The sequence below is a fragment of the Hibiscus syriacus genome, unplaced genomic scaffold (assembly GCF_006381635.1).
Source record: "Hibiscus syriacus cultivar Baekdansim isolate YM2019G1 unplaced genomic scaffold, ASM638163v2 tig00111067_pilon, whole genome shotgun sequence".
NCBI lineage: Eukaryota > Viridiplantae > Streptophyta > Magnoliopsida > Malvales > Malvaceae > Hibiscus > Hibiscus syriacus.
Window position 1 is genome coordinate 1091184 of NW_024062969.1, and position 72089 is coordinate 1163272.

Sequence of the window (72089 nt, forward strand, 5' to 3'; positions counted from 1 at the left end):
AAGGGGGAAAGAAAAAGGACTCGAGTCTTTCCTTTTGAGCTGTCTACTGTGGATGGACCACAGTAATTCTACACATTCCTCCCTCAAATTACGGGAATGGTTTTTTTTCAAATATACAATCTGTGAGTGGAGTAGGAAACTTTAAGACTTGTGACTTCCTTTTGAGCTGTGTACTGTGGATGGACCACAATAATTCTACATATTCCTCGCTCAAATTATGGGTATGATTTTTTTTCAAATATACAATCTGTGAGTGGAGTAGGAAACTTTACGACTAGTAAGGACTGTTTTGATGTTATAAATGAAACAAATTAGATTAATAAATTATTTTGAGTTAATCAATTAATGAATTAGATGCTATTAATAAATGTTGAAAGTCAAACATAATATGTATTGGCAAAACACTTACCAAGAAATTAAGGAGCAAAGAAAAACACAATAAAGTAATTATGTGTTGGCAACTTTCAAATGCATGCTTAAAGCTTAAGGTGGCAGCAAAGAAATTTCTACAACAAATAAGAGGAGTTTAAAATGACAAGGAAAATTACATGAATGTGAAAATGTCCATTTGTATCGTATTTGTATTTTAGTTAATATTAACAATAGCGTGTGAGTTGTAAATTGCCGAAAGCCCATTAACGCTTCCAACAATAAAATATAAAATAAATATCATTTCAACTCAAATGTCTTGCAAGTCACACTCGAATGAATGAAAGAGAGATTTTTCAAATACTTTACAATGTTTACCTAGTTGAATCCATCGTCTCAAGAGGAAAATGAGAGGGAATTTATTAAGTGGCCTCAGTGATAAAAGGAAATGTTGCTCTATCTAAAAGTTTCGGGTTCAAATAGCTACCTCTACAAGGAGTGCTTGTGATATTAATAGATAAAGAAAATTTTAAACAGATATTACCATATAATCACTAAAAAAAGGAAGACAGATAGAAAGAGGTGCTTGAGATTTCTAACAAATTACAAAGACCATGACTTGGACAATTCATTGTTTTATAGTCATGTCCTTTTTACACGACAAAAGATATTTAACGCAAAGTCTCATTTCGTGTTTTTATCAAAGAATATTCAGCTGCCGTGATCGCCGCTCTAACTTAAAGTACTAGCATATTTGTCGTTTAAAGTACAATACATGTTTGTTTTTATTGGAACCGACATGCTTTTCAAGGTAACCTCTTGGTAACAGGCTGAGGTTGTCTTATCCCTTCAGTGTTTACTCTTAACTTGCACTTCAATTGTTTCTTTACTTATTATTTGGTCTTTAAAGAAAATTTACCATAAAAATATTAGATAAACTTTAAATTCATATTTGATTCGATTAATAAATATAATATATACAACACCCGTACAACCTTATGGTAAACTTCAATTGTGCGTATTTCTTATTCATATTGTGAGTCGAAGGATATCGTGTCTAATTATTTAGAATCAAAGTATATAAAGAGCATCGAACTAACAATAGAGAAGCATTAAAACTCAGTTGTTTCTCTCTTCATGATTTGCATTTTACCCACACCCAACCTTATGGAAAAAACTCCCTTCCTACTTCCTCTTATGTTTCTCTTGCTATTTGCAACCTTCAGGGTTACTCTGTCTGACAACATCACCGTTGATGAATTCTCCCTTTTAGCCTTAAAATCCCGTATAACTCATGATTCGCACAACCTCCTAGCAACCAGCTGGTCCACTTCTATATCTGTTTGCAATTGGACTGGTGTCACTTGTGGATCCAGACACCAGAGTCATTGCTCTGAATTTGTCAAGTATGGATCTCATAGGCACCATTCCATCTCAATTGATAAATTTATCTTTCCTTGTCTGGCTTGACATTCATCACAATAGTTTTCATGGCTCTTTACCTACCGAGTTAACTAATTTACATCGACTGAAATATTTGAACTTTGGTAGCAACAGCCTCACTAGTGTTATCCCATCTACTTTGGGCAATTTGTCAAATTAGAAACGCTGGTCTTGTATAATAATTCTTTTTCAGGTTTCATATCTTTCTCGATCTTGAATATATTTCATTAGTTATAAGATATATGTAACTAACAATTTCACTGCAGGCCATCTAGGGTCGGAAATATTTGATAACATGTCTAAATTGCAAGTATTAAGCTTGACTGGGAATCAAATTTCTGGTAGCATTCCTAATAGTTTATTCAAGTGCAAAGAGTTGAGGTATTTATCATTATGGAACAACTCTATGGAAGGAAGTATACCTATAGAAATTGGAAATTTGACTATGCTCCAATCTTTGTATCTTGGTTACAACAACTTCAAAGGTTAAATTTCCTCATTTGCATTTCGTTCTATTTTATTTTCATTAGATAAATGTTGTTTTATAATTAACAATCTCACTGCTGGCCATCTAGAGTCGGGAATATTTGATAACATGTCTAAATTGCAAGTTTTAAGTTTGGCTGGGAATCAAATTTCTGGTAGTATTCCTAATAGTTTATTCAAGTGCAAAGAGTTGATTTTTTTATCCTTATGGAACAACTCTATTGAAGGAAGTATACCTATAGAAATTGGAAATTTGACTGTGCTCCAATCTTTGTATCTTGGTTACAATAACCTCAAAGGTAAACATTTCCTCATTCGTATTTCGTTTGCTTTTATTCCATTACCTTTTTTCTTATTGTTCATCTGTGTCCTCCTCAAGTGTGCTCATTAATAAATTTTGACGGAATTAATTATACGTTCAAGTGATATTTCATTGACCATAGGAAGTTTGACTTCTCTAGTATTCATAGATATTTCTTATAACAAATTATCATGTATAATATCATATTTTTAGTTTATTTTGTTGAAAATATAAGAATTTTACAAAACAAAAACACCAACATTGATTAAAAATAGTTTGAAAGATATTAGAATTAAGTTTAATTGTGTTGTGACTTAAACTACAACATTAGAAGTAAATATTAATAATTTTGACGGAATATAATCATATGTTTAAGGTGAAATTTCATTGAATATTAAGAATCTTATTTCTCTCGAGTATATTGAGCTTTCTAATAACACCTTAAAAGGTATAATATCACATTTCTATTTTTTTCTCTTATACAATTTATTATTTTGCTCAACATGAAGAAATTTTAATCATATACAAAGCAATCATGATGGAAAAATTCAGGAAAAAAGGTCTTCATTTGAAAAGCAAAGCTACCAACGAAGAATAAAATAAGGAAATGGCTTCTCATTGCAAATATTTCGTATGTTTCAGGTGAAATTCCATCTATTATTGGAAATCTTACTTCTCTTGAATTTTTTGACCTTTCTGAAAACAACTTAAAAGGTACCTCATGTTTCTTCTCTTTTCTTGTACAAGTTCTACTATTAGTCATGTAAACATTTTTCAACAAATTGGGTTTAGATGATTTGAAATAACAGATTAAAGGTTGGATTGATACAATTTTTATGTGGGAATTTTATCATAGTTTTAAGTATTTTCTTTTCATTATGCTAAAAAATTGAAGTTTGGTTATTTATTCCGCAGGTTCTATTCCCTACTCAATCTTCAACATTTCCTCGTTGCAAGTTATTTCACTGGGATACAACAATCTCTTTGGTTATTTCTCTTCCGATATGTTCGATTATCTTCCTCGATTACATTATCTTAATTTGGAATATTGTCAACTTTCTGGAAGAGTTCCAATGAGTTTATTCAAATGCAAAGAGTCAAACTTTTTTGTTTTTGGATAATAATAATTTGGAGGGAATTGTGCCAGTAGAAATCTCAAATTTGACTTCACTCAATATGTCTCTATCGAAGAAAACTATTTATCAGGTAAGCTAAATAACTCATCTCGCTTTAATGATGTACTTAAGATATAGATGAGTTATTAACCATTGAACATTTTTTAATAATAAATATTGTTGTAATTTGTTTTAACTTTTTTATTTAGTTTCTTCACCATAATAATATTTTTAGTAACTCTATTTATATGTTTCAGGAAAAATTTCATCAGTTATTGGAAACTTGACTTTTCTCGAGGAATTTGAACTTTCTAATAATAACTTAACAGGTATAATATTATTTTCCTTTTTTCTTTACTTAGTTACATGTTAGTATTAGTAAGATTTACAGTTTTGTATCCAAACTAAATATTAAACTGAAAAAAAAATTACATTACAAACATTATTTATTTGTTTCAAAGATTATTCAAACTCCTAATTTTAACTCTGTTCCAAATTTTCTGCAAGGCCGAATTCCTTCCTCATTATACAATCTGAGTTCCCTTAAGGTTCTCTTCTTATACAAGAATAGTTTGGATGGAGAAATTCCATATTGCATTGGAAACATGAGTTCTCTTTCACACATTGACCTAGAGAAGAATAATTTTCATGGTAAAATACCAGAAAATTTTGGTAAAAGTTGCACCTTACACAGTTTTCGAATCAGCAACAACAAAATAGAAGGGTCGCTGCCCCGATCTTTGGGTAATTGCAAAGAGTTGAGGCTTCTCTATGTTGGAAACAACTATTTGAATGACACATTCCCAAATTGGTTAGGAAATTTGGATCAACTGCAAGTGCTTATCTTGAGATCGAACAAATTCTATGGTGAAGTTGTTAGCTCAGGTGTTACAGTTTCCTTCACTCGTTTATGTCTCATTGATATTTCTCATAACAACTTCAGAGGCTATTTACCTATGAAATATTTTGAAAATTTGCATGCCATTAAAGAAGGGAATGGAAAAAAAAAGATAAACCAGAGTACATGACAGATGGATCAGTATTTGGAGTGTTGAATTATGCCTCCAACATATCTTTTACAATAAAAGGGTTGGAAACGGAGTTTGAGGAACTGCTAACTATATGGACAATTATTGATTTTTCCAGCAATCAGTTCTACGGAGAAATTCCTAAAACACTTGGAGAGCTTCACTCACTTATTGTCCTGAACCTCTCTCATAATTGTTTAACAGGTCATATTCCATCATCATTAGGTGATATGTCAGAGCTTAAATCATTAGATCTCTCATCAAACAAACTCCATGGAAGAATTCCAATAGAGTTGAAAAATCTTAGGTTCTTAGCCGTGTTGAACTTTTCTAAGAATAATCTCACAGGACCTATTCCTCAAGGCAAACAGTTTGATACTTTCACTAATGATTCCTACATAGGAAACCTTGGTTTATGTGGACTGCCATTATCAAAAAGCTGTGATAATGATGAGGGAACTCCAGCTAAATTTGATAGAAATGATGATGATGGAATGAACTGGAAATTTTCAATATTGATGGGGTATGGATGTGGGTTGTTGCTGGGACTGACTAGGGGATACATTGTATTCACAACTGGAAGACCATGGTGGTTCATTAGGATCTACGAGAGAGTTCGAAAAAGATTTGCAAAAAAGGTAAAGAAGAGAACTCTTTGACGGATTTTTGCTGCAAAACAACCAGTGGACTGGACAGAGCAGAAAACTTCAAGGCATGGTGGTTGGCAGCAGTGATCGACCCAGAAATTCGAAAATGAGGTCCAAAATTTTAATATACCTTTTTCAAAAAAGAAATTGAGTATGCAAATTTTTTTCCCTCTTTCCATAATACAGTAAACTAATGGGATACACTTTCTCCCTAAGGACTTAATCCATCCGCCCTGGTTCAGGTCCTTCTCAATAGCTGTTTTATATAATTTTCAAATAATTATGGTTTCCCTCTTCTATTGTCTCTTTTTCTATTTCACTGTATTTTGGGCTTTCCTTTATATTGTACTTATACGTATCTCCACATTCTACGGGATCATAAAAAAATTTAGATTAAAAGGTATATATTTATTTTTAATTTGTGATGATATGAATATTTTCTTTGTGCCTATTCAAGTTATTGTTTGATGTAAATACAATAGGGCCTTGGTACCCTTCAAAGTTTAGAGTTAAATTACTTTTTGGTCCTCAATACTAGATCTGCATTGTATACTAGGATGCTAGAACATACGAAGAAAAACAAATACTCGATAATATTAAAAAAACACCTCATCATGCCTCTTAGATCTCGGTGTTGTGCTTTTTGTGCATGTTCCATTAAATTTGATAATAAGAAGAGAGTTAACTTTTCACATAAGTTATCTGAACAATTTTTCCCACAATTTGTTTCTCGGACAAAATGAATATTTATGTCTGTTTTTTTTTGTCAGTAAGAAGAATTTATTAGATATAAACGCACAAATCCATCTCGATTGTATGTCTCATTAGAAACCTCCTAAGACCTAAATGGAGAAAAGAGTAAGCACGATATCTATGTCTATATGCTTCAATCGAGAAAGGAAAATTGGATTAGAATTTATTGCTACGGCGTTGGTGTTGTGCCCTAGTGTGAAAAACGTATAGTAATTTCCCTAGTATGTTACGATACTCGTGTACATCTTTAAGTGGACTGACTGCATCCTCTCACAAAATCAAATGCTGTTTCTTATAAACTAAGGAAAGAAAGAAATTCTGAAGATCAACTTATAGTTTATACAACAAAGATGGATTTCTACAATTATAAAATTGAATAAGAAAGTACTCATCCGCAGAGCTGACATGAACACCTCAACCAATTCATACATAAGAATGCATGATATTTTGAACACGGATAGATACCTAAATGCCAAAGAGCTTGACTTTAAACAACCAAAGCAATAAAAAATGACTTGTATTTTTACGAGCGCTCAGTCTGAATTGGAATCAAATAACTGGTAGAATTCCAAAGAGTTTATTCAAGTGCAAAAATTTAACATATTTATCATTGTACAAAAACTCTTTGGAGGGAAGTATTCCTACAGAAATTGGAAATTTAACTAAGCTCCAGGTTTTGCATCTTGATCACAACAACTTCAAAGGTAAACAATTTCTCAATTTTATCTCATTTTCTTTTTTATTATTTGTTTTTATGAACAATTATTAAAATATTGAAGCATGACATATATTACACAGTGAATCTTGTGGTTCATCTCCAATAGGTGCACTCTTACTCGTCATTAGACTAAAAACCATGTTTCAGACAATAAAGCTGATAATAATTTCAATCTCTTAATATAATAATACTCTTAGGCGTCTTAGCTCTGAAAATATAAATAAATTTTAGTGAATCTAATTGTATGTTTCAGGTGAAATTTCATCGGGTATCGGAAATGTTATTTTCTGTTGAGGTGATTAACCTTTCTTCAAACAACTTAAAAGGTATTGTACAATTCTTTAGTTTGCTCAGCAAAAAGTCATAACAGAAAATTTTGAAAAAACTGCTTAATTTGAAAATCAAACCTACCAATAATGAATTCAATAAGGAAATGGTTTACCATTACAAATCTTTTGTTCCATTAATATCACCTTTATAACTTTTTTTCTCGGCAATTTGATTTTATTTAATATCTTAAGCGTCTAAAACTAGATTATGTGCCTCGCTAAAAGCTTTTCTAATCCTAGTTAAAGAAAAAGAGTACAAACAACCAGGAATAAGACTAGATACAAAGAACCATCGCAACCAAAATACAAAATACACGTCCATTCTAACCACAACCATGTTTAGCAACTTTAGACCTTATTTTTCTTCTTACACTTAATATAGTTTATTTTAGTTTTTAATTCTTTACTCTCTTAATATAGTAATACTTTTGGCTATGAGAAAACAAGTTAATTGCACATTGGATACTTTTAACTTATGAGACATAATACATGTTTAATTATATGTTTCGGGTGAAATTCTTTCCGTTATTGGAAATCCGACTTCTCTTGCAAGATAGATATTTCCTATAACAACTTCTTAGGTACAGATATGTTTGAATTGAATGATTATAACTCTTTGGAGATATCATAAGTAGTAAAAAATGAATGCAATTTTCATATTTAAGAAGAAAAAAAAGAAACAAAAGATGACGTGATTAATCATATAAACATTTTTTAACAAATTAGCTGTAGATGATATAAAATCATTGGTTAAAGGTTGGATTGATACAAATCTTCTACATTTGATCATAGCTTAAGACTTTTTTTTTTCAATTATGCCTCAAAATTGAAGTTTGGTTATTTTTTGCGCTGGTCCTATTCCAATGAGTTTATTCAAAAGTAAAGGTTAGAACAGCTGTATTTGAATTATAATCATTTGGAGGGAACTGTTCCATTAGAAATCTCAAATTTGACTTCACTCAAGCTTTTATTCATCCAAGAAAACAATTTATCAGGTATGCTTAATAACTCATCATGCTTCAATATAGAGGAGTTTCATGTCAAAAAATATATAGAGGAGTTATTTGTTTTGTAATACCCAAAATTCGATTAGTGAGCGAAATGAAAATTTAATGACCAAACTATACATTTAAAAAAAATTAAGGTTTAAAATAATATTTTTTTCTAAAAAAGATTTTTATCTAAGAAATGAATAATTTACCTTCAGTAATTTAATTTTGGTGTTACGCGGACTTCTGGAACGGAATGACTTGGTAAAGGAGTGTTTTTCTATAGCTAAGGTTGTAAAATCATGTAATCGGATAGGTTTAAGTCGGATCTTGGTAGGTCGGGTAAAATCAGGTACATGTCAACTCATGTTGATTTTGCATAAGATCCAGATCGGGTTCAGGTCAGGTCAAATCAGTTCAGGTTATTTTCAGGTTGATTTGACACCAAATCTAGATCGGGTTCAGGTCAGGTCATTTTCAGTTCGGATCGATGTCAGTTCAGGTCAAAACAGTTCAGGTCTGTAGCAGATAAAGACTAGTTTAATTCAAGTTCGGGTGGACTTCAGTCGGATCTCGTTCAAATTGGGTCACATCATTGGCAGATAAAATTCAGGTCGGATGTTTACCGGATACGGATTAAGTTCATGTCGGGTCGTTTTTATTTTTGGATTAATTATTTTGTCATCTTTCGTGATTGTTGAATTGCAAGTTGTAATTGTATATGATTTCGAGTAAATTAAGAGAAAATAAATATCCATGGATCAATATAAAAGGACTAAATTGAAGAAATGTAAAATTACAAATAAGATTTTAAAATATAAATTAAACAATACAATAGGTAAGGGACTAAATTGAAATAAATTTAAAATGTGAGGTTTAAATTAATATAAAAAGGACTAAATTAAAGACATTTAAAAAGTTATGGGACAGTTACAAAAATATAAATAACAACTAACAATGGGCCAAATGAAGATGCAAATATAAATTAAGGACTAAATTGAATACATATAAAAGTGAAAGACTTAAAATTGATATAAATTAAAAAACAAAAAAGGATTAAATCGAAATAAATGCAAATATGAAGAAATAATGATATAGTAAATTGTATATATAATATATATTATATTATATATAAACTATATATAAACTATATTATATTATATATTATAAATATATTTATATAAATATATATATATATGTAAACTATATATATGTGAACTATATATGTATAAACTATAGAAAGTATATATTTTATAAACTATAATTTATATTAATATAGTATATATATATATTATTCAAAGTGAGTGGTGGGAGAAAACTTTTTAAAATAAAGATTTTTTTTTGTGTAATTTTTTTTATTTTATTTGGGAATTTAGAGGGAAATTGGGAAATTTTGAGAATATGACATGTACTACTATTTATGAACCATATAATATGCAATGTGACATACTAATTATTTAACACATAATTAATCATGTTCTATATAATTTACATTTAAATAATTTTATTAATTTTATTAAATAATTTTATATAATATGTATGTATAAACCATGTATATATATATATAATATAAAGTAAATTACTTATCTAGTTTATAGAACACTATGCATAAACTATATAAAGTAATAAAGTATATAGTTTATAGAAACCCTAAACTTTAAACCCTAAACTCTAAACCCTAAACCCTAAACATAAACCCTTATATATGTATTACATGCATATATGTATGTATGCATAATGTGTGTATTAATGTATGTGTATCATACATAAAAAAATACATCAGTAAATAATGAAGTTATAATTTGATTTTATGATATGTATGCATGCATGTATGTATGTATGATGCATGCATTACATAGATTATCGTGTAAATAAGATTAAAAGTTTAATATTTTAATAGATATTTTAATTTAAAAATATTATAAAAATATATTGATGTTTGTATGATACATATGTTATATGCACATATTATGTATGTATGATGCATGTATTAAAATTTTAAGCTTTTTAATTTAAATAAATTTTAAAATTTTATAAATGTGGTACATGTCAATGAACAATTTTTTAATAATTGTGATGGATCAAAATTTAAATGTTATATGCACATATTATGCATACATGCATGCATGTATGCATGCATTACATAGACTATCGTGTAAATAAGATTAAAAGTGTAATATTTTAATAGATATTTTAATTTAAAAATATTATAAAAATATATTGATGTGTGTATGATACATATGTTATATGCATATATTATGTATGTATATATGTATGTATGATGCATGTATTAAAATTTTAAGCTTTTTAATTTAAATAAATTTTAAGATTTTATAAATATGGTACATGTCAATGAACAATTTTTTAAACTAAAATATATATTAAAATATATTGATGTGTGTACATACATACATGTATGATTCATAATTAATATTTTATTATAACATTTAAAAATTAATCATATTAATTAGTATGATTTATTATAAACTCAAAATCTCACAATTTTATTAAAATCTTATATTTCATCAATGGTGATATATAAGTCAGGTAAATGTCAAGTCAGGTAAATATCAGATCAGATCAATAACAATTCGGATCATTTACAGGTCGGGTAATACCAGTTATTTACCAGGTCAATCTCGGGTTCATGTTCATATCAGTCAGATGCATGTCGAGTTCGGGTATTATATTTTCAGTTCAATTCGGGTTCAGGTCGTTATCAGGTCGGGTGCAGATCGGGTTCAAATACACAATTTCCAAGTCCAACTTGGGTTCAGGTCAACACCAATTTCGACTTGAGTCGGTTTCAGATCACTACAGTGTAGGTCAAAAACAATTTTGACTTGAGTCGGCTTCAGTTAGTTTTACAGGTCGGGTCAACTTTTTACACCCCTGTCGATAGCATGAAAAGACTCTTGATTTGGTTTTGATTTGAATAACCAAACAAACAAGTCATATGTTACCACCTAGCTTGTTTATTTATTACATAGTGGATTTTATTTTTACAATCGAATCAAGTTTGATTTTTAGTGCTAATTAAAAACAATAAAAATGTATATTAAAAATAAAATCTGGATTAAAATAAAAAATAATTCAAATTGTATAGTAAATGTTCAAATTCAATTTTCATAATAACAAGATTTCAATTTTTGATACTTGACTTTAAACAATAATTAGATGTTAAGTCGATTTACAAAAGAAAACAAAATGGCGTGATTAATCATTTAAACATTTTTTTAACAAATTGGGTGTATATGATATGAACTTAAGAGTAAAGTACACAAATGGTCCCCGACTATAGGGTGTTGTTTTGTTGAGTCCCTTGACTATTAAAAGTTACAAAATGGTCCCCTAACTATAGCGTGTTGCTTTGTTGAATCCCTCGAATATTAAAAGTTACAAAATGGTCGTCTGACTATTTATATATTTCAAACTCATCCTTTTTCGTTAAAATTTGTTAAGTCCCTCGACTATTAAAAGTTACAAAATGGTCGTTTGACTATTTATATGTTTCAAACTCGTCATTTTTCGTTAAAAATTGATGACAATCTGAGTTGAATTTTACTTGTTGATTGAGATATAATAGTCGTTTGAGATTTTGGGATCAAATTTTATCATATCAAAGTCAGCAGGTTAACATCTAGCTCAGAATTATGACAATATTTTAATAGAGAATGATGACTTTAGAATATATGAATAGTCAAGTGAGGATTTGTAAGTTTTAATAGTCAGTGGACTCAACAAAATAATACCCTATAGTTAAGGGACCATTTCATAATTTTTAATAATTAGAGGACTCAATAAAATAATATCCTATAGTCAGGGGACTATTTGTGTACTTTACCCATGAAATTATTGGTTAAAGGTTGTATTAATACAATTCTTCTACATTGGTCGAAGGCTCTCTTTTTTATTATGCCAAAAAAAATCTAATTTTGGTTATTTATTGCGCAGGTCCTATTCCTTCCTTAGTTTTCAACATTTCCTCTTTGCAACATATTTCAGTGGGATTCACTAATTTCTTTGGTTCTCTCTCCTCCAAAATGTTTGATTATCTTCCCCAATTACTTCGTCTTGATTTGGGAGGATCTCAACTTTCTGGAAAAAATTCTAAAGAGCATGTTTAAATGCAAAGAATTACAATATGTATTTTTGGATATAATTATTTGGAGGGGAATGTACCATTAAAAATCTCAAATTTGACTTCACTCAAGATTTTCACTATCGGAGAAAACAACTTCTCAAGTAAGCTTAATGACTCATCATGCTTTAATAATGTACTTAAATATAATAGAGTTATTTACCATTTAATTTTATTTTTTTATATTGTTGTAATTTATTTTAACCTTAAAATACAAATATAAAATTATTATATTACTATACTCATCAAGACATAACATAAATGCGTCATCATAATATTTTGATGAAATATTATTTTTTATATAATAAAAAAAGTGATTTCTTTGGATGTCCTTGATCTTTCAAATAAAATCTTGACAGCCATAATATAACTTTCTTTCCTCTTTTTGTTATTATTTTATTATATATTTATTAATTAGTCGTACAATGTTTTGTCATTTGATGTGTCCTTTTGTATTTGAACATAAGAATATAATATAAAATTCTAATAAATTATTTCTAAAATTACATAAACTCAAATATTTTTTTTTTCAACTCAAAATGAATTAAACTAAATTTTCTTGATTTTTCTAATTACGAGTTTTAAATATTATTAAGGTATGATACATCAAAAGAAATTATCAAAATCCTTTTCAACATCAACTATATTTATTTTTATATACCCTAGCAAATATTGTATAAATAAATGGTATTTGCTTTATATGGCCAGCTGTTGGAGACTGAACAGTTTTCTTATTGTCGACTTGTTTGTTGGTGAAAGATAGTAATTAAGTAGCAATTGAGTCATTCTCATTCATAAAAAAGGGCCTGATTTTGTGAAGTAAATTAAGCAATCATGTATGTTGGCTATTCGCATCATGAATATTTTACATCACAAACATCATTTATTTGTTTTAAAGATTATTCAAAATCCTAATTCTAACTCTATTCCATATTTTCTTCAAGGCTAAGTTCCTTCCTCACTATGCAATTTGAGTTCCATAAGAAAATTCTGGAATGCATTGGAAACTTGAGTTCTTTCATTTCACACTTTGACCCACGGATGAATAATTTTCATGGTAAAATACCTGAAAATTTTGTTAAAGGTTGTATACTACAAACTTTTCTAATCAGCAACAACCAAGTACAAGGGTCACTGCCACAATCTTTGGGTAATTGTAAGGACTTGAAGCTTCTGGATGTCAGAAACAATTATTTAAATGACACTTTCCGAAACTGATTACGAAATTTGGATCAGCTACATGTGCTTGACTTGAGATCGAATGGATTCTATGGTAAGATCGATAGCTCTTATGCTACAGTTTCCTTCCCTCGTTTGCATGTCCTTCATGTTTCTCGTAAAAAATTCAGTGGCTACTTACCTATGAAATGTTTTGAAAAATTGCATGCCATTAGAGAAGGGAATTGAAAAAAAAAACCATAGTACATGAAATATGTAGTAGCAGCTGATGAAATAGTGTATAATGTGCACGGTTTATCTTTTACAACAAAAGAATTGGAAACATAGTTTGAGGAACTATTAACCATATGGACAGCTATTAAGACGGCCAATTCATGGGACAAATTCCAAAACACTTGGTGAGCTCCACTCACTTATTGTTCTAAACCTTTCTCATAACTGTTTAACATATCCTATCCCATCATCATTAGGTAATTTTTCAAAACTTGAATCATTAGATCTCTCATCAAACAAGCTTCATGGAAGAATTCCAATAGAGCTGCACAATCTTGGATTCTTGGAGGTGTTAAACCTTTCTCATAATAATCTAGTGGGAGACATTCCTAAAGGTAAACAATTGGATACTTTCACTAGTGATTCCTACATAGGAAACTTGGGTTTATGTGGATTGCCATTATAAAAAAGATGTGATAATGATGAGGGAACTCCAGCCAAATCTGATAGAGATGATGATGATGATGGATTGAATTTGAAATTTTCAATATTGGTGAAGTATGGAAGTGGGGTGGTGTTGGGACTGAGTATGGTATACATTGTTGGACAAAAATGTTAAATTCGAGACTAAGTCTTTTATTTCTCGTAAGTAAGAAATGATGATTATGTTTGATTCCAATGTTCAATCAAAATAAGATTCTCAATTGACGTATTGAGACTAAGTCTTTTATTTTTGGCTTTCCTTTTGTGCCCAGTAATTCTGTGTATGTCTTACTCCAATTGTGACAGTTTGTTGATTGATGGATATGTTTGATTCCAATGCTCAACATGATGTGATCTTGTCTAGCTCCAATTATCTCCATGACTTAATCACACTATGGATGATCTTCATTGCTGTTTTTAAGAGAGTTTTTCCTTACCTTATCTTAAATTATATAATTTATACATTGTATTATATCATTAGCATGCATTCACATCTTAGTATGAATCATCAATTTCTTCATAACATCCTATGCTTAGTTTATCATGTCTTTCTCATCATTCAAATTTATGCTATGATTACATATCATTTCTTAGGATATTATTATTACATGTTTCCATTTATCATTTATTATGAATACCATGTTCATGCTTACAACATATTCACATCTTTATAGTATTTGGTGCACATTGGTATTTAAATATGTTCAATATGTTAGAATAGTTTTGCATATCATTTACATATTATGTTTCATGTTTTCATTCACATTCATCATGGCAGCATACATTTGTGTAGCTCATTGCATTCATCTTAGTACTTAAGTTTTTCACGAGTTGTTTAATGGCATTTGTAGTTAATAAACATGCAACCAAAAGCTCACAATCACAAGCACATGCACGGCAGCAAGGTATTAGTTCATAGCAGATCAATTCCATTAAAATACTTATTTTCCTTGCGCATGTAGGAACATTAGAATATGCCTCATGTTGGGACAGCATAGTAGAGCACTTAGAAGACACATCCAACTCACCAAAACGACAGCAAGGTTTATGGGAGCATGACACACAATTGGCAGCTTGTTGGAGCATTAGGAAGACATGAACAACTCACCAACAACTCATCAAGATATGGTAGATCATGGGGCACTAATTAGTGTTTAAGTTCGACTGGAAATACACAATGACATCTCGACACCACCAGCCCTTGTTTTTTCTAATTATCTACCCACTCAATCAAGCTTGAAATAAAGACAATACACGCCAAGTTGCTGCAGCACATCCTACACGAAATTGCACTACCAAAATAACCCATGTGCGTGACCAGCAATGCAAGATGTTTGTCTCCACTTAGCCACAACTTGAAGGATTCGCCAAGGATACATATTCCTACACTTGACAGAATATACACCTAATATATCATGATAATTATGTTTAAATTATGCCTTTAAATTATGTCTTTAGGAAAGTGTAAAGGATGGCCACATCACCATGCATTATTCAGACAAAACATTTTCAAGTCCTATAAATAGGATTTCATGTTGCATTGTAACATAGACTTTGATTATCAATTAAGTGAGACTATTCTCTTTGTTAAGTCCTTATGACTTTTATCGACTTATCAAGTAATTCAATTACTTGTGGCGTCAACCCCTATTTCACTTTGATACTTGTGGTTCCTATCTCCATATAGATAGCGGGTCCAAGTCTTTATTACCATCCCTTAAAGAAGAAATATAAAGTCTGGGTCTTTGTTCTTTAACATTGGTTCTTTTTTGAGGCTTCCTTAAAATACTATCATCACAACCATTCCATTGTTTCATCCACTAAACCTTAACCAAAACCACATACTTCCTCTACCAACACTCTCGTACTTAAAAATAGCCTATCGTATCACCTTCACATCTACCACCTTAACCATCTATTTGAGCTATTCACTTATACAGGTTGTTTTGCTTCCTTCCTAGATCCACAATCAATCGATAAGGAAGAATCACTTTACATCAAGTGATATCGACCCCAACGACCATACATCAAACAGTAATCAGAGCTTTGGTGGAAGAAACAATGTGCAACAACAACAAAAACAAAAAATACAAAAAAAGAAGTGCAAGTGCAAGAAATATGAAAATCAACAAAGAAAAGTTGAAACGTAATCATCAACAAGTCTTATCACCAAGCCATTCAAGAAGCATTAAAATTGATTGTGGTGATATGAGTTTGTGAAGTGACTTTGTGTAAGTAACTTTTTTTTATTCTCTTCTTTCTATTTCTAAGCCAGATTTTCATTATATATTTTGTTTTTCCATTCCTACTAACTATTTTTGCAGCCGACACACAACAATTAAAATATACTCGATACGGATTTGAGTAAAGTCACTTAGAACTTTACAAGAGAGGAACGAGTGGAAAAAGTCTAATTGAGTGTGTAAGATTAGAAGGGGAATTGCAAAAACCCAATTTATATTCCCGAGTGCTGCATCATCATTTTTTTGGAGTGATCGTGAGGTTTTGTTGTATGAAATTTAGTAAGGTCCTAATTTTCACATTTCAAATTTTTTTTTACTAACAATGTTATTTGATCTTTCCTCTTCCCAAGCAATGGAGAACATACAGCAAAGAAAGAATGCATTTCATACTCGTTTCCATGTAAACGATAAAGATGGTAAAGTATGTCTTGTAGCCATTGATAGTGGAAGTTGTGCAAACCTTGCTAGCACATATATGGTAAAGAAGTTGGGACTTACAACGTTCAAACATACCAGTCCATATGTTTTGCAAGGATTAAATGACGATGAAGAACTAGAAGTCATAGAGAAAGTACTTGTGCCCTTTTCAATTGGGAGATATGAAAATGAAATCTTGTGTGACGTTATTCCCATGAATTCAAGCCATCTTCTTTTCGGTCGACCTTGGCAGTTTGATAAACGAGCAACACATAATTGCTTCACCAATCATTTCTCATTCCTACATAATGGGAAGAAAATCACCTTGGTGCCAATGTTGCCAAATCAAGTGCATGAAGACCAAACTCAACTAAAGTTACACATAGAAGAATGAGAGAAAACTAAAGCCATTAAGAAAGTTGAAAAAGAAGTCTTGCAAGAGCAACAAGTTGAACAAGTGGAAAATCATATTGAAAATGACAAATCTGAAAAAGGATGAGTGTAGAGAAGAAAAGCAAAGTAAAGGACAAAATTTACCTAAAAAATCTTCTTCTACTATTTCTTTTGCCTTGCAGGACAATCTAATAGGCATGCCGCTTCAAATTGAAGATTTAATAAACATGTCTTTTGAAGAACCAACAATTATGTCCCTTGACGTTCCAAAAGATATATCACTTGAAGTGCCAAGAGTCGGGATCATTGATACTCCAAGTACATTGAACATATTAAAGGGAAATCAACAACCAATGGAGTTTTCCATCATTAAGAAACCAACGCCCATTAAACATCCACCCTGGTTTGATATTTCCATTCATCTTGTCAATAGTTTTTCATTTACTAATTTTGAGTTATTTTCCAGCAATTCAATTCATGTATATAGTATTATCTTATCAATTTGTGATGGCAAGGTCATTCGAAAATGCCTATGGACTAGACAAAATATCAAGGATGATTATTCTAACCATGAAATTGTAGAATTTTTCTTTGTGATTTAGAATAATCTAAAAGACACCATTTTTCAAATGGAGGAACCAAGAGACGTATCCAAGAAAATTTTAAATACTTATATCTTCATTTTTCAAAGGCTGTAACTCTTCAATTAAAGGACATGACCTTGGAGGACTAAGAATGAGACTTTTAGAATTGCCTTTATCATATGGTGTCAAATAAATGACTCTTGTGATTCAAAAGACATCACTCTTGCACATCCAAAAGATGTAACATGGATATACTTTTAACCTAACTATGATTCATAATTCCCTTACTTATGAAAGTCTTCTTTCTTTTCAAAACAAGGAGGTTCAAGGTACTTATTCAAGGCTCATGACTTTTCACAAGGATCCTTTTATATATCTTTTTGAAAGGGAATGTCTTGAACAAATTGCTATTGAATGGATATATTTTGAAGACAAATCAGTAACGTTCGAATGGAAAGACACTAAGGAGAAGTATCTTTCGATTTGAGGATAAATCGCCCAAAAGAAGGGGAGGATGATGTGATCCTGTCTAGCTCCAATTATCTCCATGACTTAATCACACAATGGGTGATTCATTGTTTTTTCTAAGGGAGTTTTTCCTTACCTTATCTTAAATTATATCATTTATACATTGTATTATATCATTAGCATGCATTCACATCTTAGTATAAATAATCAATTTCGTCATAACATCATATGCTTAGTTTATCATGTATTTCTCATCATTCAAATTTATGCTATGATTACATATCATTTCTTAGGATATTATTATTACATGTTTACATTTATCATTTATTATGAATATCATGTTCATGCATACAACATATTCACATCTTTATATTATTTGGTGAACATTGGTATTTATATATGTTCAGCGTGTTAGAATAGTTTTGCATATCATTTACATATTATGTTTCATGTTTTCATTCACATTCATCATGGCAACATACATTCGTGTAGCTCATTGCATTCATCTTAGTACTTAAGTTTTTAACATGTTGTTTAATGGCATTTGTAGTTAATAAACATGCAACCAAAAGCTCACAATCACAAGCACATGCACAGCAGCAAGGTATTAGTTCATAACAGATCAATGCCATTAAAATACTTATTTTCCTTGCACATGTAGGAACATTAGAATATGCCTCATGTTGGGACAGCATAGTGGAGCACTTAGAAGACACATCTAGCTCACCAACACGGCTGCAAGGTTTATGGGAGCATGACACACAATTGGCAGCTTGTTGGAGCATTAAGAAGACACGAACAACTCACCAACAACTCATCAAGATATGGCAGATCGTGGGGCACTAATTAGTGTTTAAGTTCGACTGGAAATGTACAGTGACAGCTCGACACCACCAGCCCTTGTTTTTGCTAATTATCTACCCACTCAATCAAGCTTGAAATGAAGACAATACACGCCAAGTTGATGCTATGTAAAGGATGGCCACATCACCATGCATTATTCGACCAAAATATTTTCAAGTCCTATAAATAGGATTTCATGTTGCATTGTAACATAGGCTTTCATTATCAATTAAGTGATATTATTCTCTTTGTTAAGTCCTTTTGACTTTTATCGACTTATCAAGTAATTCAATTACTTGTGGCGTCAACCCCTATTTCACCTTGATACTTGTGGTTCCTATATCCATATAAATAGCGGGTCCAAGTCCTTATTACCATCCTTAAAGAAACAATATAAAGTCTGAGTCTTTTTTCTTCAACATTGGTTCTTCTTTGAGTCTTCCTTAAGATACTATCATCACAACCATTCCATTGTTTCATCCACTAAACCTTAACCAAAACCACATACTTCCGCTACCATCACTCTCGTACTTAAAAATAGCCTATCGTATCACCTTCACATCTACCACCTTAACCATCTATTTGAGCTATTCACTTATGCAGGTTGTTTTGCTTCCTTCCTAGATCCGCAATCAATCGATAAGGAGGAATCACTTTGCATCACGTGGTATCGACCCCAACGACCATACATCACAACAAAATAACAATCTACATAAAATACTATTCTCAATTTCATTTTATGAATAAATATCTTTTTAGTTAACTCTGTTCTAAAAATTTTCTAAGTCTTTGTTTCCATCCATTCCCTAATTTCCTCGAAGTCCACTGAAACTAGATTGAGACAATCAATCCTTTTCAACAATCACATTTGCATCTTTGTACAAATTATTTTTAACTCAAATTATAATAAATATTTAAGTTGGATTTTATTATAATTATAGTGGTTGAAGATTATTTGATAATTAAGTTTATTTAATAAGTAAATATTTATTTTAGGCAATAATTCTTATGGATAGAATCCTTAAAAATAATAAAAGAATTATTTTGAAAGATATAATCATATTGTACTTTCTGCATATTTTGGGTTTATGTTATAAAGATGAGTTTTATAGGGATATTAAGCTAGTGATTTTGGATAATTTGAGTTTTGGTATTGATATCAAATCGAACTCCACCGAATGCTGCCGCAACCTTTACAACTTCCCTTTGAAGTAGCAACAGATCAATCTCATGGTTCTAACACAGATCTATCCAATGACTATAGTTCAACTTACGAGACATCTATATTACTTTATTCCTCAAATGAAATTAGCATAGACATACTGTAAACCATCTAGCCTTTTAAATATAAATTGAACATGGATGGTTTAACTCAATGTCCTAGTTTTACTTTTGTATTGAGTTTTGTTATGAGTTCCGACCTGACATATTCATATATTCATATTACGTTTGTATTTTATATTACGATCAATAACGAATTCATGATTTTATGTTTTAGGATAAATTTTAAAAGATTTTAGAGGGGTAGAAATATATTATTAATAAAAAATATAAAAAGTTATCTGAATTATATAAAATTAATTTTTTAAAAGGCTACCGTCCTTGCCAATCCTTCAATGTCCATCACTGATTGTAATTATATTTAAAAGATAACGTAAACTACCCCATTGTTATTAAATTCTGATTGTAATTATATTTAAAAGATAACGTAAACTACCCCATTGTTATTAAATTTTAAATTTAATGTTTATATTGATTTTATCATTGAACTTTAAAACGCTTCAATTCTAATATTAGATTTTGATTTCAGCTTCAATGTAGATATTGAGATATTAACTCATTACTAATTGGATGGTGTGACATTTTAATGTTGATGTGAAAGTTAAAAATAATTTTTTATTTTATCTTATTATTTTATTTATTAAACTTATGATTTTATTTTGCAAAAACTAAGTTACCTCAATAGTTATAAGAATGATTGTTATTTCTAGAGCTCTAATGTTTGAGCACCGTAGATTGCAAGGTAATTACTCGTTCATTGTCAAAAGGTTGAGAGCCATTAGAACAGATACTACCACTCATAAACACCATAAATTAATAAAAAAAAAAACTTAAGGTTTTATTTTAACTTATTTTTAAGTGTCATTGAAAGCTGTATTTCTTTGACATCTTTTGCGGTACCCTATATAATGATGATTTAGTTTAATTATATTTCACTCTTTTGTTGATTTAGAATTTATTAAAATCCCTTTAAAATTCATGAAATTAAATATAAAATATTAATCATTGTCATAACCGTTTTTAGGTTGAAACAATTGTTTAATTGCTTTTAAACGATTACATTTTAATTTTAGAAAATGGGTGATTTTGAATTAAATTGGATAGAGTTGCCATCGACATTTGGGTTAGGTAGGTCGAATACCTAAAAACGTCTTTAAAAAACAATTTTAAAAAAAAAGTTTTTATGACAAAAGTTGATCTGCGTTTACCAAAGATTAGATTAAAACGTGTTCGAGAGTCGGTTACACGTGGGGAAGGATTAACACCCCACAACGCCCAAAATTGGTACTGTATCGCTTACACGTTGTCGTAACAGTGGAAATATTGAATCGAATATAAAGTTAAATTAGGATCTCATTATTCCAAACTCAATCGCATAATTTTATATAACGATAAATTCTAAAGAGAAATAAAAAATATTCTAATATTTCCAATTGAGAGAAAATAATCCCTAAAATACTTTAGGACATATATTTCTTTTTTCAACTGAAATAATAAGAATATGATAATTCCTCTAAAAACTCGAGATAAAAATAATTTGATATAACCAAATAAAAATCCAAATTATATTTGATTAGAAAAGATAAGGGGTATTCAATTATTTAAAAATATCAAAACTTAGTCCCTCATAAAATTAGTGAACTGTCTCGATAAGTTTAAATAAGCGAATATTTACTTTTCTCTTCAAAATTAATTAATTTTAAACATACTCGATTTTTTTAGTTTCTTTTAGTAGGGTATTTATTTATTTTAAAATATCATAATAGGATATTTAGTTACTTTAGGTCATTTTTTAATATTTTTAAAATAAATAAATATTAACTTTAATCAAATTATGAAATCGGTCGAGTTATGCTTATAAGGATATTGTACATATTATGCAGAAAATAATGTCATGTAATCTTGGAAGTGAGACAATTCAAACGTACATAAACATGTAAATATGCAAGAACAAATGTTTACATCTAGTTTAAAAAAATCCCATATATATTACATAAATTATAAATTACTTAGCAATAAATCTACATGATTTTATACTAATTAAAATAATAAGGAGATTTGAAAAAGGAAAAAATGTATTGTATACAGACTATCATAATAAAATAAGTAAATAAGGTTAAAATAATCTAGTACGTATATACATGTAATATACATTATAAATTATGCACAAGATGTATGCTAATATACTAATGCACGTATATATATACACTAATACGATAGGTCGAACAAGATCTTCTCATTATGAACTTTTTCTCTCTCTGTCGGATGAGTTATTCTCATTATGAACTCTCCATTGGAAATGTTGATCGGTTTTATCTTCTCTTTGAAGATTTTCAAACCTCTGCTAACTTTGGAATTCCTGTCAAATGTTCAACATCTGGATGAAAATGAATAAAAAATCTGTTTAAGAGAAGCTCTCTCGAGTGAGATAAAATTTCTTGTTTCAAGGGAAAATTGTCTCAAGCGAGACGAATTTGGTTTTAAGAAAAACCATCTCAAGTGAGATACATTTCTTGTTTCAAGGGAAACTGTTTCAAGAGAGACAAAATTTGTTTCAAGGGAAACAGTCTCAAAGATTATTGTTTCAAGAGAAACTGTCTCATGCGAGACAAAATTTGTTTCATTAGAAACATATTCAAAGATTTTGTGTTTCAAGAGAAACTGTCTCAAAAGAGACAAAATTTGTTTTAAGGGAAACTGTCTCAAGCGAGACAAAATCTTCTGTTTTGAGAGAAACTATCTTAAGCGAGACAAAATCTTCTGTTTCGAGAGAAACTATCTCAAGCGGGATAAAATCTTCTGTTTCAAGGGAAACTATCTCAAGCGAGATAAAATCTTTTGTTTCGAGAGAAACTATCTCAAGCGAGATAAAATCTTCTGTTTCTAGGGAAACTATCTCAAGCGAGTTAAAATCTTCTGTTTCGAGGGAAAATATCTCAAGCGAGTTAAAATCTTCTGTTTCGAGGGAAACTATCTCAATCGAGTTAAAATCTTCTGTTTCGAGGGAAACTATCTTAGGTGAGACAAATTCTGCTTTAAGAAAAACAATCTCAATTGAGATAAATCCTTTGTATTAAATGAGGCTGTCTCAAGCGAGACAAAATTTCTATTGGAAATGGTGAATCTGAAGATGATCGTTCCCTTTTATTGAGGACGTCTTGTTCCCTTCTATTGGAAATTTCTATTGGAAATTTCTCCTGAAAGATCTATAAAATGTACCTGGATGTAACTATCCTGATGATGGATTTTTGATGCAAAGATGCAAATTCATGTATGTATAATGCATGTTCTTCTTGATTAATAGCAGTGAAAATGTGCTCAAACAATCTTGGTTTTCTTCTTGATTTGTTCTTCTTCATTCTTTTCTCACACCAGGGTGTACCATTGTATTTCTTTGCAAACATTTGCTTTCCCGGTTCCCTAACATTCAAATTCTTTGCCCCCAATTTTTGTTTCTGAGCTTCTAGGTTTGAGGGATCTCTGTCAATTTCCAGGCTAAACTCTCCAGAGAGATTGTCATGTTTGAAAATATTTTCTTTCTTTTTATTTTAAAAATATGAAAAGTTCGTTTAAGAAAAATGTCATTCTTTTAGGCTAATAATTGAAGCAAATCACTGAACATGAGTTCAGTAAATATCAAGAGAATTAACAGCTCTTTTAATCTTTCAAAGTTATACCTCTTTGACAAGTGTCAAAATTGATGGGTTGGTTTTAGGTTAGCTCCTTAAAGTTTCTAAGGTTTCAATCATCGAAATGTTATTTCTTTTTCGGTCTCTGTGAACTTTACCATATGCCCCTCTTCTTTGGCTGGACATTTTAATCAGATGCGGACAAAATGATGCAACTAGCATAATCAATCACTAGACTTTCTAGAACACTTCTGTTTCGATTCTCTGAAATCTTTCATTTGTTCAAGATTCATAGACTTCCTTTAACAAAGGTAGTGCAGAGACATCAGTCTAAACATAAAATTCCAGCGTACTTGTGTGAGGTTAACTATAACAAGTGTTCCTCGATTCCTTTAGTCCATTTTCATCAAAACTCATTATTAGATCAATTTGATTTAATTTTTCATTGTCTGCTAGCTGAATTCAGCTTTATTGTATATACCTTATAATCTCCCTCATTGGGCTAGTTGAAGGGTTTGTCTCATCACAAGATCTTTTACTTGACAGTTACAGTGGAGCAAACACCGAACTTCTACTTCAAGTCATCTAGCTCCTGCGAGCATATGAGAACTACATCGTCTTCAAAGCTTCTACTTCATCTTCTACTTCCAAAAATCTTCCGAGTTGGTTCATGATATTCAATTGTTGACTTCAGCATCGAATCTTCTTGATTTCAACTTGTTACCTCAGTAGGTATATGTCCGTCTCGTCTTCTTGGTAGGTAGACTCCCTCTAGCTACTCGATTTACATGAAACATCTTCGAAATCCTACCAATCCCAGAGAAAGGCATTGATGTCGTATTATTTTCAAGAACCTTCTACATGGCCAGTCATTTAAGGATCAATATCTTTGAATGATATGTCATGTTCATGAAAAAATGCAATAAGAGTAGACAAAAGGAAACCAATGTTAGTAGAAACAAAACAAAAATAATCAAGTTAGTTGAAATGATTAGTCCAAAAATTATAATCTTAGCAGAAATAATTAAATATGACTCAAAGTTGAGACTGAAAAAAAAACATACAAAGAGAATTAATAATCCTAACCACATGATATTTAGTTCACATGTTGTTACTCGAAAAGAACAAATATATTCTATGAACATAAAGCAAAAAGGTAAAGGTTCAGAAACACTCCTCATTTGTGTACACTTATTTTGGGTATATATTGACAGACAGAAAGTTTTGGTATGTCTATACCTGGGGTGACCGTTCTACGGTTCACTATATGCATGGTTTCGGCTCTATCAGGAAAAGGTACTCGAATTTTCCTTGATGTCAGTGCCCCTTGGGCTGCCAAACCCTCGATCCTCACCCATTACAGGTTTCAAGCGGAACGAGTTCAATTTGAGAGGATACATTCCCTTATGCCTATGCGGAGAATAAATTCACACGAAGACATAAGGTATATGAATCCCGAAGGTTACTTGCTAGGCCTGTACGGAGAATAAATTCTCACAAAGGCGTCGCTTTCACCCCCACTTAGAAAGAGTTCATAGCTCGGGTATGGGAGCTTATGTTATGCAAATGCCCGTGATGTGTGTGAGGAGAAACATTCAACCCTTTGACTCAAAAGAAAAATGAAACCTCTCGACAAAAACTTAGATAGATCTGAAAGCAAAAATTCAAATGTTAGTATGACAATAAAAATAATGAAGCAATTAAAAACTTCAATAAAAGGATCATAAGTTAACTAAAGACTCGAACTCATAATTTCCACCAAACGACAATGTCTAAGCGACCTACAGACTGACTCTCTCAAAAGAAACATATCCCCAGAGGAGTCACCAAGCTGTCATAACCGTTTTTAGGTTGGAACAATCGTTTAATTGTTTTTAAACGGTTACGACTTTTAATTTTAGAAAATGGGTGATTTTGAATTAAATTGGATAGAGTCGCCATCGGCCTTTGGATTAGGTAGGTCGAATACCTAAAAACATCTTTAAAAACAATTAAAAAAACATTTTTTAAGACAAAAGCTAGTGTTCGTTTACCAAAGATTAGATTAAAACGAGTTCGGGAGTCGGTTACGCGTGGGGAATGATTAACACCCCCACAACGCCCAAAATTGATACTGTATCTCTTACACGTTGTCGTAACAGTGGAAATATTGAATCGAATATAAAGTTAAATTACGATCCCATTATTCCAAACTCAATCGCAAAATTTTATATAACGGGAAATTCTAAAAAGAAATAGAAAATATTCTAATATTTTCAATTGAAGAGAAAATAATCCCTAAAATACTTTAGGAAGAATATTTTTCTTTCCAACTGAAATAATAAGAATATGATAATTCCTCTAAAAAAGCTCGAGATAAAAATAATTTGATATAACCAAATAAAAATCCAAATTATATTTGATTAGAAAAGATAAAGGGTATTCAATTATTTAAAAATATCAAAACTTAGTCCCTAATAAAATTAGGTGAACTGTCTCGATAAGTTTAAATAAGCGAATATTTACTTTTTCCTTCAAAATTAATTAATTTTAAACATACTCGATTTTTTAGTTTCTTTTAGTAGGGTATTTATTTATTTTAAAGTATTAGAATAGGATATTTAGCTACTTTAAGGTCCTTTCTTAATATTTTTAAAATAAATAAATATTGAATTTAATCAAATTATGAAATCGGTCGAGTTATGCTTATGAGGATATTATACATATTATGCAGAAAATAATGTCATGTAATATTGGAAGTGAGACAATTCAAACGTACATAAACATGTAAATGTGTAAAAACAAATGTTTACATCTAGTTTAAAAAAATCCAATATATATTACAGAAATTATAAATAAGTTAGCAATAAATCTACATGATTTTATACTAATTAAAATAAAGAGATTTGAAAAAGGAAAAAAATACATTGTATACATACTATCATAATAAAATAAGTAAATAAGGTTAAAATAATCTAGTACGTATATACATGTAATATATTATAAATTATGCACAAGATGTATGCTAATATACTAATGCACGTATATATATATACACTAATGCATGTATTAAAAAACGTAATATATGATAGATTAAAATATAAATTTCAAGAATGGGATGCCCAATGTGCGAATAATAAAACTTGAAATAATTGAGTCTAATGACTAAAGTGTAAAACGCATAGAACTTAATGGCGAAATTAGAAATAAAAATAATATTAAATCAGGGACCAAAATGCATTCGAAAACATTTATAGTATCTATACTAAAAATAACCCATCTAAGATGCTGAAATTTAGAGGACTAAAAACCTAATTTAACCTAGAGTTGTAATATATATATACTACTTAAACCTAAACCTACCCTAATTTTAAACTAACACTCATCAGCCGCATACACCACTTCAATTCTCTTTTTTTTTCTCTTCCACAACAGTGACGTTCCCCTTCTTCTTCAAACCCACGCTGCCGAGAGCCTTAAAGCTCTCTTTCAACTATACACGCCGTCGACACCAAAGATGGAGTTCAACCACCGTTCAATCGTTGTTCCCCAACGCTCTCCTTTTCGATGACTAAAACTCGATACCGACAAGGCTAAGGAAAGCACTTTCTTCCCTTTTTATTTCGAAACAACAGACTTACACACCCGCACACCACGCACTGGAAATCAAAAATGAAATCGAATACCTTGAGAAATTGCTACTGATTTCTGTTATTTCATCAAATACGAAGGGAGCAAAACCCTTTGTTTAAACTGCTTGACTATTGATTATTGGGAGCCCAAATACATATGTTTTTGAATATGGTCGAAGAGTCCTCTCTATTTTTCACACTGTATTTTCTTTCCCTGTTTCTGGATTTTACTCCCCTTCTCATTTTTGAATGCCCCCTCTTTATGCCTTCTTCTTTGTTGCTGAATGATCTGGCATTAAGTATGTGAGATTTATTTTTAATGGATTTTCGGTGGAGTAGGTTTGATTTGGTTTAGTGAATTTGTAATGGATGGCTAATTTAGGTACTATAGTGGAGCATGGTGTGGGATTAATTATTTAAAAGAAGTGGTGCTTGGGTTGTTGCTGATGTCCTTCACGTGGGGAAGTAATGGGTAAAAGATGAGGCATTTATTTAAAGAAATGATGCAAGTAGTGGTGCAGGGTATGACCCCATTTTATTAATTTATGTGATAACAATTTTTTTGAGATAAAATATTAATGCTTAAAATCATTTTAGAGGTTTAAAAACTTTTTCAATTTACTATTTTGTTGATTTAACACCTTATTGCCAGACATAAACGACCCTTCGTATTTACGAGCTTAATGCAATTTATGTCCTCTTTCAATTTTAAAAAAAACTTTTTGAAATTTAAGAGATTTAAAATATTTATTCTAAAATTTAAATGGTAATAATATTTCTTTCGAAGATTTGAACATATTATATGAACTGGACTGTGGTTTAGATAACTGTTAGTTCTACTCAAGCTTAAATTGGATCAGTCCAATAGATAATTATATTATTTAAAGTTAAAATTTTATATTAGTATTAAATATTTTATAATTAAATTAAGGGTAAATTATACAAATAGTCCTCAAACTTTTAGGGTATTTGCATTTTGGTCACCCGACTTTTAAAATTTGCGCACTAAACTTTTAGTTCATTTTCAATATGATCCCTGACATTACCCACATGTTAATTTTATCTGACGTGGCACGTTAACTCCGTTAACCCCCCGCAGTCTTTCACCCCTTATTCTTCTTCTTCCTTCATTTATCCAATGCTTTGAAAAGCCATTGCCATCCTTTAAAACTTCTTCTGCTCTTGAAATATTTTTTACTAAAAACTTTGACATCCATATCAGCTTTTAAGGTTTTGTAAACCACGAAAAACATGGTTCAACCTCTACATTTATGTTTATCACCCTATAATCCAATGGGGAGCTTTTATGTGGGTATATATGCTAACGTCTCATAACAAAGTTAATGGGAAGTTAACTGGTAAGAATTCGAGTTGTGAGTGCAGTAAGAGTACCTCCACCCTCAACTCTTATACTAGGTATTGCCACCGCTCTACCTTTTCACCTTCATTGTTTTTTTTTTCTCAAGAGAATTCATTTCGCCACCACACATTAATGCAACCACAATTCCGAAAGAAACTCAGACTAGTAAATACTCAAAGAATCCATTCCAATAAGGTGACTATTTATTGATAAGGTGTATAGAATATAATATACTATAGCAGTAGTTGTTGAAGAACATGAATAGAGAGAGACCAAAATGTTTTTTTTGGGTTGCGAGGTTCAAGAGATATGTTTCATTTGAGAAGAAGAAGAAGAACGGGATTTAATGGAGTTAATGTGTCACGTCAGATAAAACTAACGGCGGGTAACATCATAGACCTTATTGAAAATGAACTAAAAGTTCAGTAATTTTGTTTTTGAAAGATGAGTACTTTGTATTATTGAATATACAAGGTACAATCACCTCATGAACCTCATTAAAAAACCTCCTTAAACTTATTTGGAGGAAAAAGAGTGAAATATGAGGTGGAAAGAACAAGAAGCTCCTGAGAAAGCAAACACTGCCTGAGACACATGCTACTACAAAAACACATCTAAACTGCTGCTATACACACAACTACAAACAGAGATGGGAACCAACAGAAAAGACCACAAAGTGAAGAGCAACAAAACAACTTAGCACAAACCTCCTGTGGAGAAGCACCAAAATAGAGTTTCAACATTAACAGCTGAAACATAGATCGACCTTGAACTTCGAACTAAAACCTGAAAATCAATGGGACAATACAGGTCACGAATAGAAAGACCCACGCTCCAAAAAGCTATCCCAAACGTCTCCAGAATGAAACGTAATCAATCCAATCCCCCTTTGCCAATCAGACGAACCTAAGAAAATCTCCAAGATCAAAACATTCGCCTAAACAACCCCAACAATACTCTAAATAACATCAACTCGAGACTAACGGCAAAAGCTTCTAAAAAACCACCAATTCAGGACTACCAACCATAAGACCGAGCTGCCTATCTATAGACAATGCCTCATGCGCTTCAATAAAAGCTTCAACCCACCTTTGTTTTAAAACGAAATCTGAGATAAAGGTGCCGATAAATCAGATAAAAGATCGGATTTATTCAAATTTAATTTCTTCAGCGCTCGATCTCGTCTTCTTTTCTCCGCTTTAGAGAGAACCTTGCCTGAATTTCCAGCATTGATCCAAATTTCTTCAACTTTAATTTTTTGGTAAAGGACCGACACGGCAATATCAACGACTCCTCAGAACCACACCCAACAGACTTAGAAAAAGTCCCCTCATGTATATTTCGCGAAGAATCTAGCTCTACATTCGATCCCACAACAAAACCCTTGTTTGACGAGCTATCCAAAAGCGTGAAAGAACCCTCGAAAGCATTTTCATCGTGAGCAACGTCCATGTTCTTAAGTTCACCACTTTTGAGTTGCCCTTAAAAATCGGCTTGTCACAAGGTGAGTAAAGTCCCCCGAAAGCATTGACCACATGATTCTCCAATAATATTTTACTAATGGAAATATCGACATCTTTAAAATAATCCACGCTCCTAATACAGTCCTCAAAAGACTTGAAATTACACCCATCAATGGGTGTGTTTGGCCCCACACGCATTTGCACGATACCATCATGCGCCCCATTACTAGCTTCCAGATTCTTGGAAAATCTGCTCCTCAAACGAATTGAGTCATGCCCAACTGTCCCACTACACAAAGAAAGAAAATTAGAAATAAAACTAAATTCATTTGCCCATAGCTCTTCCATTATGGGACCAACGCCGATATTCTCCTCGCCTGGGGACCTGTGAACTCCTTTATCGATCAAATTAACAAAAGAATTGGACGACACAACATGCGCCTTCCCATTAGTTTCGAGCGTATCACATAATTCCACCATAGACCCAACGTGCTCCCTATTAACGTCCACCAAATCAATATGCGTGCCACTCCATTGACAAACGAGACCATGTGCGACTGCCCCACTACGCAATGTCGAGGAATCTCTTACCCCAACCCATACCTCTACGGAACAAGGAGCTACACCAACATTCTCAGCTTCTGAACACTCACCACCACGCACAAACAAACCATCCCTAGACACTTGATTTTCTTCATGCATTACCTTCATTTTAGAAGACAATCCAACACAAGCCACCAACTCGGAAGATTGAACTGGCGCGACGTCGACAAGGTCCCCCACCATGGGAGACGGGGATGCAACTTCCTTTTCCATCAAAGGCGAAACTTCCCAAATAGATTCCGGGCTAAAACGAGGTTCAAACTCAGAAACATAGACAGTAAGCATTTGCTCCCCTACTTTCAAAAAAAGAGATTCTTCCACTCGAGTTGGGCAATTTGTAATAATTTGAAACAACGCCCTGTCAAAAGATCTGGGATTTAAAGTCCCTTCATCAATGGAGATAAGAGTTCCCATTTTTCTGCTACATTTCTGAAAGTTGAATGACTCCACACAAAAGGAGGAATCCCTTTGCATGATAACCATGCCTGACGGCTTCTGCACTAAAAGTTTTCTGACCACACTTCAACCTTGTCGAAGCAGTTTTTTAACGCCCCATCTGATTATTTAGAGTAAAATCCCTACTATTTTCATCTTCAAAGATAATTAAAATAGCTAAACCGCTTAGCCTCATGATTCTCGGACGTAAAATGCATTCCTTATGCATAATAGAAGCCAACTCATTCATTTTTGTAAATTTTCTATACCAACCTACCAAGCTATCTCTAAGAGTTATTAGCTATCCTCATCAACGACACCGACAATGGGAACCTCTGAAAGACTAAAATTCTCCTCTCTACACTTGACCTCGGCTGATTTTGCAACAACACACTTCTTTCTCCAATAGGCCTCCCGAGGTTGAAATCTAGCCATGAAAACTCTCACCTTATTTCCTTGAATCCTTGATCTATCAGCACTAATGATAGCCTGTTTCGCATCCTCCAATCTATTGAAGCGAACAAAACCGAATCTGCTTCCTCCCTTGCTTCTTTTATTAGGGATGAAAGAATCTACCATCTCGTCATATTTATCGAATATTAACCAAAGACCTTGATAATGAAGGAACTCTGGAATATTGAAAATGATCACTGAAACGCAACTTCTCCCTCCCGTAACTCTCACCTTACTCGCCATTTAGATCAAACTGTTAATATTTATTTTGTCCCAAAAGTTCAGTAATTATATTGTAAGTTTTAGAAATTGGGTGACCAAAATGCAAGTGCCTAAAAGTTTAGGGCCTATTTATATACGACAACCCTTAAATTAAAAAAATATATGATTTTATATTCATAATGATTTGTAAATAAAAGTGTTTACGTGGCCATGGATAAGGCGCTTGCCTCTGGAGCAAGAGACTCTTGGTTCGAGTCCCACCGTGAATGATTTACTCATAATTTGCTATTCAATTAAAATTATTATTTAAGAATAATAAATTGATAATAAAAATATTTAATTTCATAATAAATAACGAAAGATAGAATTTTTTTATTAAAAAACTATTAAATTAACTGACAGGGGTTAGTTCAAGTCTTGATATCGTTTAAGCAATGTATATTAAAATGTAATTTCTTTAATAAAAAAATTATAGCTTAGAAATAGATAAATGAGTTGAGCTTTCTGAATCTATGGTAAGAGTTTAATTCTACTATAGAGTCAAAATGAGTATTTAGATCAAATGAATCATTAATAATAATAAAATTATTTCAATATTTTAACTAATGAATGTATCAATATAAAATTCAAGTTAGATTATAAATAATTATTATAACTTTTATAATTAATAAAATATAATTATATTATCTTAATATCATCACAAATTAAAAGTAAACAAAAATATTTAATCTAAAATTTCTTAAAACTCCACAAAATGCAGGGATTAATTCAAGTACAATATTGTAATCACCCAATACACATATTACAAATATTATTATTATTATTATTATTATTATTATTATTATATTATTATATTATATTATAAATATTATTATTTAACAAACCACCCAATATACATATTACAAGCCCATAAAAAAATCGAACCCATTTACAAAATAAAACCAAACCCTATTACAACACCCAAACAGAACCCGACCCAGGCCCAAACCAAACTCAACCCGAACTCAAATTAGAGCCTAACCTAAACCTAGACATAAACCTACTGTAGTCGCCCCCAATCCCCTATCAGTTGTTGTCGGTCTCTTCACCAACCAAAGGAGGGCCATGCTAAACTCCACGCTACCTGCAGAAAACAACAAGGAAAAGAAAGAGTGATGCTTTTCTTTTCTTCTCTGTAATGGGTATAAAACCCGAACTAAAAATGATGTAAAAGTCTCTCGTTGATTTTCATTCCCCAGAAGCAATAGAATGAAAAATACCAAGTTTTTTTTTATCTTTTTAAAACTTCGAGCATCAGTTTATCCTTTTTTCTTTTTAGTTTCGGGTAACAGCACAAAAAAGTAACCCTTTGAGTTTTTCTGAGAATAATAATAAACGCGCTTATTGTTGTTTCGAATATTAATAAATAGAAAAAATATAACCTTTTTTAGTTCGAAATAAACTTATCGAGGCTTTATTTTCACAGCAAAAAACATGAAATAAATAGAGAAAGTTAGATTTGTTTACATTTGAGTCGAAAAAAGAGCTTTGTCGGGTTGCCGGAGTTGGGGAAGCTGAGCGGTTTAGTGGTGTTTTAGAGGTCTTTAGTAGCATATTTTAGTGTTTTTAGCCCCCTAAAAAGGCCTAGGCTAGTATATATGTGTTTTGGGGGCTTTTGGGTCATTTTGGGTTATCCGACCACCGTGTACGGTGGATGGATGATAGACAGATAGGGTTCAAGGCAGCCATCAGTAGGCCGATCGAGGGAAAGGGGAGATCATTTTATCCTTTTTTCTGTTTTGGTTTAAAATGAATTTAAAGCGAAATATTAGTATTTATAAAACAAATTCGGGGGAAATCACGCTGAGATTCCCCCACTTTTAGCATGTTTTTGCAGTTTGGTCACCTATAGGGACCAAAACTACTTTTTTTCCTTTTCTGTGGATGCTTTAATTTTTGGGTTTTTCACTGTTTAGTTCCCCTAACTTTAGTGTGTTTTTACATTTCGGTCACGTGTAAGAACCAAATTTGTTATTTTTCCTTCTCTTTGCATGTTGTATATTTTTTGGTAAATTTATTGTTTAGTCCCTGTAAGTTAGACGTATTTTTACACTTTGGTCATGTGTAGTGACCTTTTAATTTTATTTTAATTTGTGTGGACTAATTTTGTAATTTATCCTTTTTTAGTTAAACATGATATTTTAGGCTTAAATAAAATGTATAATTATCTTTCAGTCAATTTAGTTTTCGCGTGTTTTTTGTATTTTAGACCCTAAACTATTTATTTTACTTAGATTTAGCCATTTAATTTTGACTTGTTTTAATTTAGCCCTATTATATGTCTAATTTATTTATTTTTGCTTGGTAATTTGATATTTATGCAATTTGGTTCTTGTGTTTATCCTTATTTTATTTTTATTTTTTATGTTGTGTTTTTTCTTTTTTTATTATTTTAATTAAGTTATTTAAATGATTTGATACTTCATAGTTTTAAGTTTTAGATTTCGCTTTTAGATTAGGTTAACACTCAAATTGGATTTAGAAATTAGGATGACACCCTAGTTATTAATTAGAGAGCAATTCGAGTCGATTTTTCGTATAAGATGCCCGATTACTCGAATCGATTGCTCGACTTTTTTTAAAATTTATTAATCATTATTATTTTCTAAAAAAGCACTTTAGGTTAATTTAGATAATATTTAGGATTTTGTCTTATTAATTAATCCTCAACTTTAAAAACCGTTTATTTAGGTCCTTAAACTTTTAGTCTCTTAGAGCTCGATATTTTAGATCTTTGACCTTTTAGTCCCCAAACTTCAATTAGACCTTTAAGATTGACATAATCAAATAGGTTAAATAGAGCCTCTATTTTTAGCTAGATTTCAATATAGTCCTATTAACTTAGGGAATAATTCGAGTTGGCCATCGCGTAAATGCTCGAGGGACCATCTCAGTTATTCGATTCAACAATTGGTTTAAAATCAAATAGGGTTAATATTAGAACATACATTTTGAGCTTGAGCTTATAGGTTCTTTAATTTTCATAATTTGACACTTTAAGCTAGAAAAAGCTTGAATTTACCCGTAGCTTAATTAGGATGAATAAAAATTCGTTTGATTGCATTTTATTTTTAAACCTAAGGCAATATTCACTTATTAGGGAATTAATGGTATATTTCCCGTAATTATGCTCAGAGGGTGACTACTGGTGATTCCCGAAATAGGTCGACATCATTTTCAAGAACAAATCATGATTTCTAAAATTAAGGCAATGTCCGGTTATTGGAAAAAATAGTTGATCTCCCACATTTATGCTAGGGGTGAATGCTATTGGCATTAATAAACGAATACCCTTTTCAACTTTGAATCCGTAATAATTTTTAAATTAAATAACGTTCAAACTCAAAATTTTTTATTTTAAATATAGGGTAATCAACTAGGTACCAATTTTTGGGTGCTTGTGGGGGTGCTAATCCTTCCCCACTTGTAACCAACTCTCGAACATGATTTCTGGATTTTCACATACCATAAAACTTGGTATTTTGATAAAAATAAAATGTTTTATTAAATCACCCGCTTTTTATGGTGTCCCAATCACACCTTAAAATGATTGGTGGTGACTCCTCACATTTCGAAATTCTTTTCAAAGAAAAACCCCCAAGTCGGTACCGATCTTTCCCCGCCCGTGCGAAAAATGGTGTCGACAGCTTGTCGACTCCACTGGGGACTTTTGTTTTTAAATCAACTTGAAAGTCGAGCCAAGAGTTGATTACCCTATATTTAGGTTCTGGAAATTAGGAGTTGATCTTATTTTAATTTACGGTTCATTATGTTATTTCAAAAGAAAAAAGAGATTTTATCTCTGGTTAGTGCTTACACTTCTATGAATTTATTTAGGATTGTTGCATACCATATTTCTAAACTCGACCTCAATCCCAATTTATCTAAGTAGAGAGAAACGTCACACCTCATGAGGAGCATTGGGATTCCTTGTGTGGGTCTGATAAAGTATCTCTGGAAAGCATCCTAAGTTGCTTGTCCGTATATCAGTTTCGATACATGCTTTTAGCGATGTGATCCCCTGAGTCAAATCCGATTCGTAAGACTGTAATGGTCTAAAATCAAAATCAACCTTAGAAAGATGTAAAGATGGCTTGGGAACCCTTTACTAGAACCCACCTCATGTAGAGAACTTAGTAAACCTAGCCCATTTGAGCCATGAGGATAACCTAGGAGAAATAGAAAACATGCGGTTAAGACTTTTAATTTCCTTTGTATGCTTTACTTTTCAGTCTCAATTTTGAGTCGTATTTAATTATTTTTACTAAGATTACATTTCTTTAACTAATCATTTCAATTAACTTGATTCTTTTTGTCTTTTTTCTGCTAACTTGATTTTCTTTTGTCTGGTCTTGCGCTTTGTTACATTTTTGCATGAACATGACATATCATTCAAGGTATTGATCCTTTAAATAACTAATCTTTTAGAAGGTTCTTGAAAAACAATGCCACAACAATGCTTTTCATTGGGTTAGGTAGAATTTTGAACATGCTCTACGTAGATCGAGTAGCGTCAAGAGAGAGTCTACCTACTAATGAGACAAGCCAGACGTTTGCCAGATGAAGTAACAAGTCGGACTCAGGAACATTCGACACTGAAACCAACAGTTGAACATCACGAACCAGCTGGAAAAACTTCTAAAAGTATGAGACGAAGTAGAAGATTTTCAATATGCCTAAATCTAACGAAGGATGATGCGATACCCAGACGCTCGCAGGAGTTCAAAGATGGACCAGATTTGCACTTCCCCATTGTACTAGGACATTGCCAGATTTTCAAGAATTGTTCAAGGAAATATTATTTTGGGATCAATCATTTCGTTGCATTTGCATTTGCATTTTCATTTACCTTTACACCTTACATGTTATTATATGTCCTAACTTGTTTTATTCTACAATTCTTTTTCTTGCATCATATGGTCATGACATAAACAAAAGGGTGTCGATTCTGAGTAGTCGTCAATTAAAAGGTTTTTATAATGTACAAGGAGTTTCATGATCAGTTAGACCACGATACAGCTAAAAAATGGTATTCGAAAGAAGTTCCGAGAAAAATAAATAGTCGTACGTCCGAAGATTGCATTCTCATGAAGAATAAAGTGAATTACAACAAATGAGGGAGCAAATGTCCAAGATGATGGAGAATAGTTGTGCTAGCCAAATGAAAAAAGGCTTTTGCGCAGAGGGAGAAAGAACTTGATAAAAATAAATCTGTAACACAAGAGGCTACTTTTGAACAAGGTGATCCAAGAAAACTTAAGGAGCCCTAAGAAAACTTAAGGAGCCCCATACAATTATTACCTACATCAACAAGTTGCCAAGAAGTACAAAGAAAATAGTGACAACAGTAAAATTTCAAGTAAAAATAGATGAAGAGAAGACATATGATCATATACAACGGGTTAGACTCGTGTCCCCTAAAGATCCAAATGCCACAAAGGTACCTGATAATATTAAGATAAAGGATAACATGAATCCACTACAGCGGCTCAGCATTTGACGCCAGCTTCAAAAACTTTTGTTCCTCAATAGAGACGTACCTCATGAATGACCGGAAGTTAAGAGGGGTGAACCTAACTTTGATCTTGCTCTTATCTCATATGGAGGTTTATACAATAAGTTGTTAGAAGCACGAGAAGGACCCCACAATATGTGAAGCCTTTACAACCTCCGTATCTAGAGTGGTATGATGCCAATGCCAACTGTGAATATCACGCATGAGCTCAAGGAAATTATATCGATACCTGTGTTACCTTCAAGCATCAAATTTATTGCCTGATAGAGCATGAAATACTAGAATTAGAGAAGGAGGGTTAACCTGGTACAGTAGCCGAACATCTGATCGAGGTGAAGTCGAGAGAATCCAAAGATAAAAGCATCAGTGAGGGCTTCCAAAACGAAGAGTGCCTATTGAAATACGAAGCTCAAATACGTCAGTTGCAGAATAAAAATGACATTCTGAATAAAGAATTGGAAGCCATGCAAGATGGTTTTCAAAGAATCTGTCAAACCTTTCAAAGTGTAGGTTTAGGCAATACTCCAGAAGAGTGGGTGAAAGAAGCCTCTAAATTGAAGAGAACATCAAACAATGGAAAAAGAATTGCAAAATGCATGAAGGACAAGCTAAGAAGTGCACTCGAGATCTACAGATTACAGAAAGTGAACATAGAGTAACCGTACAAGAATTAGGGCTTTGGAAAACAAAGAATGAACTGTTGAGAACAACCTTTACCGAAGCAGAAGCTACTTTTCGAAACCATAATCATGAAGAAAAATGTCGAACTAGAAGCCAATAGAGCCAACAATAAAACAATGACAGAGGTGATACATGGCTATAAAAATCTTGCACAAGAACTTCAAAATTTGAAATGTAGAATGGAGAAAAATGATAGTGTGATGAATGAGGCGGTTACTCAAGCAATCAACGTGGCCCATAAGTTGGTCAACTTACCTTCCTTTGCAAGAGATTTGAAGCAGATTGATGGCTCAGCACCAGACTATGCCTAGAAGATAACCTGGCTCCTGAATGAGATAGAAAAGCTAGGATCTAGAGATATTCATTATATGTAGTTTGGCTATTCGATGTACTGAAACCTTTTGTGATCAATGAAAATTATTTAAGATGGTTACTATGGATTGACACCTTTTTGTATGCATTGCATTTATTTTTAATTCTTATGCATTTCTAATAAAAATCATCAGATTAATTTTTGGAAGATTATATGACAGTAATACCAAGATCACCTGTTCACATTTCTCATCCACTCTTGATGGATAAGAGGTTAGAAGCAATAGAGCAGTCCCAATAAGAGTTACGGGATCAAATACAAGATCAGATGGCCACGCTGCAATAGAGTATGAGAAATCAGACATTAGTTTCTCAACAAGAAGTGTTGGGTCAGATGACTGGAATATTGGCTATAATGGTCGTTAATCGAGAAAGAGCATCCGCTGAAGGACGTCAACAAATTGGCACATCAAGGTTGGTTGACCACCTTGGGGCATCCTATTTGGATAAAGGGAATAATCTTGCGGTCATCGAGCATTTCAAAGGAAAAATTAAGCAGCAAGAAGGGTCGATTAAGGTAATAAAGGTTGGTGAGGTATCCCTTGAAAGCTTAGACGTGAGAGAGCTAAGCTTAGTCCCCATCTTGGTTATTCTCCACGATTTTAGGGTACCTGAGTTTGAAAAGTATGGTGGTACTAGTTGTCCTTTAATCCATTTGAAGATGTTTGCATAAAGATGGAGGGGTACTTGAGTGATGCTGATTTGTTGATTCATTGCTTCCACGACAATCTTACTGGACTGGCTATGGTGTGATACAACTGCTTGAGCAAAGAGCAAATTAAGTTGTGGATCGATTTGGCCAATGCCTTCCTAGACCAATACAAATATGGCAAAGACTTGGCTGCAAATCTTCAAGATATCCAGAAATTGAAAATGAAAGCTACTAAAAGCTTTAGAGAATACACTTTGAGATGGAGAAGCATGGAAGCTAAAGTTCAACCTCTGATGCTTAAAAAGGAAATGTCACATATGTTTTATAGTACCCTTACAGACCCTTTCTTTAAGTTATTGCTTGCAGATTCAAAAAATGATTTTGAAGATCTTGTGTCAAGTGGGGAGCAAGTAGAGTATGTAATCACCAAGGGGAATTTTAAGACTGCCTCCAAAAGATCATCTATTCAAAAATCAAAAGATAATGAGGTGAATGAATGTCATGTATTGATCCCCCACAGTCGCAAAAGAGGGAGGACAGCTAGTCACTCAGATTGACCAAAGAAAATTCCTCGAGTTAGAAATAATTCTCCTCGTAGAACAAAACTTACCTTAATTACCAATCCTTAATAAGAATATCACTTGCTTACTTTCAGTGCAACAGCATACATAATTATTTTCTTTTATACAAGCAGCATTACCTCGAGGTTTACACATTTACCTTGAGTCAAATCATTGAGGTATAAAACTCATCACTTATTGGGTTTCAAACTCATAAAATTGGAGCAAAAATTCTTCAATTCAATACATCAGTGCATAACTTTAGGGGGAGAACGCCTTATCGCACCTTGGACCAAAATCATGCTCTTCAATACACACTTGGGTACAGTTCTAAGTATTTGAACATCACTTATAAAGTTTGGCTATGAGTTTATCATTACAAAATACTTGGGGGTAACAACTCAAATTCAGGTCAGGAGTTGGGTGAAAATTCTCAAACAAATAATCTCTCATATTACTCGCGGGGTAATCTTCCAAGATTGGAATTAATGCTAACATTATTCACTTTTTGCACAGATTGGGTCATAATAGATAAGATACTTTTTCATATTTATTACAAAATGATTACTTGACATCAGATTTCCAGCTCAAAATAGTACGATCATAATCTAGAGGAATGTATAGACCATACATCTTATGACAGTAGATCAGTTGGTCTGCCAAAAAGACTCGACTCAACCTAACCTCTGATACCACTAAATTTAACACCCTCAGACCGATGCAGGTGACTTGATCCGATCAGATATGAGGTGTTATATTAGGGCATCGGAGCGACCCATAATAAAAATTTGGGAAAATTAAAATTTTTTACACTTGTGTCATACTCTTCAACCCAAGCCAAAGGAACTCCCATTACGGATGTCGATGGCTGCACTAGATCAATTCTTTTAACCTGAAATGGCGAGTAAAAGAGTGAGCTTTGGGAAGCTCAACAATACATAACTACCAAGTGATGCTGTAGGACATGCAGATAAATGGAAAAGCATAAATTTTCCTTATTGATTCAGACGTCTATAGGTTTTTGGGATGAGCTGAGGTTCCACTGGTATTTCTTCGAGTAAAAGATATGAAGATTTTAATTATGAGGCAATATTCAAATGACCAAGTTCAAGGGATTGGAATAGGATGTCTAGTGTTTTCCAACAAAATAGAGTAATGTAGATAGATCCTTTAAAAATGTTAGTAGTTTAAAAAATATTTTAAAACCACAGTAATACCCTCCAACCAAACACCTCTATGTAGTTTCCCTAGAACTGCAACCATAGGACTTATCCTAAGCACACAACAAAGGTGCCACTCTAAGGGAGTACCTTGGGGCCTATGGGCCTACTCAAGGGTCTATTTAGGTCCGTAAGGAATTACAATCTCAATTGGTCTGAACCTATATAAGGAATTACCAGTTTGACCAAGCTGAACCTGCATACTCCAGCCTACCCATATAGCCCCAGTAGAAATCATATTTAGTAGTATCCTATAATATAAAAACAATGATTTAGTAGTATATTGTAAAAATGATCATATAGATATTTAAAATCACATGAATGTCCTCCACCCATACACCATATGCATTCCCATGATTTACCCAAGGGAGTGCCTTGGGGACTGGGAACCTACCCAAAAAAGTTTCTCTGGGCCTCGAAGCCTACCCAATGGTCACCTTAGGTCCATAAGGAATGACCAGCTCGATCGGTCTGAACCTATATAAGTAATTACCAGTTTGACTGAGCTAAACCTCCATACTTCAGCCTACCTAGATAATGACCCAATAAAATAGTTCAAGTAGTAACTAGTAGAACCCATGATCCATAAATCAGAACGATTATACTTTCTAGTGAAAACATGTAATCAAGAACACACATCATGTAGCCATAGTTCATTTAAAAGCAAATCAAAACTTCAGTAAATCCATAATTTTGGGAAATCACGCTTTAAAACAAGTAAAAACATTTACATGTCAAATAAGGAACACACTAGAGGATCCAGTTATTCTTCGAAGTTACTAGGTATTTATTAGGTAGGGAACTGTGAAATTTTTTAATTTAATAGGTTTTTAAAATCAATATCCTATAAAATAGAGGGTTTGATAGCTAACGGATTCATCAGTCATTTAGGAAATGATTTATCAAGATCATATAGTATTCAGATATTTTTCAGAGGCGTTAAGTAATCAAGAAGGTATTCATAATGTTTTACGTCGGAGTTACTTGAGATTTCATATATGACAGGAGTAATTCCATTATTCAAGAAATTAGGGGCATTTTGGACATTTACTTTTTAGAGAATTCTTTGTAATTTAATCTACCAAGAGTAGAGCGATGATTTGTGGTATTAAAGATTATATATTAAATTATCATGTTGAACCTGGAAATCCCAACACTACGATACTTGTCAATCGTTCAAACCGTGATACTTCACTATTATTCACTTCTTAATATTGGCTGCACTAGCTGAACTGATCAATATCAAGATCATCGTTGAATGGATCTTAGGGAGATGAACAGGTATTCCAATGGTATTTATTTTATTTCTGTGTTGCAACGGTATCAAGAAATGTTGACGAACTGGATTCATGGTTCAAAACCCTTATGGATTGTACAACATAGAAGTTCATCAGTGTTTCTAGACTTATCCAAGTCATTCGCTTAATTCTATGTCATTGAGGGTACTTAGGTCATTTAGTAGTCAAGTTTATCATGGTCACTTCAGAGTTTTCAGAGTAATTCAGTAGTTTCCACAATTCGGATACATACAATGCTTATAATCAGTTTAACTTGGTCATATAATATAGTCATTTTGAGTAATTTTGACGTATAAAGTACATTCAGTAATTTAGTCTCCGGGTGTTCTCTTAGGAAATAGAAATTCTAGGTCATTTTGGTATTCAAGGTTGATTTATTCATTTAAGATCTTGAGGGTATTTAATCATTCCAGGGCTTGGAGGTACTTTGGGTCATTTTACACTTCAAGGGTATTTTGGTTATTTTACACTTCAGGTGCAATTCCATAATTTCATAATTAGGTAGTTTTGGTTTTAAAGTTTTTAACGAGGATAAATAGAACTTAGAGATTCTGAGGTTATTTGTTTTTTCGGATAATCACTGAACTTGAAATCATTCTTATCAGTCTTCTTGTGTTTAAACATGTAGTCTGAGCCTTATTCAGTTTAATTTTATTTTATTTCGCAATCGGATCTAGTTTAGAAATTTTAACTACACAGATGTAACCATATTCGACCATGCATTTACCAATATCAACATGTTCTATATAGCATGCATAAGGTAGTAATTTATTACCTCGATTTCTATGCTACATCGATCAAACATTTAAACTCCATTTGATCACTCTCGAACTTGAATCCAACGTCCAACAATATCTCAGATACATACAAATAGAAATTACATCAGAAACGGGGCATAATTACGAAAAACGAATCGAATCGAAAGGCAAATTGCTAAAAAATAGCTTACCAAGATTGAATTTGGGGAAACAGTCTTCGGATTCATACTCAGACGATGAAAAACATAAAATGTAACTTTCTAAAAATGTTGACGTTTTGGTCAAAGTCAACAGTCAATTATAGCCAAAGTCAATGTGTCAGGTCAAAGTCAATGGGTCGGGTCAAAGTAAACGAGTCAGGTCAAAGTCAACGGGTTGGGTCGGGTTGACTTAGTTTGGGTCTAGTTGATTCGGTTTAGATCGGGTTGGGCCGTTTGTCCACCTAGACCATTTCTAGAAAAAATCAAAGTTGCGGGACGAGCCCTACGTGCACACGGCGACATGTTATAGTGGTGACAGGTCATGGGATGGCTGTCGATTACTCCTACAGCTTCAATTAAACAATTACAATCAATATTTAGCCAAACATCAACCAAAACCATGCCAAAATCAGACGAAAATTAACCAAACTATAAACCCAAGCTTACCCACTCCGACGACGTTGAAAATGGCGGCGACAGAGTGACCCAAGGACTAGGTTTGGAGTGAATGCGATGGTGAGTCTAATGGCAGCGACAGTGAGGTGAGTCGATGTCTCGATAGGCCAAAATCGAGAAAAATATGATGTCAGCGCTATGGATTCGACAAACTTTGGCTAGCTCCCCCACGGTGAACGGAGGCAGATAGCACTGAACGACCTTAGTTGTTTTGGTCATACGGTCGCGACACTTCAACTGAAATTGGTGGGGACATATACCGCTGGCCGGAGTAGAGAGCGACGAGGAGGCTTCAAAACGATCTTCTACGCAATGAACAGAGGCCTAAACGGGTGATCTAAAGGTCGAGGTTGGATTGTCGGTCATTGCAGAGTCTGATGGTGACGACGTTGCACTCGACCGCCGACCTGAGGTGGCTGGCCAGAGGGGTTATGATGGAGTTGGATTTTAGTTTAGGGTTTAGGTTAAAATTAGGGAATTTTGGGGTTGATTCTCGAACAGGAGTTTCTCAAATTTTTAATTTTCATTGACTAGAAAAATGGAATAATTCAAGGTTAAGTCCATGAACTTCACACAAGTTCCAAAACTATGCTAGAAATTTTAAAAAATTTATAATTTAGTCATCGACTCTCTTTTAATTAATTTTGGGTATTACAAGCTATAAGAGTAGCCATTCCTTAAGAAAAATACTTAGTGTTCGAGAGAAACTAAGAAGCTCATCTTTAGTATTCGAGAGAAAATAAGAAGGATCAACATAAGCAATGGGTTTTATATAGTAACTAAGCCTAATACACCTTTAACATAAGACTAGGATTTCAATCTACTAAAAAGAGTAGTGCTCGGTCAAGAGGGTATATGTTAGTGCGAATATTGAATGGTATTGTCGTGATATATTCTGTTAGACTAATAGGATCCTTGGACCTACCACCGCCAATAGGTATTTGTAGACACCTATTTTTGTCTGGATCTAAAAAAAATTATATTATATTATATTTTTAATATAATAATCATTATTATTATTAATATTTTTATTAATATTTTGTTTGCATACCCCATGTTCAACCCCACTATCCCACTTTCTTTATTGATTAAAAGATATGTCCTGGGAAAAACCTTTGAACTGTGCAGCTGGTCCGGATTCCATGGGAATCGTTGCTATTTCTCATGGTTTCACCGGACGTGCATGCGGACTTGTGGGACTCGATCCTATTAGGGTCTCTGAAATCTTTAAAGATCGGCCTTCGTGGTTCTGTGATTTGGGGAGCCATGTATGAACGTGTTGTCCACCAGAATCGGTGGAACCATTGAACTGCTTTATTTGCAGCTCTATGCGCCATCAACAGGAAAAACACCTTCTGAAAAACAAGGACTTGAAAAAGATCCAATCAGATTTAGCTCAGATCCCTTTGTATCGGATCCCCTAAATCCCAGATCTTTACTCATTTTGGCCAAACCAAGAGAAAAAGAATCAAATATGAAGGAAATTATTAGCGTCCACATTGGCCAAGCCGAGATTTAGATCGTGAATTCTTGCTGGGAGCTTTAACTGTGTTTGTGGATCTGGAACCAACTGTCATCGATGAAGTTAGAACCGGCGCTTACCGTCAACTTTTCCACCCAAGCAGTTTATTTTTGGAAAAGAAGATGCCGCTAATAATTTTGTCAGAGGCCACTATACGATCGGGAAGGAAATTGTGGATCTCTGCCTAGATCGAGTTAGGAAGTTAGCTGATAACTATACTGGGTTGCAAGGGTTTATGGTGTTTGATGCTATCGGTGGTAGTACTGTATCTGGTATGGGATCTTTGTTGTTGGAGCGTCTGTCAGTTGATTATGGAAAAAAATTGAAGCTTGGGTTCACCATCTATCCTTCACCCCAGGTCTCAACAGCAGTTGTGGAGCCTTACAATAACGTTCTGTCCACGTACTCTCTTCTTGATCACACCGATGTGGCTGTGCTCTTGGACAATGAAGCGATTTACAACATGTTGATAATTCGGGCAAAGTAAACAAAAGAACACAAGAATTTTAACTAGGTTCGGCAATGTGCTTACGTCCTCGGTGCCTAGGCGGCGCTAGAAAATTTTATTCAATTCTCATAGGTTTAGGTTACATCTCTATTTATAATAGAAAAATCTGGTACATAATTACAAAATTAACCCTGTACCGTACTACAGGGGCGCAGCCCCAACCCACATAATCGTAACCCCCTCTACGAGACTTTCTTTGTAAGGACAGTTGATGTTCGCTGATTTCGCTCACTCCGCTCCATCCCCTGTCCGCTTTACCGGTATATTTATGAGTCATACCTTACAAATCTCCACCTTGGCGAATATCCTGCCCCTTAGGAAACATTCAATATGGGTTGGGTTACCTTAGTTCTTTAATAACTTGAAACATTCAACAAGTCCAAGCAATGCTTGAACTTGTCTGTCTTAACTGGCTTGGTGAACATATCAGCGGCATTCTCATCAGTGTGTACCTTCTGAAACAAAATCTCTTCAGATGCAACCAACTCTCTGATCTTGTGAAAACGTACATCAATGTGCTTAGTTCTAGCACGATATACCTGATTCTTAGCTAAGTGAATAGCACTTTGATTCTCGCAAAGCAGCTGAACTCCACCTTGCTGAACACCCAACTCCTTCACTAAACCAGTGAGCCATAAAGCTTCTTTTGCAGCTTCAGCCACTGCCATGTACTCAGCTTCAGTTGTAGATAGTGCCACTACAGATTGAACAGTAGACTTCCAACAAATAGGTCCTCCACCAAGAGTAAAAACATACCCTGTCATAGATCTTCTATTATCCAAGTCACCTGCATAGTCTGAATCCACATATCCTACAACCAAAGGATTATCTCGTTGACTACCAAAAATAATTCCATGTCCCACAGTACCCTTTAAGTATCGAAAGATCCACTTGACTGCTTCCCAATGTTGCTTACCAGGTTTAGACATGTACTTACAAACTTGACTAACAACATGAGCTAAATCAGGACGAGTACATACCATTGCATATATCAAACAGCCAACAGCATTAGAATACGAAACCTTTGCCATATCTTCAGCTTCCTTATCTGTCTTAGGGCACTGTTCTGATGAGAGCTTAAAGTGGTTCGCCAATGGAGTGCTAACTGGTTTTTCGTTGCTCATCGCAAACCTTTCTAGCATTTTTTCAACATAACCCCGTTGAGATAGCCACAGTCTCCTTGAGTCTCTGTCCCTGCAAATTTCCATTCCAAGAATTTTCTTTGCAGCACCTAAATCTTTCATATCAAATTCCTGACTTAATAAAGTTTTCAAACCGATAACATCATCCATGTTCTTCGCAGCAATCAACATATCATCAACATACAATAATAGAAAAATAAAAGAACCATCATCAAGGATCTTAACATAGACACAACAATCATACCACATCGGTTGTAGCCAATCTTGATCATATAGGAGTCAAACCGTGTATACCACTGTCTCGGAGACTGTTTCAACCGTACAAAGATTTCTTCAATCTGCAAACTAAATGCTCGTTTCCAGGTTAAGTGAAACCTTCAGGTTGCCGCATGTAGATCTGGTCCTCTAAATCACCATGCAAAAAAGCAGTTTTAACATCCATCTGCTCTAAATGCAAATCCCAACTGGCCACCAATGCAAGTACTGCTCGGATTGAAGTGTGCCTGACCACAGGAGAAAAAATTTCATCATAATCAACTCCTTTCTGCTGTGAAAAACCCTTTGCTACCAAACGAGCCTTGAACTTGAACTTCTCCCCCTCTTTTTCTGTTACTGCTGGTTTCTTCTTATACACCCATTTGCAACCAATCGTCTTTTTACCCTCAGGAAGGCAAACCAACTCCCATGTACGATTGTGATTCAAAGACTCCATCTCCTCAACCATGGCTGCCATCCACTTGTCGTTTTCCTGACGAGTAACAACATCATGAAAATTAACCGGATCATCACTGCTAACAATAAGTGCAAAAGAGACCAAGTCTTCAAAACCCAATCTACTCGGAGGCTTTATATTCGTCCGTCTCACCCTATCTCTGGCGAGACTATAATCCTGCAAATCATCCATAGTGGAACCACCAGAAGTCGGTTGAGAACTTTCTGGTTTCTCAACTGGAAACTGCTCGAAATCCACCACTGTCGTGCCTTTCTTCCGTTGCAACATGGATTGTTCATCAAAAACAACATCTCTACTGATCACAATTTTCTTCGCAATTGGATCCCAGAACTTGAATCCTTTGACACCTTTCTTGTAACCAAAAAAATGCACTCCTTCGATTTTGCATCAAGTTTGGATCTCTCATCAGGAGGTACATGCACATAAGTAGGACAACCAAAAATCCGTAAGTTATCACAACTAACATCATGACCAGTCCATACCTCTTCTGCAACTTTCCCAGCCAATGATGCCCTTGGCGATTGTTGATAAGATAACACGCCATATTAACAACCTCGGCCCAGAAGTGTTTGGGAAGCCCCGCATTCAACCGTAAAGATCTGGCTCTTTCATTTAACGACCTGTTCATCCGTTCCGCAACACCATTCTATTGTGGTGTCTTGCGCACTGTAAAATGTCTCTTAATCCCGTGCTCCTTATAGAAGTGTAAGAACTGTGAATCTGTGTACTCCGTACCATTGTCAGACCGTAAACACTTGATTTTTCGTCCTGTTTGGTTTTCTACCTCAGCTTTCCACAGCTTGAACTTCTCAAAAACTTCAGATTTCTGTTTCAAAAAATACACCCAAAATTTCCGTGAAAAATCATCAATAAAAGTAACATAATACCTAGATCCACCCAAAGACGATGTCGTGGAAGGCCCCCATACATCAGAATGCACATAATCAAGAATCCCTTGAGTTGTGTGCTTCGCAATCTTGAAACGGACTTTAGTTTGTTTACCAAGAACACAATACTTACAAAAATCGAGCTTACAGCTTTTGACACCATGCAACAAGTTTCTCTTCTGTAATTCTGCCATACCACGTTCACTAAGATGAGCAAGGCGCATATGCCACAATTTTGTCATATCATCACAGGACTCAACAGAATGAACTCCACCTGCAACGGTACTCCCTAACAATCTGTAGATATTCCCTACAGTCATCTTGCCTTTCATCACAGTCAATGCTCCTTTAACAATCCGAATGGTTTCCCTATCCTCGTTAGCCTTAGGGATAAAACCATTCTTGTGCAAAGGGCCCAAGGAAATCAAATTCTTCTTCAAGTCTGGGATATGTCGAACACCACTCAACGTCTAAACAGAGCCATCGTGCATCTTAATTCTGACATCACCAATACCAACAATATTGCAACATCCATCATCAACCAAATAAACCGAACCAGAATTAACCAGCCTGTATTTCGAAAACCATTCCCTATTTGGCGTGATGTGATAAGAACATCCAGAATCAAGAATCCAAGCATCTGTCAATTGTGTCGTTGAAATAGAAAGCATATCACCCTCACTGCAATTAGAATTATCATCCTTGACCACGTTCACAGACTTGGATGAGCCATCACGCTTCTCATCAGTCTGCTTTTTCAACTTCGGACAGTCTCGCTTTATATGTCCTGCCTCCTTGCACTTGTAACAGTGAATCATCTTCTTATCCCTAGATTTGGATCTGGAATTCCGCTTCCCAGACCCTGCCTTCTCTGGCTTCCGTCCACGATCTCGATTACCCTTGACATATAAGCTATCGGCTTGAGAGCTTTCCCCTGCATTCTGATTCCGCTGGTTGTGAGCCAACAAGGCTGCAGTAATCTCCTCAACGTTGATAGTCTCTTTCCCATATGTAAGAGTAGTCACCATGTGTTCGTAAGAGGGAGGCAACGAACACAACAAAATCATCGCTCTGTCTTCATCCTCAATTTTTACATCAAGCGAGCCAAATCAGAAACGATTTGATTGAAGACATTCACGTGTTGTGCCAAATCATGATCGTTCTACATCTTCAGCCCATACAGTCGCTGCTTTAGATACAGTTTTGTCGTTAAGGATTTGGACATAAACTGACTTTCCAACTTTCTCTAAATTTCGTTTGGAGACGATAGATGCATGACGTGATACATAACCTCGTCGCCAAGCATAATCGTATGGTTCCTGCCGCTCGTTGTTGCAATTCTTCCCAATCTTCCTCCTCCATCGACGCCGGCTTTGTAGGTCGCAAAGCCTTCAGGATCCCCTGCTGCGCCAACAGATCCTTCACCCTCGTTTTCCATAATCTGAAGTTACCCAGATCATCAAATTTCACGACTTCGAATTTTGCTCTTGACATCTGATATCAATTGTTGATAAATCGGGTAAAGTAAATGAAAGAACACAAGAATTTTAACGAGGTTCGGCAATTTGCTTACGTCCTCGGTGCCTAGGCGGCGCTAGAAAATTTTATTCAATTCTCATAGGTTTAGGTTACATCTCTATTTATAATAGAAAACTCTGGTATATTTATGAGCCATACCTTACACAACACATGCCGAAGATCCCTTGATATCGAGAGGCCAATGTACACCAATTTGAACCGATTGATTTAAAGTTGAATATGGGATCATTTAAAGCTGAAAAAGGATGTTGTCATGCACCATTCTCAAGAGGTAAAGCCTGTCGGAAAAAGCAAAGTAATCTTTGCACTTTTAATGATATTGATTTGTCATCTCATCGGATAAATAGTCCATCCAATGTTTCTTTGTTAATATTATTATTTTTGTTAACATTCGAATTTGATAATCATATTTGTACACTTTTTATTTTGGTCACTGATTTGATATAAATGTTTAGAATTAATTATTGTTTAGTCGTCCATGTTTCCTGGTTATTTTATTTTAGTCTACAAACGTTATTTATGGGTTATTTTTGTTTCTGGTCCCTATATTTATTTTAAATTGATTATTGGGGCTCTGATTTGTTCATATTTATTTATTATGTCCTTCTAGTCTGTTAATACCAGTTCAGTCCTTTTAATGCATGTTTTTGCTATTTTAAGTCCTCTAATATTATGTTTTTCTCTTGCATCTCATTTCTAGAATTAATTTGATCCATGAATTTTAATTCTTTTTAATTTAATCCTTTTTAATTGAATTTTCTTTCATTCTTTCTATTTACTTATTTTTTATTTTGATCTTAATATTAACTCTTTGTTTTTTTTGTCTTATTTTTTATCTTTATTTATGATCTTTTTTTAGGATAATTTTATTTGATCAAAAGGTAAATAATTATGATCGAATTTTTAAATTTTAATTTTAATTTATTTATTCGATTCTAATTATTTATGTTTGATTATTTTTCAAATAAATAGTTGTACTAGCGTTTTTTTTCAATGATTTCATATCTTTAACTTTTTCCATCTAAGGCTTTATACCCGAGCTTCGAACCTTTTTAAGTGGGGGTGAAAGCGATGACTTCGTGAGAATTTATTCTCCACACAGGCCTAGCAAGTAACCTTAGGTATTCATATATCTTATGTCTTCGTGTGAATTTATTCATCTTGCGGGCATAAGGGAATGTATCCTCTCGAGTTTAACTTAGTCCACATGAGCTTGTATTGGGCTTAGGACTAAGGGTTGGCAAGCCCAAGGGGGCACCAGTAAGGAGAACTCGGGTACCTTCTTTAGAACCTAAACCGGGAGACTACAAGGAGTTAGAGACCACCCCAAAACTTCATTTCAAACCCTAGATTGTTTTGAGTTATTTCATGCTTTACTTTCTGTTCAAAGCATGCGAACTAGAAAGATATGCGGTTAAGACTTGTTCAAAATTAACATGCGGGGTAGAGATCATGTCCGGGTAGGAATAATAAGCATGTGGGGTAGATATCATATGGGGTAGGATTTTTTATTTTCATTATCATTTTGATTATTATCTTTATCTAACTAACTTTTTTTCTTTCATTTTTGTCTTCTTTTATTTTATTATTTTTATGACTTGCATCATTCAAAAGAGGTATTGATCCACCAAAACATGTTCGTTAAATGTAAATAGTTTGCATTAATGGAAAAAGGAGTTATAATACAAGAAATGAAAAAGCAGAGGCCCGACTATGGTCAGAAAAGACTCGGAAAGAAAAGGAGGACAATCTACACGGTGCCCACAATCAAGCACATCAAAAGTCAACTTTTCAAAAATGGGTTAGCAAATGTTTCAGGGGCAAGACGAGAAAAATATTACTGACCTGGAGAGTCCCTTCAAAGACAATAAGAACATGATGGCAAGGCGATAACTGAAATTGGAAGTCATTGTTGACAAATTCAAGAAACATTAAATGAACTTCAGACAATCCCTTTGATGGAAGATTTCAATGGCATTTCCGTTAGAGAACGTATATTTAGTAAAGGATGAAAGCTAGAGATGCAGTCATTCAATACTTCTGGGAACAAGTACAAAAAGCAGCTCGTCACTTGCACGGTTTAGCCAGAGAAGCCGGAGTGGTTCGACCGGGTATTCGACCGGTGACATACGAAGGCAGAACACTAGTAAACCTATTTCGAGTCTAGAAGACTTAGTCATAATGTACCTTTAGGATGTTTTTGTCTCTTAAGAAATAACACTTTTGTCCCAATAAAGATTATTTATAGTAACATACATGTTTTCGAATCAATGCCTTGAACATTTAATGCATTTTTGCATTTTGCATCTACATTTCATTTTTAAGCATTTTCATAAACATGAAATTTCTCCATGGAGGATTCGATGAAGTGGTCTTAACCACATGACACCACATGGAAGCAAGATTTTAACAATTAAAGAAAAAGCTGAAATAAGTACAGTGGGAGCCTGATCAGCTGGTTGTAGGACTAAGCCTGCCAGGATGATATGAGAAAAGAGTCCCCATATCCTAAGGGCTACGATGTTGAAGCTGTGTGTAGTTACCACATAGGAAGCTCCAAACATTTCTCTAATAACTGTAAGGCACTGAAGCGCAAGATCTAAAACCTGATGTATTCAGGGGCATGGACAATCGAAGAAAGGGGCATTGCATCTACCATTTGCACTGAGAGCATTATTTTGTTTGAACACGTTTTTGATCTTTCATGTTTGCTTAATTTTTTAAACGACTAAATTTATGCTACTTTCTAAGGTATAATAATTGAACGATAATCTTTAGTTCTTTGAATATTAAATGAATTAATGATTCTTCTAATTCTTCAAGAATTATAGATTTTTGACATATGGCAAGATTATACCTTTATTATCCTGTCTAAAACCCCAAAAATAAAATACCTTAATTCTTTACCCAAAATAACTCATGGTTATTACCAAAAGACCAGATTTTGACTTTACCACCCTTTGAAACTTTTGAACATTGTCTTTATCTTTTAGATACACAAAGAGTTATACCTTTCTTTGGCTCAACAAAGTCACACATTGACTTTTTAGCGCAAAATTGACATTTTTTGAACCTAAGGCATTGAGTTGTTCATTTGAACATGAGCCTTCTTCTAAGACTCAACTTGGGGCATTTTGTAAGAAGCCTGAACATTGAGACATGCTGAGAGCAAGAAGCAGAAAGAAGATTTCATTCGAAATAATTCTATCATGCACTAATTACACTGTTTTCATGTGAATAAAATTAATCCTGAAAATCTATCCCCCTGTGGCTACCTCTTCTGTGAGGACTTTTGTGTATGAGATGATGAACGACTTTATTTCATTTATCCATATATATATATATCCCTTGTTGTCTCCTTTTGAGCTTATAGTATTTTTCTTCTGATTAAACCCTAACCAAGGATCACCCTCCACACTAGGGGTAAGGTGGAGGAAATCTGCTCACATGAGTGAAGACATCAATCCAAAGGAGATACCAAAAGGTGAACCAAATGCCAAGTGCGAAGATCCAATCAAAACTGTCGTAACCAGTTTTGCTCAGGCATGAAATTTTACTTGGCGAGAAAAAAAATGAATAAATAATTTTGATTTAAAAAAAATATTTTGGGAGTCGCCATTGACATTTTTAGGTTAGGTAGGTCAAATACCTGAAAATAATCTTTTAAAATAGTTTTTAAGAAAACATAATTTTAAAGATAAACTGATATGCGTGTTACTAAAAATATTTTTAGTAGATAAAGATTCGTGGTCGATTACGTTTAGGGAATGATTAGCACCCCAATAACGCCCAAAATTGATACTTATTAATTATAAATTGTCTCTATTATTATAAATTTAAAAGTTCAAAGATATATTTAATTTATAATCTTATTATTTCAAATTTATAATTTTAAGAAAATCTATTAATTTATATATAAGTAAGATATTTATTTATTTTAAAATATCAGAAAAGGACTTCTAGGTGCTTTAAGACAGCTATTTTCTTAATATTTAAAAAAATAAATAAATATTAAAACATTTATCTAAAAATAATTAAAAAATAGATTAATATATATAATTTATAAAAGTAAATATTTATTTATTTAAAAATATCAGAAAATGGACATCTAGTTGCTTTAAGATTATCCTTTCTTAATATTGAAAAATAAATATATATTAAAATATTATTTTTAAAAGTAATTTATAAAATTAAATTTATAAATAGGATTTTATTAAAAAAAACACACAAATAAATAAATAAATATGGCTAAATAATAATAATAATAATAATAATATTTAAATATATTGAAAACATATAAAAATAAATTTAAACAATAACTAAAATAAATGAAATTAAAATTATAATATTAAATATAAACAGTAATAAAACTGGTAATTAAATGAAAGTAATGTTTAAATTATAACATATAAAACTTAAATACCCTAATTAGTAATTAATCATTTAAAATTACAGTGACTAAACATACGATTTTAACCAATGTATTAATTTAATAACTAGAATAAAATTATATCAAATTCATACATCAAATTAAAACATGCTATTCGGGGTTAAAATATTAATTATTAAAATTAGAGGACTAAATATGTTATTTTACTTAAAATATCTGTTATTTTACTTAAAATATCTGTTATTTTATGTAAAGGACTAAAATAAAAAAAATTAAAATTAAAAAACTGAATTAAAAGTATCATAAATTTAATTTAGTGACTAAAATGAAAAGATTACAAACTATGAGGTATTGCAGACAGGGTTTTACATTAACTTAATTACGCAGAGGTCCCTCCCTTAAACGACGTCGTTTAAGGGAGGGTATAAATACCCTAATATACTCGGCCTTAAGGCCAAAATTTCCATTTATTTCTTTTTTGTTCTCTCTCTAAATTGAGAGAAAAATTTTCTCTCTCCTCTCTCTAGGTTTCCCTCAATGGAGGAAAACCAGACATCGACCGGTAGCCACACGCCGCCACAACCCCATCGCCGGCCACCGTCGCCGGTGGCTGAAAAACATGAAATTTTCCCAAACGATAGATCGGGACGATCTAAGCCCAAACCTAACCTTTGTTTAACCTAAAAATCCATGGATTTTCGTAGATCTTAAAGAAATACCTTTGGTATTTCTATTTTTATGGTGGCTCGTGAAGGTGTGTGGAGTCTCCGGTGGTGGTTTCGCTTCCTCGGTAATGTTCCTCTATTTTTTTTTCTCTGTATTTTGGTGGTTTGGTTGTGGGGTTGCTCGTTTCTTCTCTGTTGTTGGTTGCTTGGTGTTGTTCCGTTTTCTGTTTCTCCTTTCTTGGTTGCTCTCTCTTTTTTTTTTTACTTGTTGTTTTCTGGTTGCTATCCTTGTTTTTATTTCGCAGATTCAATGGCCTTTGTAGACCACTATGGTACCCACATCGGACCGGGTAATAGAGCACCATTCGGTGAGTCATAGAACCTATGGTGGTGACTCACATTAGGGTTATAATGTGGATGATCTCCTGTTGAAACGGCGGGGTGTATAGCGACAACTGGCGTTGGAAGTGGCTGGACGAGGCACCTGGTAGTGGACTGTCGGCAATGGCTACTGGAAGCTGAGGCGGCTCTCCGTGTTTGCCCTAGGGTATCATACCCTAGGATTTTCATATAGAAGCATCAGGATCGTTGGATCTTGCCATATCCAACGGCTGAGATTGTTGGCGGCTGGAGGCTAAGAATTGTCTAGGGTTTCCTCTGTATTCGGGTTGAGTCTCCACTTGGGCCTGGACTGGGCTTGGGGTTATAATTGGGCTCCTGTTTGTAATTTTTGGGCATGTATTAATAATTTAATTAATAATGATAATAGTAAAAAATATAAATTATGTAAAAAATAATAATAATATAAAAAAAACCCAAATGAAAAAAAACTAGTGTCTTCAAAAACAAAAAGAAAAAAAGAGAATAAACAAAGAAAAAGGGATAAGAAACACATGTAAAGATACCTTCGAGTCAAATGGCGCATCAAGCTTCGAACTATGAGATTGATCAAGCACAATTATTCCAGAATCACTTCACTTCGAAGATCATAGAGCATCAAGAGAGAGACTCATACGAGCAGATTCAAATTGAACAAGACAAGTTTAAAGACATCAAAATGAATTGATCCTTGGTTCAATCACTCTTAAACACATGTTTGGGCCTTTTATCCCTTTCTTTCATAACCATGAACCATGGCCTACATTACGTGCCTTAAAAGTCCCTTCTAATCATACATGGGTTTCTGAACAGAAGAGACTATCTTCAGATTTTATTCTGCCCATCAGGATTAATTTTTATTTGCAAAAGGTTTTCTAAAATCTTTAATGCATGATACGAAAAATAACAAAGGGGGTTCAAGACGTAAATCCTGAATAACGTTTTTGAACCAAAGGAGGATTCGAGTTGAAAACCTGAAAAGGCGATTGAATATAAAATTGTGGAGCCGAGGTGATCGTACAGATTCCTTGACGCAATCTGAGTGTGACTAGTATAGCTGTGAGTCGAAGAACACTTCCAGTAGAGGTGCATACAAGCTACCCCATCATACCAGTGAACATCAAAGAAATAAGAATGTCAAACCTTTGACTAAACACAATAACCTGAGACTCTTTTATCCTGTCCTTTCTTAACCATATCCCAAATATATATTTGATCTTGACACTTGTCAAATAGCTATAATTTATTGAAGTATTAACAATATAATTAATTCTTTGATATCCAATGAACTCTTGTTTTATAATTTGTCAATTGTAAAACCTAGAAAGGGGCAATATTTTCAAATCTTTGATTAAACATTTTTCAAAACTCTTCTAATTGATATTTTCAGATCTCGAAAATAAAAGAGAAAGAAAAACATTTTTCAAACAAGACAATCTCTCTAGAGTGGATCTTGGTAAGTGACATGTGGCTCTTAGAAACTAATCTCATGCTTAGAATCAATGCTAAAGCAAGAAATGAGGAACAATGGGGGCACCTTTGAAGATTCAACATCAAATGTTGGGGCATTTTTGGAGATTCAACATTGAATATTTGGGCATCTTCAGGGATTCAAAATCCTGATGCGAACGATCAGATCTTCCGAAGGCATTTCCTCCACATGTAGGAACCAACAGACAAAAAATGAGATTCTGTACAAGGAATAAAACAAGAACTAATTCATTATGCATACATTTTAGAGCTTCATATTTATCATTTTTCACATACATAATTTTTGCAACTTTAGAGTCAAGTTTCAACTTCAAGGCGAAAGATACTTGATTCAAAAGAGTTTGTAAAAAATTGATAGTGGTTGCTTAACTCAGGAGCGATGAGCTACACCTCAACCAATTTGACATATTGAAAGATCAATAGATCTTAAAATCTACTTCAGACTGGTTCGAGAGACAATTCAGAACGGATCCAGTTCAACTTAACTCAACGACAAGTGGCTAGTTTCCAGTTCACATTTTCAAGCCAGATTTCAACTCCACGACGAATGATATCTGGCTGAAAAAATTTGGCTTTCCCGTGAAGGGAGTCATCCAAAGAATTATGATCGGTTTAGACCCGCGAATGGAGGTCATCCTTTGTTTAAAGGAAATTTACACCATAGCTTAAGCCGAGAAAACCTGTGTGTCAACAAACAAATTTTCAGTTTCATTCAAAGTTAATTTCAACTTCACAGTGAAGGATATTGGACTCGAAACAATGCAACTTACACAAGATTAGATTTCAACTTCACAACGAAAGATATCCAATTCAAAGCTCAACTTCACAGCGAAGGAGAGTCTGTCAACAAACAACTTTTCAGTTTCATTCAAAGTCAATTTCAACTTCACAGCGAAGGATATTGAACGAAGCGAAACTTACTCAAGATTGGATTTCAACTTCATGACGAAGGATATCCAACTCAAAGCTAATTTTGGTGAAACTTACTCAAGATTGGATTTCAACTTCACTACGAACGATATCCAACTCAAAGCCAATTTGGTGAAACTTACTAGAGATTGGATTTCAATTTCACGACGAAGGTTATCTAATTCAAAGCCAATTTGGTGAAACTTACTCAATATTGGATTTCAACTTCACAATGAAGGATATCAAATTCAAGGTTCAACTTCACAACGAAAGAGCCATCCATGATTACAACTTCACGATGAATGATATCGATCCCATAAGCAGCATCCATCTCTAGATTAAATTTCAACTTCATAACAAAGGATATACAATTCAAGGCTTAACTTCACAACGAAGGAGTCATCCACGATTTCAATGTCACGACGAAGGATATTGTGCCCACAAGCAGCATCCATCTCTAGATTGGATTTCAACTTCATAAAGAAGGATAGCCAATTCAAGGCTCAACTTCACAACGAATGAGCCATCCACGAATTAAACTTCACGACGAAGGATATTGTGCCCAACGGATCGACTTAAAGTCATCTATAAAAATAGGGATTCATTCCCCAGCCAGTGCAACATAACTCAAAGGTTAGAAGAGTTATCTGTCATCAAACCTACAATTTTAACTTCACAACAAAGGATATCGTACCCAAAAGATTGACCCAACTTCACGATAAAGGAGTCATCTGTGACACAACAATGAAAAACCTATTTCATTCAGGTTAAATTTCAGCTTCACAATAAATATATTGGGCTAGAAGACAATTCATGAGCTACTTCCCAATACTTTGAGCTCGGTTTCAACGTCACAACGAGGGTTATCGCGCTCAAGAACTCCATGATTTCAACTTCACGACGAAGGACATTGTGCTCGGGATTTTACAGCTCAACTCAACTTCACAACGAAGGAGTCACCTTCGATTTCAACTTCATGAAAAAGGATATCGTGCCCAATGGAGCGAATTAGTGTCACAACAAACACTATCACCCTTAGATGATCAAACCTCTTCATCACCTATGAGCAGTGTCATCCCCCAAATCAAATCAAAAAAGAGAATCAGATAAAAATTAGTTGTTTTTTTTCATTTTTTCCCTATTCTTGTTAATATAAAAATGTGCAAAGAGGGGCAGCTGTAGACACTCATTTTTGTCCGGGTCTATAAAAAAGTTATATTATATTATATTATTATTATTATTATTATTTTTTTACAGGTCCCATGTTCAACCCCACTATCCCACTTTCTTTATTGATTAAAAGATCTATCCTGGGAAAAACCTTTGAACTGTGCAGCCTGGTCGGATTCCATGGGAATCGTTGCTATTTCTCATGGTTACACCGGATGTGCATGCAGACTTGTGGGACTCGATCCCACTAGGGTCTCTGAAATCCCTAAAGATTGGCCTTCGTGGTTCCATGATTTGGAGAGCCGTGGATGAACGTGTTGTCCACCACCAGAACCGATGGAACCATTGAACTGCTTTATATGCAGCTCTATGCGCCAACAACAGGAAAAAAACACTTATGAAAAAGATCCGATTAGTTTTAGCTCAGTTCCCTTTGTATTGAATCCCCTAAATCCCAGATCTTTACTCATTTTGGCCAAACCAAGAGAAAAAGAATCAAAGATGAGGGAAATTATTAGAGTCCACATTGGCCAAGCTGAGATTCAGGTCGGGAATTCTTGCTAGGAGCTTTACTGTCTCGAGCATGAAATCCACCCTGATGGAACCATGCCCGGTGATACATCAGTGGGTGTGGCACACAATTCTTTCAACACTTTCTTCAGTAAAATGGGTTCGGGAAAGCACGTGCCGAGAACTGTGTTTGTGGATCTGGAACCCACTGTCATCGATGAAGTTAGAACCGACACTTACCATCAACTTTTCCACCCCGAGCATCTTATTTCTGGAAAAGAAGATGCCGCTAATAATTTTGCCAGAGGCCACTATACGACCAGGAAGGAAATTGTGGATCTCTGCCTAGATCGAGTTAGGAAGTTAGCTAATAACTGTACTGGGTTGCAAGGGTTTATGGTGTTTAATGTTGTCGGTGGTGGTACTGGATCTGGTATGGGATCTTTATTGTTGGAGCATCTGTCAGTTGATTATCGAAAAAAATCAAAGCTTGGGTTCACCATCTATCATTCACCGCAGGTCTCAACAGCAGTTGTGGAGCCTTACAATAGCATTCTATCCACACACTCTCTTCTTGAGTACACCGATGTGGTTGTCCTCTTGGACATGAAGCGATTTACTACACATACCGAAGATCCCTTGATATCGAGAGGCCAACATACACCAATTTGAACCGATTGATTTAAAACTGAATATGGGATCATTTAAAGCTGAAAAAGGATGTTGTCATGCACCATTCTCAAGAGGTGAAGCCTGTGGGAAAAAGCAACGTAATATTTGCTCTTTTAATGATGTTGATTTGTCATCTCATCGGGTAAATAGTCCATCCAATGTTTCTTTGTTAATATTATTATTTTTGTTAACATTCAAATTTGACAATCGTATTTATGCACTTTTTATTTTGGTCATTGATTTTGTATAAATGTTTAGAATTAATTATTATTTAGTCCTCTATGTTTCTTGGTTATTTTATTTTAGTCTACAAACTTTATTTATGGGTTATTTTTGTTTCTGGTCCCTGTATTTATTTTAAATTGATTATCGAGGCTCTGATTTGTTCATATTTATTTATTACGTCCTTCTAGTCTGTTAATACCAGTTCAATCCTTTAAATTTTTTTTTCTATTTTAAGTCCCTTAATATTATGTTTTTCTCTTGCAGCTCATTCCTAGAATTAATTTGATCCATGAATTTTAATTCTTTCCAATTTAATCATTTTTAATTTGAATTTTCTTTCTTTCATTCTTTTTATTTACTTATTTTTTATTTCGATCTTAATACTAACTCTTTTTTTTTGTTTGTCTTATTTTTTATCTTTATTTATGATCTTTTTTAGGATAATTTTAATTGATCAATAGGTAAATAATTATGATCGAATTTTTAAATTTAAATTTAAATTTTCGCAATTAAGACAACAGACAAATTAAAGCGGTACCGAAAGGGTAGTTCAAGGGTTCTAATCCTTTATTGACTGTAACTGACTCTCGAACCCAACGCAATTCTGGTAAAACTCATATCAGGTAAGATGGTTTTTGATCCACCTAAATGTTTTTTAAAATGATCGATGGCGACTCTAGTACATTTTTCCAAGTCGAAGCCCAATGTCGGACCCACCCGAAAGACGGTTTCGACAGTATTGCCATGGCATTCTCAACCTGTCGAGTCCCTTGACTAGAGATAGCATAGGGCATATTTAGTAAACTCTTTTGGGAAAGTAAAACATAAAAGTGAGATCATCTTGAGAAGTTAGACTTGAATTTCCTAGTGACTCCTATCATTCATTCTTGTAGTAGCTTGTTATCCGAGGATTATCAAGTCATCCTAGTCAAATCCAGTATTTACCTTTTTGTTTGCCTTTATATTTTCACGTTATTTCACTACACACAATTTGTTTTACCACGACATTTTCATCTTTGTTGCCATGACATCTCCATCTGCTACCACATCACACTATCATTCCATCCCCACCAATACATATTGCCTTGACATTTTTCATTGGTATATACCATCACACTAACTATACTTAGATAAAGTAATCTTTTACTTTGGTTAAACTTATAAATTTCCACCAATCCCTGTGGAGAAGATACTCACTCATCATTATATTAGTTGAGTGATTGTGAATACTTACATATTAATTGCATATAATTTTATAGTACTCACAAAATGCAACAGGAACCCAGTATTACATAGTATCGGTGCAATTCCCATCTTATCTGAAGCATTGTCTCGGTCTCACATAGCCTTCAAGCCAAGCTTTAACATAACTGATATTCCACACTAATAGGACTATACATGCATGACCTAAACAAACAGACCTGAGGTAGGTTTGGTGGTGCAGTCGTAGGAATTTTATGCGCATCTCGAAATAACACCCAGCCTACCTTGAATACAGAATAGCCTAGGGGTAAGAACCAGAATTTTACGTGCATCGAAAAATTATCTGACTATCCTGAACTAACATAACTACCCATGCATATTTAAGGCCTACAGACCACATAACACTGACATTGCTAACCCACTCCTCGCGAGTGTTCGAGCCTCGCACCCTAGTTAACCCCTGAAAACCTCGTGCACTGGTAATACCCCACTAGGGAAACTAAGGTAACTTGGGTATACCTTAATATATCTGGACTCACTAAAGTGAAGTCAACGTCACACTAGCTATTATCTCGTTCATTCTCTGATCTAGAATGTTATGTGAATGCTTATTTATTAATTATGGATTTGGCTAGCCTGATATATAGCTTGGGTTTATTTCTGAGTAGTGGTACTCTATTCAATCTTATCGTACTTCCCTTCATAACCTATTGAACTGAAAATGACGGCTTACTCTTCCCAAGTTCACTGTAATTCTCAAAGCTCATGCCTTTCACTACCACTGAATCTGACATAATAATCGTAACACTTATATGATATATCCTGTAATACCCCAAATGTCAGGTTAAGGACTATATTGAAAAGATTTGAAATTTGAAGATTTATTTGAATAAATAGTAAAAGATGAGGAAATGATTTGGAATAGTATTTTGAACTAAATTGTATCAATAGATGAGTTAAGAGGGCAAATTGGTCTTTTAAGAGGGAAAATGAATTTAATATATATATATATTAGGGATTGTAAATAGGAGGAAAGAGGAAAGTAAAACATTTCTTACTCTCATTCTTCTTCACGTTGGCATTGTTCTCCTCTCTAGCATAAGGTAAACTTCCCTTAGCTAGTTCTTTCTTTAAATTATGGGTTTCTTTGGTAATATTAGGTGTTATGTGAGCTTAAGGAATGATGAAAGAAGATTAAAATTAAGTTGTTGATGTTTTATAAGAGATTTAAAGAAGTGGGTTTTGAAATGATATGTTATTATATGAGTGTTTATTGATGTTTACTAGTAGATTTGACTTATCAATGAAGTAAATAAGATATTAGAAGCATTGGATGAGTTTAAAAACATATTAGAAAAAGTGTTGTGATTCTTAGAATTGAATGTTCTTGGAAGATTTTAGATGTTTTAAGAAACTAAATTAATGAAGTTAGTATGAATAAGTAAAGAAGAGTTTAATAGTATTGTATGGTGTAATCATAATAAAATTTGACCCCATTTAGGTGATAATCGGGTTGAAAACTAGAAATTATGGGCACGGGTATCGGTACTGATAGAACAATATCGATATTATAGGCTTAAAATTAGTAGAATATGTTGAGTGGTATTGATACCGATTCAAGTGGTATCGATACCAAGAGGGTAGTATCGATACCATGACGATGGTATCAATACAATTGATCATAAAATGAAAAATGGTATCAGTACCGTAATAGAGTATCAATACCATAGTATAGTAGTATCGATACCATGATGGGGGTATCGATACTATTGACCCAAAAATGTTAAAAATAGGTTGATGTTGTTATAAAAGTTAATAATATGTACTCTTGAGTAATGTTTGAGTATAATTGTTAGAAAATATACTAACAATTGATATTGTACGTGTCTTTATTGGATGCTTGAGTAGATCGAAATCAATCTCCCGAGTAAAGCAAAACTAAAGACAAAGGTAAAGTACTGGAGTGATCAACTTTGCATTTTCAGAAATAATAGCGAGACAATCCAGGGAGTGCATTTATTATGTACATATATGTTACTGTATAGAAAACATGATTGATTGATATATGTATGGTGATTACCAGATGGCACCGAGTGTACAAAAAGTTAAGAAATTCATACTAAGTGTATAAATTTACGTATGGCACTTTGTGTGCAAAACTAAGAAATTCATACTAAGTGTATGAATTTTCGTATGAAAACTATGTGTATGAACTAATAAATCTATAATAAGTGTATGAATTTCCATATGGGAAATATATGTGCAATTATAAAAAATTCATAATAAAAAGGTGAATTGTCGTATTGGTAGTGGGTGAGCAATCCACGTAAATTATAGTAAGATTGTGGGATTATTGCATTGGCACTATAGTTATAAACCATAGAGTGTATAATGATTTGAAAGAGTTAATTGATATTATAAATAATTATTATAGTAGAAACTGTTCTAAAGTAAAATATAAATAGCCTAATTGTGCATTTGACAGAAAGGTTTCAATTATGCCAGTTAGATGAAAGGTTAAGTACCTTTGAGGTCTAACTGTGCATTTGACCGAAAGATGTCAATTTTTCCAGTTAGATGAAAGGCTAAGTGCCTTTGAGACCTAACTGTGCATTTGACCAAAAGGTGTCAATTATGCCAGTTAGATGAAAGGCTAAGTGCCTTTGAGGCCTAACTGTGCATTTGGCAGAAAGGTGTCAATTATGACAGTTAGATGAACGGTTAAAGACCATTGAGTAAAAGATAAATGGCCTAGCCGTATATTTGGTAGAAATGTGTCAATTATGCTAGTTAAATGAACGATTAAAGACTATTGAGTAAAAGATAAATAGCCTAGTTGTGCATTTGGCATAAATGTGTCAATTATGCCAGTTAGATGAACGGTTAAAGACCGTTGAGTAAAAGATAAATGGCCTAGTTGTGTATTTGGCAGAAATGTGTCAATTATGCCAGTTAGATGAACGGTTAAAGACCATTGACTAAAAGATAACTGACCTAGCTATGCATTTGGTAAAAATGTGTCAATTATGCAAGTTAGATGAACGGTTAAAGACTGTTGAGTAAAAAATAAATGGCCTAGTTGTACATTTGGTATAAAGGTGTCAATTATGCCAGTTAAATGGACGGTTAAAAACCGTTGAGTAAAAGATAAATGACCTAGCTATACATTTGGCAGAAAGGTGTCAATTATGCCAGTTAGATAAATGATTAAAGACTGTTGAGTAAAAGATAAATGGCCTAGCTGTGTATTTGGCAGAAATGTGTCAATTATGCCAGTTAGATGAACAGTTAAATATCGTTGAGTAAAAGATAAATGGCCTAGCTGTGCATTTGGCAAAAATGTGTCAATTATGCCAGTTAGATGAACAGTTAAAGACCGTTGAGTAAAAGATAAATGGCCTAGTTGTGCATTTGGCAGAAAGGTGTCAATTATGTCAGTTAGATGAATGGTTAAAGACTGTTGAGTAAAAGATAAATGGCCTAGCTATGCATTAGGCAGAAAAGTGTCAATCATGCAAGTTATGCATAAGTGGTATGAAAGGATCTCCTATAGATATAAAATGTACAACAATGCATAATTGGTATGAATGGATGTCATAAAGAAAAAACGTAAATAGTATATAATGAGTATGAAAGGATGCCTAGATGAAGATATAAAATGGTGTGTCAACAGTAGTTAAGGTACTGCCCATAATGATTATAAAAGATACATGATCATTTGGCACTTTGGTGCAATACATGTATAGTTCGTTCTAATTTAATGTACACCGTGAAAATAAAGAATAATTGGGGAAAATATATAGAAGGATATATAGGTTGGGCCTACTAAGAAGAATTTAGATGACTTATTGAAAGAATTATAGTGTAACTGAGAAGGGCTTATCTGGTCCTTATGGATTTTGCAATTTAAATCGTCGTTCAGTATTCATAAGATATTTATGTATAAAGTTGATATCTTTGCAGTTTTATGTCTCACTAAGTAAATACTTAACGTGTGTTGATTTCATAATTAGGTAAAGGCAAAGATTAGTTACGTAAGGAGTGCAGTCGTAGCAGCAGCGATCATCAATTAAGGTTGGCCCGTCAGTAACGTTAAGACAATCTTAATCCTTTTGAAAACTTAGCTGGAATGTAATGGAACTAAATTAAATATTTTGTAATGTGTTTAAATTGATAGTTTTAGTATTTTTCTTATATGAATATCATACTTTGAGGTTGTTAAAAATTGAAACAAAATTCTATGGTTTTTCAAATAACAAAATATTTTAAAAGTGATGTGACATCCGTATCTCGTGTACGAAAAGGTATACGGGAGATGGGTGTTACATATCCTGTAACGATCCTCAGTCCCAACTATGCGTATATGTCCTTGATTTAAGATACTTCAGCTTATTATGCTTAATATGGTTATACCTGACGTAATATGCTTTTACAAGAGTTCTAGGTATGTCTGGTCATTTATGTCCCTCATGGATTGTATTACTATTACAGATCATACTTAGCTCTTATATGAAGTAAACAGGTCAAATCTAAACATCCAAAATGAGTAGTATCGATACCCTAGTGTCAATTATCGATACCCCTATGAGTATCGGTACAAAAAATGCATTCTATTGTGAAAAAAGGGACCTTAGTATCAATATTGTCACCATGAGTATTGATACTGCAGGGGCAGCATCAATACTCACTTTGTAAGTATCGATACTCTCTTTCAAAATCTCTAATTTTAGTCTCAATTCAACTAGTATCGATATTGTTCATCTCAGTATCAAAACGTAAACCCTTAAATGGTTTATTTAGGCTCGAGAATCACTCAAAAATCATCCTAAATGACTTGATTTGGTTTCTAAAATTATTATGAAGCTTTAGAGAGTTAATTAGGGTCCTAAACTATCATAAAAGCACTTTCGTAACACCTAAAATGTGATTTGATCATGATTTCAAAGCTAAACCTTAATATGCTCAACTACACAAATCTTAGTAAATTCTTGAAATTTATAAATGCTTAATACTCTAAAAGATAAATACACTACATTTATGATAGGATCACAAAATGAAGCTTCTTGCTTAGTCATAAATTCTTTCCTTGGTGATTTGGATGAAAACCCCCACTTTTCTTTAGCTATGATTAAAACAAAACTTTGATTCATTAAACCATGGTTACTAGATGAATTTAGGATGAAAATGAAGCATGAAATGGTTCAAAATACTCACCTTTAGCCTTTACCTTACAAGAAGAAGTAAGAATAAAGAAATGAGAGAGAGAAGATGATGAATGAAATAAATGGCTTATCTTTGCAAAAATGAGAAAATTGTACAATTAGTCCTTCCCTTTTTAATAATTTGAAATCCCATTTCTATGGCTAATTGGGCCCAAATCCAAACCCATTTAAGCCCAACAACTTTACTTAAGAATTTCACGAGGTTCACTTACCTCTCGGGTAAACCCGAAACTACTAGCCCAAAAATTGGGGTGTTACAGTCCTTGGGTGAGAGTTGAGGATGTTTTCCAACAGCCTGTCACTAAGTTAACATATTTCTAACTTGTCCATACCACATGTAATTCATTATATGTTCATGATTGGTTAGTTGAGTTCAAGAAGCATGCATAAACATTTCATGGTAGATTTCATGTACGATGCTTTTCAGTATGAAATGTGACTTCTTTTAACCTCTAATAACTCAAATAAGACTTAAATAACGTTTAATGTCTTTGGTAGGATAAATTGGTAGAGTCGGTACAAATATAGGTACTAGATGAACAGTGTCGATATTATTCTTTGAGCAGCCCAAAACAAGGTGTTTGGGCCTGATAATATTAATACTCTATCAAAGATTATCGATATTGTCCTGAGAGTATCAATACTTAGGGGAAGTATCGATATCAAATATTGATTTCAAATTCTTGTAGCCAATTTTGGTATCGATACCAGGAAGAGAGTATCGATATAGTACGTAAGAGTATCAAAATACTCAACTAAACTTTGCAAACATCGAAGATATTTTTGGTATTGGTACTTGAGGTAGTATATATACCCTCTTATAGAAGTTTAGTACTCCAAATAAGGGTATCGATACTGAGAATTTTCCCCAAACATCGAAGCCATTTTTTGTGTCAGTACCCAGGGTATGTATTGATACTCAAGGGAGAGTATAGATATTACGAGGCATAATATCGATACACTCGCCATGAGTTGAGTAATGTTAAATAGATTCTAGGGTTTAGGTAGGTGAATCAGAGGCCTTCAAACTTTGTGCATAAGATTACAAGTGCGAATAACCAAGTTAATTATAATTACAACTAAGAACTGATTAAATCAGGATGATATAAAATTGGCCTTGTGTGACGCTCTGGAAACAGCCAAGACACCCAAGTTTCTTTAGCAATATGACGATCTTATATCATGATGAAATATCCGAATATAACTCTGCTAGTGCATTAGACACTTCAGTTGCTAACTAGGTGTAAATGTCTCAAGAGTCGACGGAGTAAGTTGGTCAGATATATGTATTCGATGCAGGTAAAATTTTGGATTACGCTCTAATGCTCGAGAGCCTACACGTTTGCTAGGGTTTTAACTCTTCGATGCAGAAAATTCAGGTTTTTACCCCCCCGAGACCCTCGAGTATCCAAGGTAGGCTAAGGATTTGTCCCAAGATGTAGAAAATTCCTCTGACCTCACTACTAGACCTACCTCATGTATGTTGTTTTATCCTTTGCATACCCATAAGTTTACGCACCATCATGTCCACAAAATCAATGCATATAGTATTGCATAGTTATTAGTGTAGCACTAAGCTTGGTGGCTCAGCGTTCATAATTTGTTTCTGTGCGCAGGTTTTAGAGGATCGACAAGGAGCCTATCATACAGATACATTCTAGATCAATCATTTTCAGAGTGTGTCTTAAGTCTTTTAGAAGGCATGTACTATATGGACCTTGTATTGTTTTAATTCATAACTCTATTTTTATTAAACTAAGATTTGTACATTTGGATGTATTGGGAGCTCCCTCGTATAATTTTGAAACTCATATTTATTTTGTTCTATTTTTTATTACTATGAAAGGTTCTATATGATGTTTCACAATCATTTTAAAAGAAAAATTTAGGTTAGTCACTTTGATGGTCCGTGAAATACTCTAATATTTTGATCTTTAGGTCGGACTAAAATAGGGTGTTATAGAGGAGCAAAGGGTAATATTTAAGGGTCTTCTACTATTATGGGTGGTGGCTGGAGCGGTGATCGAATGTTGTTGGGCTAGGTCATCGAAGGAGTAACTATTGAATTATGGGTTTATTTTGAGAGGGTTGAGAGAGTTTTTCTCTAGATTTTAGGAGGGGAAGTGATAAAATGGCAAAAAATGAATTTCAGTTTTATAATTGAGTGGGTTGGGTCAATCTGGGTCGGGTGAGACAGAACTACGTGTTTTTGCTAGGTATAGGGTGAATCACGTCTTCTGCCCTCCTTTGTTTTAGGAGAATTCATTTTGGTCCTTTAGGTTATATTTCTTGTAATTTGGGCTCCAAAATTTCATCTTTAATATGATTTGGTCTCATGTTTTATTTTAACTCAATTTAGCCACCGTTTGTCATAACTTGTTCATACTTTTTCCTTCAATTTTTAATTCTTTATATTTCAGTCATAATTGTTTAATTTTTTCTTTAATTTAATTCTTTAAATTTGTGAAATAATATTATGTGAAACATGCTTTTATGTTTTGATTTTATGACATTTTTAAATTAATTAAAAGCATGACAACTTAATGAGCATAAATCGAGAAATAACATAATCAGACTAAAGGTAATGTTAATTATTTTAATTTATTAAAAAAACTGTCCTACTCCAATTGGAAGTCTTATTTCAGTAATTAGCTTAAGGGTCACTTTTCCCCCTATAGTAAACCCAATTTATCAATTTCATCCTTATTGTTTTTTCCATCAATTTAGCCCTCGAAGTTGTTTAAGTTGTTCATTCTAGCCCTCGAAGTCTGTTTTGACTAACATAACCATTAGTCTTCTATGTTTATCAACACCATCAATTTTTAGATCAGTCAATATTACTGACGTGGCTTGTTGATGATGTGACATGTATTAAAAATAAATAATAAAATATTTACTAAATACAACAGTTAGAAAAAAATCCCCAAAAATTTGATCTAATCCCTTAATCTCACTGAAACAAATAAGAAAATTTTGAGAATTTATTCTAATCATTGTGTTTAATAAATATTTTTACCTAATCCATTTATCTACAGACGCAGAAGGCTTATAGTTCTGTTAGTCAAAATGGTCAACGGATTTCTAGGGTAATGATGAATACCCTAAACAATTTTGAGGGCTAAATTGATGGAAAAAAAATAATAGGGGCAAATTTAATAAATTGGGCTTGCTATAGGGGCAAAAGTGACCCTTTAACCTCATTAATTTAAAATAAGAAAATATCTTGCAGTGAAACGAAAGAAAATGATGACACATCAAAATTAATCAAGAGAATGGAAAAAGAAATATTTTTATTTAAATTTATCAAGAAACATTTGTTTGATTCTATCGAGGATTTGGACTTAGTTTTTGTAAATAATTGAATATTTTTTATCCATCTTAAATGGATGGGTAATTTTAAATGATTTGAATTTTTGTTGCATATTTTCAATTTGAATTAAGTCTAATGCTAGATCATGAGAAAACATCGGCATTTCTTTACTTTAGTTGGAATGAGAAATTGTTTCCCTAATTCATATTAGGAGGTCATTTCTCTTCGATCGAAAGTGTCAAAATGTCAGCCTTTTTACCTTAGAAACCTTAAATTCTTGGAGAGGAATATCAATATTTCTTCGCTTTGATTGGAAAGAGAGAGTGTCGTCCTACTTTATATTAGAGAGTTGTCTCTCTTCTATTGAAAGAAATGAAATATTGACATTTTCTCCCTAGAACTTTGAATGATCACATGGCATTGCATTGCATTTGTTCGATTGAAAAAAAGATTATTAATTAATTAAAATTTGAAGTCTTAATTGACCATTATAAAGACAAGCATTAATCGATTAGGAACTGATTTTAAGGTGTTACGGTGGTGCTAATCATTCCTTATACGTAATCGACTTTCGAACTCATTTTTTGGAACACATACCCAAAAGTTATTTTTAATAATTTTTAAAATTTAATTTTATTAAAAAATAAAATATTTTTTTAGTAATCTAATCACACCCCAAATAAATAAGGAAACCTAATTTAATTGAAACAAACCCTAAAATCACTATTTTTTTAATTTTTCGGAACATTATATCAAGGGCATTACATGATTTAAGTGGTTTGTACAGTTGAGTATATTGATTAGATTATGGGTCTTTGTCGTCCGTAAGGTTGTCAAAATTAAATCGTTATAATCATTCTCCAAGGGTTGTTCGTTTGACAAGTGTTAATTTTTGGGGTGTCAAACTGTTTCCACAATTAATTTTACAACCAAGGAAAGATGAGTGATTTAAGATTGTTCCTCGGTCACTATAATCGATTTATCAACATATTTTTGTTTTGAAAGAACGTCTTGTACGTAATTAAGAGTGGAAACATACAAAGATAACAACTATGATCGAGATTTCATTAAAAAAATCTCCTTAAATTTAAATGGAGGAAAAAGAGTATCCGACTAAAGTCATTCGAAATATATGAGATCGATCTTAATAAAACCAATACAACCCACTCGTTTCTAGGCCAATCATTACCACACCCTCAAAGCAGACTGTCGTGTGCTCAGCTCAGAACAACGTTCGCTGAATGAATCTATAGTCCATGCCATGATCAACTTCTGTTTTTAATACAAAAGGAGAACAAGCATGTAAGACCTAGAGTCCATTGCCAGATCTTCACGCAGTAAAGAATCTACTGCTGCAGGCTGTTGGAGATGTCGAATTGTGCCAAAAGGAACGGTCCATGAGCCCTCAGCCATCGTGTCCGCCACTCTGTTTGCCTCACACAGAACATAAACATGAGAAAACTGAAGTTGCCAACTGCGACAAATCATTTCAACCAAATGAGGAATCATATGGAAGACCCCCTCCATAGACGCCTTTTTAGAGTCCGTTTCTACGAAGCCCAACTCCCTGGCTATATTAAAACCCTTATAAATGTCCCAAAGTTCCGCATCTAAGACAGAAAAGCATCTTAAGGATTTAGTGAAACCCATTATCCATCGATCA

General features: G+C 33.4%; 2 protein-coding genes and 2 pseudogenes across 3 annotated transcripts; 3 read left to right on the forward strand and 1 right to left on the reverse strand.

Annotated features, from left to right (window-relative positions):
• The first annotated feature begins 2078 nt into the window (after positions 1 to 2078).
• LOC120151676 (receptor-like protein 43) lies at positions 2079 to 5438 on the forward strand. 2 transcript variants are annotated; one of them, XM_039164056.1, is made up of 3 exons: positions 2079 to 2297; positions 3972 to 4043; positions 4222 to 5054. In XM_039164056.1, the coding sequence occupies exons 1-3, from the start codon at positions 2108 to 2110 to the stop codon at positions 4740 to 4742; spliced, it is 783 nt and encodes a 260-aa protein (XP_039019987.1). In that variant the 5' UTR covers positions 2079 to 2107; the 3' UTR covers positions 4743 to 5054. The 2 variants fall into 2 exon arrangements, with proteins under 2 accessions (XP_039019987.1, XP_039019988.1); XM_039164057.1 differs by lacking the exon at positions 2079 to 2297 and adding an exon at positions 3452 to 3805 and having other exon boundaries at positions 4222 to 5438.
• Positions 5439 to 31821: 26383 nt separating this feature from the next.
• LOC120151700 lies at positions 31822 to 32220 on the reverse strand. Its single transcript, XM_039164080.1, has one exon. The coding sequence runs from the start codon at positions 32218 to 32220 to the stop codon at positions 31822 to 31824; it is 399 nt and encodes a 132-aa protein (XP_039020011.1).
• Positions 32221 to 45424: 13204 nt separating this feature from the next.
• On the forward strand, positions 45425 to 50492 carry LOC120151681 (annotated as a pseudogene).
• A 9291-nt stretch (positions 50493 to 59783) lies between these two features.
• LOC120151682 lies at positions 59784 to 60480 on the forward strand (annotated as a pseudogene).
• The last annotated feature ends 11609 nt before the right edge of the window (positions 60481 to 72089 follow it).

Excerpts from the sequence above, each read along its gene's own strand:
- LOC120151676 (XM_039164056.1), top strand. The coding sequence starts at position 2,108 with ATGTCTAAATTGCAAGTATTAAGCTTGACTGGGAATCAAATTTCTGGT. Across the intron at positions 2,298-3,971 it reads TGGTTACAACAACTTCAAAG|GAAAAATTTCATCAGTTATT; the intron begins GTTAAATTTCCT and ends TATATGTTTCAG. Across the intron at positions 4,044-4,221 it reads TTCTAATAATAACTTAACAG|GCCGAATTCCTTCCTCATTA; the intron begins GTATAATATTAT and ends ATTTTCTGCAAG.
- LOC120151700 (XM_039164080.1), bottom strand. The coding sequence starts at position 32,220 with ATGGCGAGTAAGGTGAGAGTTACGGGAGGGAGAAGTTGCGTTTCAGTG.